The sequence below is a fragment of the Somniosus microcephalus genome, chromosome 10 (genome assembly GCF_052327205.1).
Source record: "Somniosus microcephalus isolate GS21.2 chromosome 10, FLI_Smic_1.0, whole genome shotgun sequence".
Lineage (NCBI taxonomy): Eukaryota > Metazoa > Chordata > Chondrichthyes > Squaliformes > Somniosidae > Somniosus > Somniosus microcephalus.
The window spans coordinates 35,018,853-35,090,941 of record NC_140996.1 but is presented as its reverse complement, the minus strand read 5'-3'; positions in this window follow the sequence as shown (position 1 = coordinate 35,090,941).

The following is a 72,089-nucleotide window of genomic DNA, read 5'->3' as shown; positions in this document are numbered from 1 at the left end:
GGGAGTAGATATGAATTCTGTAAAACTGGATATCTTCCAACATATGTACAGTTAATTAGTCTCAGAACCATGGGAGAACTAGCCTTAACAGAAAAAAATACACTGAGATCTTTCATTACAGCTTCCTTATGTTGCAAAAGTAAGTATGACAACTGATGTGCTACAGGGCAACTAAAAGTTCTTACATCTACCCAAATATATATTGTTCATTTAGTAGGTGGGTGGTTGAGATCATTTTGAAATAAAAACAACTGTGAGTCATTCCTTTCTTTCTCACTTTCCTGGTGTGAGGGAGCGATTCAATGTCACTTGATAAAATAGAATGAGAGCTAAATTAAATAGCCCCTGAAAACAGGCACGGGGATCACGATGCATGATTAACATGCGCCTGTTGATTGCAATTCAGGCAGCATGCCAACTTCGTGCTGCCTGCTCATTTGAATGATTTCAACATCCAGCCAGGGCTGACCGCGCTGTTCATTGACTGGACACGTCAGCAAGGGGCCAATATCGTAACTTGCTAGCACCAGTTAAAGCTAGCCAGTCCTGCTTAAAGTTAGCCTGTGCCTCTTAAAGGAGAGGTGCATTGTGGCTGGAGCAGGTGCTGGGAGTTGTGCAGGAAGTGAATCAGACCTGGGAAGCAGTGAGAAATGGCACGACATGGGAAGAACGGGCTCCAAGGTTTTCGGACTCCGCACTGAAGGCATTGGTGGAGGAGATGGAAAGTAGGAGAGATGTCCTGTATCCATAATGGGCCCAGGAGTCCATCCAGACACACACGGATTAATGTCATGATCTGCCTGCTCTGCATACTTATGGTGGGCATTCACTGCACGTGCTAACGCTTTCACCAATATGGCGCCTGGCGCAATTCGCCCTACAAGTTTGCTTGCGTGCTGGAGACAACATTTCGCAACTCTAAGGGCACTCGTAGCGCCAAAAAAATGGGTTCTAACAATTCCAATTTCGCATCCAACAGCTCTCTCACTCTCAGATATGCAGCAAAAGAAATTTTCAAAGATCATTATCGGGAAGCAGAGCCATCACCACAACTCTAGGACTCTGAAAATGGTCGAGTCACTGTAAGTAATAAATTTGTTTCAAATTATGAGCAGTGTTCCTTAGAACTACTTCACTGTAACAGAACGAGTGAAAAAAACCTCTATTTTAATAAGAAATAACAAGTGGCCCTAAAGGGGAATTTGAATCGACGATGTGCATATGGAATGGTTCAAAACTATATTGGGAGGATAGCACTCAGAGTAACATGTATTGTTAAAAGGTACATACCTGTTTTTTAGGAAGGCAGGTCGTAGTGGTATTAATAACTAAGGCCTGAAATTTCCTCCTTGGGCACAACCTGGATTTCCCATTTTGCTGATATCAAGTTTTGCCCAAGTATCCTCCCAATCTGATTAGAATGCGCCCAAACTTAGAATGGGCATAAATCAGCATAAACAACTGGAACCCAAGGAAAGCATCAAACCCATTCCATGGCCAGGATTTTGCTCACCTCGGCGGGTCCGGTACGGCCGATGTCGGTGGCGGGTCGCGGCCCCGCTGCTGGCTCCTAAAATGAACTTACGTTGATTGGACTTGTTAAGCCTGCCCAGCATGTTTCCCAGCTCAATTAGAGGAAGCGGGTCTGGTTACGTCATTCATAACGTGTCAGCAACCGATTTCCTTAAAGGGACCGTGGCCAACTTTCTTTTGACGTTTGTCCTGTCAGTGTTCTACAGCATTGAGGTGCTGCAAACACTGACAAGCACTGCAGAGAGGTGCAGGGCTACACCAAGGCTCTCCCATGACTCCCTCCACATGCTTATGGAGGGAGTCACAGCAAGGAGGGAGGTTCTCTTCCCTTCCCATGGATGGAAGAGACCTCCCCAGGAGACCAACGCAGCCTGGTTGCACATTGCACAGGAGGGCACAAGCAGGGATGTTGTCAGGAGGACCAGCCTGCAGTGGTACAAACCTTTCAGTGATCTCGTTAGATCACAAAATGTTAGTACAAAGCCACACTCACTTTCATCCTGCTGTGCCTCTCATCACAGCCGCATCATTCTGCCTTCCCTACCCTACTCCTGCACATCCTTACTCACACCAACTTACCTCGCACCTCCACCCATCCCTCTCTATCTACATTATCACATCCCCATCTCACTAGCCACTGCTCACACTCACCCTCATCATACCAACTAGCAACACACAAGGGTAGCCACTTGGATGTTATCGCCAATGTTCATGTGAAGTTTCTGTTAATGTGGTGTCAATCATTCAAATCTTTATTTTCAACACTTCTGTAACAGATTTGTGTGCACCTTTGTAAGTGGCTTAGTGAATTGCAGTGAATGTTGAGATATAATGGTTCCCCCCCGCAATGGTGGTGAGTGTGAAAGGAATGGCTTGGGCATTGCAGGGATGCTTTAGGATGTTGGTGTGGGGCGGTGCCAACCTGGTGCATCATGTGGCAGCCAGGGTGTACAGTGTCAAGTGAAGTAAATGTGGCCATGGTGAGGCTATCTCTGGTGTCCCAGGCTGCAATGTGGTCGAGTGCTGATGCTCTGTGTCCTGTGCAGCATCAGGTGATTGCGGAGAAGTTTGGTGTTGTTGTTGGTGCTGCTAGTTTGCCTGGTGCTGCTGGTGTTGGGGCTGATTGTGGTCGGATTTTAAGCACCAAGGTGAGAGAGTACTGTATAAAGGACACCCATGTTGATGAAATAAATGGCAGGTGAAGTAGAGATGACAGAAGCTTTCTGTCAATGGTGAGAGAGTTCTTCCAATGCGGTAAGAGTGGATGGAGCGTGGAAAGTGGAAAATCTGCAGATTCTGTGCTGGAAATGGACTGAGAAACAGTTTGTGACTGAGGAAAGTGATGATCTGTCAGGTGGGAGCTTTTACTGTACATTTGAAGCTGTCAAGTAATCAGCTGGAGTAATGGCCATTCAACTCCTGCCTCAGGTTCACAGACGTGGTCCTCGACCTGCGCGGACTACCAAGGCCGAGCAGTTAAAGTTAAACGGTAAGGTTAAAAGCATTATTAAGGGTCTGTCAACAACCCAATAATTGGTTTAATTGGGTCGCCTGCTTCTACGGGTCGGGTCAGATTGGAGATCACACACACATCATTGGGAAAGGCGTATTGCGATGACTTGACAGCGGGGTCCCAACCCATTGTCAAAAAAATCAAATTTCCCACCAAACCCGCCACCATTCCCGTCCGATGACCCTCCAGAAAATTCCAGCCCATATTTCTTCTTCAAATATACAAATTTAAGTTTCAACTTGTCATTCATGCACATCATTCACAGTATATTCTGGTACCTGATTTCAATGGAAAGTAAAATCTGCGATGGTGTAAAACTGGCGAACGATTCGATTCCATCAGCTTCTCACCGGGCGAGTTAGGTCACAATTACCCCCATTACTTCAACCACCCAATTTTAGGTCAGATTCTTTATTTTCTTCAATAATTTTCTCCATGAATTTTCTTCCATCCCCCCCCCCACAGCATTGAGTCCTTGCTTGGATATAGCTCCACAGGCACAGACATCCACTGATCCCTTTTCCAGCTGAAACCTGACAATGAATGTCCACAAGCTATTTGATTATGGTGGAGTGTCACAGACAAACTTCATCCTGAATTCACCTAACATCCACATTCATTTTTAATAATGGTGACTGTAAAGTGATTGAGGATGGTTTTTCCTAAGGCCAACTATAGCACCCCTACTGCTAACCCAGCAAAGATAAGGGCCTAGAAATTCAGTTGCATTCGCCAGCCGTTAGCGCCATAAGAGGAGTAGATCTCAAGCGCTAGGCACTTAGCGGCCGGGCGCAGAACGATCTGCGCCTACGCCTAACTTCAGTTGACATTTAGCGCCGGCGCAAAGTGTTTGCGCGCGCTCAGCTGCGCGTGCAACTTATGACGTCATTTCGTCGTGCAACACCGTTTGTGCGCCCCAAACCGTTACTTCAGTGGCGCCCGCCCAATGTGGGCGTGGTGCTGTTAAGAACTGTGAGGTGGAACGCAGCAGAGGCCCTGCGGGCCTCGGGGAGCGCTAATTAAAGGGCACTTAGACTGAACTATAAAGGGCTGCCATTTTGCTGCAATGACTTTAGTGCTACGGATTTCTGGACAGAGACCAAGGAAGAGACCTTACTGATTTGGGCCAACATAGGAGAGGTATTTTTGGCTTCTGGCCAGAGCTTGGAAATTGGACTCATTGTGATTTCACTGTTTGCAAGTATATTATGGGGGCTGCATGGGGTTCCAACCCTCAGTTCCAGCATTATGTGCGAAGGGCTCGCAGACGCTGTGTGAGAGGGGCAGCCATGCCTAGACGCAGAGGGGCCATCAGGCGTCGGCAACGTAGGCCTTACCCACTCAGGGAATACCGCCAGCAGGTGTCCTATCTCACCATGACTGCCGCGCAGTGTGTTAAGAGGCTGCGCTTCAGAAGGGAGGTGGTTGCAGAGATCTGCCAGCTGCTTCACAGAGATCTGCGTCCACAGCTGATGTGCAGGACGTCTCTGTCGGTGGAAGTGAAGGTCACGGTGGCTCTGAACTTTTATGCAAGCGGCTCCTTCCAAGCCGCTGCTGGGGACATAGCGAACATCTCCCAGTTCGCCGTGCATCGCTGCATCCGGCAGGTCACCGATGCCCTTTTCACAAGGAGACACCAATTCATCTCCTTCCCCATGACCCTAGAGAGGCAGGAGCAGCGTGCAGTCGGATTTGCGAGGATCGCCGACTTCCCCATGGTGCAGGGCGCCATTGACTGCACGCATGTGGCTATGCGGGCACCTATCGACAATGCCGAGGATTACCGCAACCGGAAGGGCTACCATTCCCTCAATGTACAGCTGGTGTGTGACCACAGGCAGCGCATCCTAGCTGTCAATGCCCGCTTTCCAGGCAGCAGCCACGATGCATTTATCCTGCGCCAGACTACTGTGGCTGACATGTTCCAGGCACAGCCTCCCCCAAGAGGATGGCTTATCGGGGACAAAGGCTATCCTTTGTGTACATGGCTCATGACCCCGCTCCGCGCGCCCAGGACCCCTGCTGAGGAGGCATACAACGAAAGCCATCAAGCCACAAGGAACATCATAGAGCAAACGATTGGCGTCCTCAAGCAACGGTTCCGCTGCCTGGATCGCTCCGGCGGATCTCTCCAGTATTCGCCGGATAGAGTCTCCCAGTTCGTCGTCGTTTGCTGCATGCTGCACAACCTGGCTATCCGCAGGACTCAGGCACTGCCACCTCACGTTGGACCACCACCTCAGGAGGACGAGCAGGAGGACCATGAGGAGGAGGAGGAGGAGGAGGAGGAGGAGTACCAGCCCAGGAGGGAGCCACAAGGTCCAAGGGCCGTCCGTCGGCGGCTTATTGAACGACACTTCTAGGCCCCCTGTCAGGGAATGGCTTGCGGCAATGAAGGCACATGAATGCAGCCGCTCCGCAAGCCCTCAGCCGGTTAACGCAACAACCACTTGAAACATCACACATGGACAAGCTGAATAAATAAAAAGCTTTATTGAACAAACTCAGGGCCCTTCCCACATGAAACGCAAAAACAGACAACACCCCCAAAAAACAGTCAAAAACATATCTCACTCCCACAACCTGGGGAGGAATAACAAAACTTGTCCATCCAAATGGCCTGCATCCTCGGCCTTACCAAAAGAACCCCCCCCCATAGATATCACAACCACCCCCATATAAAAAAAAATGGCCTTCATCCTCGGCCTTACCAAGATAAACCCCCCCATAGAGAACACAAACACCCCCATATAAAAAAACATTTGCCTTCATCCTCGGCCTTACCAAAATAAACCCCCCCCATAGAGAACACAAACACCCCCAGATAAAAAAACATTTGGCAACACACTCTACTTTGTGTGCCGAGAGGGCGAGTCCTTGTCCAGGCTTTTCCGGCCCCTGGCCGACCTGCTGCTCCGCCTCAACCTGGGCCCTGTGGGTGTGGCAAGGCTGGGGGAAGGCTCCTGAGGGGCACATTGCGTGACGGCAGATGCCCTTGGGGGTCGGCCTAGACGAGCTCCGGCCCTCGAGGGGCCGGCTGCTGACTGCTGCAGCTGTGGCTGGGCAGCATCAGTCTCTCCAGCAGCTCGTCGCAGCTTTGCTGGGGGAGTGGCAGTGGCGGCTGCAGCAATGGGGGCAAGCTGGCTGATGCCAGGTGCTCGCTGGTCACCAGAGACACTGGCAGTCGGCCGGGCTGGCACTGCAGCAAGCGCAGCAATCTGGTGAAGGCCAGACCGCTGTGCTGCAGCAGCGCGGCGGGTGCCCTGGCGATGCGTGCGTGACACAGCGAGTGTGGCAGCAGTGAGTGCCCGTACTGCCCTGGTCTGTGCCCGCATCAGACCAGCCAGTGACTGCACGGCACCACTGATCAACTCTCCACTCGCTGCCTGTGCTGCCCTGAAGTCGTCCCGGCTCGCGTCCTGTGCTGCCCTGAATTCGGCCCGACTCGCGTCCTGTGATGCCCTGAATTCGGCCCGACTCGCGTCCTGTGATGCCCCGAATTGTGCCCGACTCGCGTCCTGTGATGCCCCGAATTGTTCGAGACCCCTGGCCTGTGCTGCCACGAGTTGTTCGAAACCCCTGGCCTGTGAGGCCCCAAAATCGGCCACACTATGAGCCAGGGACTCAATGGCCTCAGGCAACCGTCCTACAACCCTCATGAACTCGGTGTGCCGACGATCCGAGTCCGCGGACATTTGATCAAGGAGGCGCACCTCCTGGGCGAGGACCGTCTCCGGACTGGAGGCCGGACTCTCCCTCTGGGGAGAAGGCCGCCGAGCTGGCCGACCCTTCCCGCGTGGCTGCACGTCACTGGGCCCAGGAGCTACACTCCCCTCCAACACTTCCCCCCTCTGGGGAGAAGGCCGCCGAGCTGCCCGACCCTTCCCGCGTGGCTGGACGCCACTGGGCACAGGAGCTACATTCCCCTGCAACACTTCCCCCCTCTGGGGAGAAGGCAGCCGAGCTGCCCGACCCTTCCCGCGTGGCTGGACGCCACTGGGCACAGGAGCTACACCCCCCTGCAACACTTCCCCCTGGCTCTCCTCCAGGGAAGAAGTGTCCCCTTCATTGCCATCCCCTGGCGCGGATGAGGGTTCCCCCGATGTGCCGCCTTCCTCTTGCTCCTCCTCGTCCTCCTCTTCCGAGGGACTGACACTCGCAGCTTCAGGGACCTCCTCCTCACCAGCTGAAAGCAGGAAGGCACAAGAGTAGCTTTAGAGTGAGGACAGGGCGTCAGCGAGGGAGGCATGAGTGGTGGCATTCTGCGCATTGGTCGGACAGTGGCAAAGGATGTAGATCTGAAGCGCAAGGGGAACGAGAGAGGTCCAAACGGTCATGTCCTTACCATTGGGGCCCAGCACAGGGTCGGCATCTCCAATTGCAACGGGGCCAATCACCCGGGCACCCATGAGTCGACCCACGTGCTCCTCCAGGTCACTGAGCTGCTGGAACTGGGCACGGCCTCCCCCGGTGTCAGTCCGGCTCTTCAGATTCTGGGCCAGCTTGGCCTGCAAGAGAAAGGACGGCCTCTAAGTACAGTGTGGTGCCCTGTTGTTGTGTGCACTGCCTCCCATGGTCGAATAGCTTGGCCAGTGTGGTGCCCTGTTGTTGTGTGCACTGCCTCCCGTGGTGGAATAGCTTGGCCAGTGTGGTGCCCTGTTGTTGTGTGCACTGCCTCCCGTGGTCAAATAGCTTGGCCAGTGTGGTGCCCTGTTGTTGTGTGCACTGCCTCCCGTGGTCGAATAGCTTGGCCAGTGTGGTGCCCTGTTGTTGTGTGCACTGCCTCCCGTGGTCGAATAGCTTGGCCAGTGTGGTGCCCTGTTGTTGTGTGCACTGCCTCCCATGGTCGAATAGCTTGGCCAGTGTGGTGCCCTGTTGTTGTGTGCACTGCCTCCCATGGTCAAATAGCTTGGCCAGTGTGGTGCCCTGTTGTTGTGTGCACTGCCTCCCATGGTCGAATAGCTTGGCCAGTGTGTAAACTGCAGAAAGTGCAATTGATGTTCATGCCAGTGCCATAGCTGCTGGATGAGGGCTGGCCATTAGGCCTTTGAGGTCCCTTTGCCCATAATGTGAGGTGCACATGCAAGGATGAGGAGGACACTGGAAAGGGTACTCACCCTGATAACCCGAGTGAGGTCGTTAAACTTTTTCCGGCATTGGTCAGCAGTCCTGGGGACATCGCTGTTGGCTGTGACCCGCTGGGCGATTTCCCTCCAGGCTCTCCTGTACACCCTCTTGGGAGGCTTCTTGCCACTGTCCGGGAACAAGATATGGCTTCTCCTCTCCAAAGCCCTAACCAGCACCTTTAAATCATGGGCAGAGAAGCGCTGCGCTCGCTCACGGGCCCTCTGCATCCTTGCTGGCGCTGTTTCTCTCCAGCAGCAGTGTTTAGGCCTAGCTGGAGGGCTGCAGTATCCAGGGCGTGGCAGCAGACCAAGTCGACCCTTCCCCCTTTAAGAGCTGGCCGGCGCCAGGGTGTCTGCTGTCAATCAAAACATGACCGCACCTGCGCTGCGCCCGGCCTCGGCGGTATCAGTCTGCACCGCCGGCTTAGCGCCTAAAGATAGGCGTGCAACGCCAGTTTTAGCGCTCGAGCAAACTCCTTGGCCAAAGCTACTGAATATCGGCGAAGTGGCCTCCACTTTCCGGCGGGCGCAAACTTTAGCGCCCGCCCGACTTTAACGCCCCAAAAGTGGCTATACTGAATTTCTAGGCCAAGGCCTTGAAGAGGTGATTTAAAAGAATGATAGCATGGATGAGGGACTTCAGTTAGGTGGAGAAACTAGAGAATGCTGAGAGGGTGTTTCCCTTGTCTGGAGAGTCTAACACCAGGGGTCATAGTCTCAGGATCAGGTGTTGGCCATTTAAGCCTCAGATGAGAAGACATTTATTCACTCAGAGGGTTGTGAATCTTTGGAATTCTCTGTTCCATAGGGCTATGGATGCTCAGTTGATGAGTGTATTCAAGAATGAGAGCGATAGATTTTGGGGCACTAAGGGAGTCAAGGGATTTGGGGATAGGGCAGGAAGGTGGAGTTGAGGTGGAAGATCAGCCATGATCTCATTGAATGGCAGAGCAGGCTCGCAGGGGCTTTATGGCCTACTCCTGCTCCAAATTCTTATGTTCTTAAGCTGGGATTGTTCTTCTTAGAGCAGCTAAAGTTAAAGGGCGATTTCATAGAGGTGTTCAAAATTATGAGGGGTTTTGATAGCGTAAATAAAGAGAAATTGTTTCCACTGGCAGGAAGGTCAGTAACTAAAAGATACAGATTTAAGATCATTAACAATAAAATGGGAGATGAGCATTTTTTTTATGCAGCAGGTTGTTATGATTTAGAATGCATTATCTGAAAGGGCAGTGGAAGCAGATTCAATAGTAACTTTCAGAAGAGAATTGGATATAGGCTTGAAGAAGAAACAATTTCAGGGCTATGGGAAAAGAGCCAGGGAGTGGAACTAATTGGATAGCTCTTTTAAAGAGCTGGCACGGCAAGATGGGCCGAATGGCGTCCTTCTGTGCTGTAAAATTCTATGACTAGCTAATTCAGCATGGACCCTGGATCGAACCTGAGATACTCCTGGTCCATAACACTCAGCTATTAATTGGATAAAATTGATAAATCCTCAAAAGAGCAGAGAGGATCATTTTTAAATTCAGAATGTAATAAAGTACAAAGGGGTATGTGCAGCAGTGGTAGAGCATATCTCGGGCTTCCCGATTGCAGTTGCTAGACTTTGAATCATACAGAAGGAGGGAAAATCAGAGGGTGGATCTGAACCAATCTCTTACACCTCTCTGTGGCTCTTGCAGTATAGCATGGGCAAGGCTGGAGTGAAGCACACTTGCATTTGGTGCACGTTCCAGGGGGACTGGAGCACTGGGGAGACATTAGAAACATTTTATATCATGGGATATTCAATCAAAAAGTAGAGTAAGGGAATGAATAACTTCATTGTATTTCTCCTCACAAATCAAGTTATATTCATGCTGCTATTTAATTTGGTCTTGAAATGCTATTCCATTCTTCAAAGAGTTAATAATATTCAGCAATTCACATATTTTGATAGTGGTGAATAGCAATATGTAATGAAGCAAATAAAGCTGTCAGTACTGGTGACACACATCTCATTTAAAGAGGTCATGTTCCACTGCATGAAAAAAGCTGTCAGGTCTCTTAAAAGCATCCCTGGTCATAGACCAAGGTAGAATGCTATTTTTAATATATTTGTGTTATGTTATGGTATTTTTCTTAGATTTGCAGGTCCTTCATATTTAGATATTTGACCTCCTTATGAGAATAAATGAGGAAAAAATGACAGGGTTCCATTTTAAAGACAGAAACACTGCGTATACATATGAAAAGTCTTGTCCCTCAAAATCGCAACTCAAATCTCAACTAATCACTGATCCTTGAACATGACGGCCTTATCATAATACAACTGCCACCTTGCTTCCCATTTATCTCCCCATCTCTTAATCAGCTTCTGTCCCAGGGCTACATAAAAGTAAACACAGTGCTGCAGCACAAAATGAGAATTGTCTTCTTTAGCCCTGTATTACATACTTTGTATGATAGCAAAATACTGCTGATGCTGGAAATCCGAAATAACAACAGAAAATGCTGGAAAATCTCAGCAGGCCAGGCAACATCCGTGGAGAGAGAAATAGAGTCAACGTTTCAGGTCGAAACCCTTAGTCACGACTGAAAAAACACAGGAAATAAAGCTGATTAAAAGGCCAGTTTGGGGGCTGGGAAATGGGGATTAAAGAAAAAAGAGAAGTGAAGAGACATTAAGAGGTATTCAAAATGAGACACGATGGTGATAGGACTAGTAAAGCATTGAGGTGCTGCAAACACTGACAATCACTGCACAGAGGTGCAGGGCTACACCCAGGCTTTCCCATGACTCCCTCCATATGCTTATGGAGGGAGTCACAGCACACAGGGAGGTACTCTTTCTTCCAATGGGCAGAAGAGACCTCCCCCAGGACACCAACGCAGCCTGGTTGCACATTGCACAGGAGGGCACAAGCAGGGATGTTGTCAGGAGGACCAGGCTGCAGTGACGCAAACCTTTCAATAATTACAGTAGATCACAAAATGTTACTGCAAAGCCACACTCAACCTTATCCTCCTGTGCCACTCATCACATCCCCATCACTCTGCCTTCCCTACCCTACTCCTGCACATCCTTACTCACACCAACTTACCTTGCACCTCCACCCATCCCTCTCTATCTACATTATCACTTCCCCATCTCACTAGCCACCCTTCACACTCACCCTCATTAAAGTCCAATCATACCAACTAACAACAGGCAAGGGTAGGCACTTGGATGTTTTAGCCAATGTTCATGTAAACTTTCTATTAAAGTGTTGTCAAGCATTGAGATCCTTATTGTCACCACTTTGCTTTCTTGGACAGATTTGTGTGCACATTTGAAAGTGTCTTAGTGAATTCCAGTGAATGGTGAGACATAACATCCCCCCAACATCCCGCCCCCCACCCCCAACCAATGGTGATGAGTATGAAAGGAATGGCTTGGACATTGTAGGGATGTCTTATGGTGCTGGGGTGGGGTGGTGCCAACCTGGTGCATCATGTGATAGCCGGGGTGTTCAGTGTTTAGTGAAGCAAATCTGGACTTGGTGAGACCATCGCTGGCCTCCCAGGCAGCAATGTGCATGGGTGATGATGCCCTGTGTCCTGTGCAGCATCAGTTGATTGCGGAGAAGGATTGGGTGGATGTTGGTGCTGCTGGTGTGCCCGCTGATGCTGCTGTTGAGGCTGATTGCTTTGGGATTCTGAGGACCAAGGTGAGATTTTTTCAAGGGCACCGATGCTGATGGAATAGACAGCAGGTGAAGTTAAGATGACCGAAGCGATCTGTCAGTGTTGAGATAGGTTATTTCAAGGAGGTGACAGTGGATAGAGAGATTACTCCAAACACTTCCAAACTGCATAAAGCACAAAAATGGGTCCAAATCATTAAAGCTCCAGCTTCTAAGATTGGGAAGTGAACAGCTGTGAAATGGTAGATTTTAGACCACCTTTGCAGCTGTCATTTATTCATAGCAATCCACAATCATTGAGAACCTGACATGTTTACCTGACGTGATTGCCGCTCTCGTTGAAAACCTGGTAAAATGATAAGTACATGGGAAAATAGTTCTTAACTACCTTTTAATAAGCTTTAAACTATCTAACTTGGCTGACCCACCACTTGGTGTCGGGTGTGTTCCGGGATGATAGACCCGACACTTGGGAAACTGACAAGGAGGAGGGTTTACAACGGGATACCAGTCCGCTGTCAATCTTTGTGATTTTGACAGCGGACTCACCTCCAAACCCACCATCTCAGCGCCAACAAAATTTAGCCCTAAGTCTGGACAGCAAGCCTTCTCCGTACTTCCACCTACATATATATTGTAATCCACCTTGATGCCCTTATATATTTTGTTCATAAAGGTTCCTCTGACTGCACCACCAAAACATCAATTGCTTTGTTTGAACATGCTCTATTACATTTGTGGGGAAAAAATGGGTCGTGCCCCCTTTGGGGCGCTAACTTCGCCGGGGCGCTACTTTTAGTACCCCAAATAAGTTAGCGCCCCCACGCCCGAAATTCACTGGTAGCGCCCCAAGGGGGAAGCGGGGTGCTACTGGAAGCACCCCAGCTCCCTCTAGGGGTGCTGCGAGTGAATATCGCAGTGCTACGTGCCATGGTACTGCAGGCCTTCCTCCCCTTATTAAAGGGGAGGGGCCTTGCGCAGAGCAACCCGGTGCCCAGCTGGGCCACCAGGGATCAGAGTGCCGGCAAAAGAGCCTGGCACTCAAGAGAAGTGCCGGGCTCACGGAGCACAGCCGGCACTCCGCGGGGAGGCGGCGGGGGAGGGGGCTGCTCAGAAGGCCGGGGATGGCAAAGCAAGCAGGTGTTGGCAGGCGGCCAGCAACAAAAATGGACTCCCATCACCTTCCCTTTAATTTGCGCCGCCCCGGCCGCAGGTAGGCCCCCATGACCCCATCGGACATAACGTCTGGCTATAAGTCAGGGGGCGCAACCGACGATCACAGCAGGGTGTTGCACACAGCGCTAATGGTTACCGCCACTGCTAACCTCCCAGTGAATTTCACGGGAGGCATTAGCGGCACCACGCCCAGGCGCTAGTTGCTATGCAACCCGAATTTTTCCCCCTTGTTCTTTACGCACATAAAACCAACTCATATTCCAAAAAAAACCAAGAGGGTTCAGAAACTTGTTTAATTATGGGCCAGAAATTCGGGTCCCCGCAGGTGTGTACACGTTGTGTACCCACACATAAGGCCAATGGAAGTGCCGGTTTCGCGCATGCACTGTGCATGCGCTGGAGACTGGAACTTCCATTCCCTTGACGGAATGAGTTCGGAGGTCAAACACGTGCGCCAGAGAGGCAGCGCGTAGACCTGGAACTTCCGATTTGTTTACAGGCATCTCCGTGCGGGTAAGTCCTGTGATGAAATATATTCCATTCATCACTGCCTGTTTTCTGTGTCTTGTAACTGCCTGCTTTCTGTGTCTTTTCCCTTCCCCCAGTCCTCATGTATTATGTATTGGAATGTGCTGGAACTGGTTGTGTGCAGGGCTCCGCCCATATCTGGCTCCTTTGTAATCTAAGTTCAGTCGGGCATCAGCCTCCTGAAGGAAGACATCTCTCTATTTTACGTGTTATGTTCTGAGTTAATAAAAGCCTTACTTTTGTTCTGCTAACTTCGAGTCTCGGAATAATTGAGGCACATCAATTTTATTAACTCAATTTTCAACACTATGGATCAACTCCTGAAACCCGAACGTTTGGATTTGGATCAACATGCTCCGGACGCATCAGCACGCTTCGGACACTGGTTTGACTGTATGGAATTCTTCCTGGACAATTCCGCAGCCGTCAAAGACGCTACGGACACTGCGAAGATGAGACTCGGAATGCTACGGAATTGGGTAAGCCACCGGGTTTACCCCCTCATCCAAGACACCGATACGTACCTGGCCGCCTGCAACACCTTAAAGGCGCATTACCAGCAGCCTACGAATGAGGTGTATGCTAGGCATCTACTTGCTACTCGCGCACAGCGACCTGGGGAACTGGTGGAGGAGTTCCTAAGCATCCTGAAAAAGCTTGGCAAGGACTGTAAGTGCCGAGATGTAAAAGCCGCAGTGTACACCGACGAGCTTGTTCGCGATGCCTTTATCACAGGCCTCAGCTCCACTCACATCCGGCAAAGACTGCTGGAAAAAACGGAGTTGGACCTGAAACAGGCTGCGGACACCGCGCGGTCCCTGGAGATGGCCCAGAGAAACTCGGACGCCTACTCTTCAGCCCGCGCCGCCCACGCCGCCACGTGTGCGCCGAGGGCGCCGCCATCTTGGAAGGCATCTTCCCCGCCCGGCAGCCCGACACCGGCGGGGCCCAGCTCTCCCCCCAGAAGCCCTACGACAGCCGCGACGCGTCAAGGACCCAACTGCTACTTCTGCGGGCAGCCAAAGCACACCAGAAACCTGTGCCCGGCGAAAGGCACCACCTGCTTTAAGTGCGGTAAGAAGGGGCACTTCGGGAAGGTGTGCAGAGGGAACCCCGCCGGAAAACCAACCGCCGGAAAACCCGCCACCGCCGCGTGTGCGCCGTGGGAGCGGCCATCTTGGACGCCATCTTGCCCGACCTCGTGGGGTCCGCCATCTTATGAGCAGACAGCGTGGACGCCATCTTGTCTCGATCAGGGCCCTACAGTGGCATCGGTCACAGTGGACCAGACCAGGCCGCATCCGCTATCCAAATCAATGGTGGACATCGAGGTAAACGGGTGCCGGGTTAAATGCTTAATTAACAGTGGAAGTACGGAGAGTTTTATCCACCCTGAACTGGCACAACAACTCTCCCTAAAGGTGGTCCCTGCTCAGGGTACCATCTCTATGGCCGATAAAACCCAGACATCGACCATTCTGGGTTACTGCACGGTACAATTGTGCGTTAACGGAACTGTGTATGATAATTTTAAAGTATTAATCATGAAGAATCTATGTGCGAGCGTGATCTTGGGTTTGGATTTCCAGTGCAACCACCAAAGCATCACGCTCAAGTACGGTGGGTCCCAGCCGCCCCTCACAGTGTGCGGTCTGGCTACCCTGAAGGTAAAGCCGCCTTCGCTATTCGCGAACCTTACCCCTAACTGCCGGCCAATAGCGACCAAAAGCAGGAGGTACAGCTGGGAGGACAGGCGGTTTATCGCGACCGAGGTAGACAGGCTCCTGAAAGAGCGCATTATTGAACACAGCAACAGCCCGTGGCGCGCCCAAGTGGTAGTGGTAAGGGGTAGCGAGAAGAAATGGATGGTGATCGACTATATTCAAACGATCAACAGGTACACCCTACTAGACGCCTACCCGCTACCCCGCATATCAGAAATGGTGAACCAAATCGCCCAATACCGGGTGTTCTCCACCATCGACCTCAAGTCAGCGTACCACCAGCTCCCTATCAGACCAGAGGACCGCCCGTACACCGCCTTCGAGGTGAACGGACGCCTCTACCAATTCCTCAGAGTCCCCTTTGGGGTGACGAACGGGGCCTCGGTCTTTCAGAGGGAGATGGATCGCATGGTCGATGACCACCACTTGCAGGCAACCTTCCCCTACCTCGACAACGTCACCATCTGCGGTCACAACCAGCAGGATCACGACTCGAACCACGAGAGGTTCCTGAAAACCGCACAAAAACTCAACCTCACCTATAACGAGGACAAGTGCGTTTTCAACACCACGCGCCTCTGCATACTGGGCAGCATGGTGGAGAATGGGAAAATCGGACCAGACCCCGACCGATTGCGCCCCCTACGGGAGCTGCCCCTGCCCAACACTCCCAAAGCCCTGAAAAGGTGCCTGGGGTTATTTTCTTACTATTCCCAATGGGTCCCCAACTACTCCGACAAAGCCCGCCCCCTCTTGAAAGCATCCTCTTTTCCGCTCTCTGCTGAGGCCCACGCCGCCTTCAAAAGCATTAAGCAGGATATTGAGCAGGCCACGCTACAGGCAGTGGACGAGAACACTCCATTTCAAGTGGAAAGTGATGCGTCCGACTTCGCCTTGGCGGCCACCCTCAACCAGGCGGGGCGGCCCGTAGCTTTCTTCTCGAGGACCCTCCAAGGCCCCGAGATCAGACACTCCTCCGTGGAAAAGGAGGCCCAAGCCATCGTGGAGGCAGTGCGCCACTGGTGCCACTACCTAGCCGGCAAACGCTTCACCCTACTTACCGACCAGCGGTCGGTAGCGTTTATGTTCAACAATAAACAGAGGGGGAAGATTAAAAATGATAAGATTCTTAGGTGGCGGATCGAGCTCTCCACTTTCGAGTACGACATCATTTACCGGCCAGGGGCCCTTAATGAATCCCCTGACGCCCTCTCACGAGGGATGTGTGCCAGCGCCACCAAGGATCGGCTATAGACCCTCCACAACGACCTCTGCCACCCAGGGGTCACGCGGCTGTTCCACTTCATAAAGTCCCGTAACTTACCCTACTCGATTGAGGAAGTTCGGTCTTTGACCAGGAACTGCCGCACTTGCGCTGAGTGCAAGCCTCGGTTCTACCGCCCAGATAGAGCCCACTTAATCAAAGCTACACGGCCCTTCGAGCGGCTCAGCTTAGATTTCAAGGGCCCCCTCCCGTCCGTCGACCGCAATGTTTACTTCCTGAACATTGTGGACGAATACTCCCGTTTCCCATTCGCCTTCCCCTGCCCAGACATGACCAGCGCCACGGTCATTAAATGCCTCAACAGCCTGTTCTGCCTGTTCGGTATGCCGAGCTATATCCACACGGATAGGGGGGCGTCCTTCATGAGTGAAGAGCTACGCCAGTACATGCTGTCCAAGGGGATCGCCACGAGCCGTACCACCAGCTACAACCCCCGGGGTAACGGCCAGGTGGAGCGAGAGAACGGGACAATGTGGAAAGCAGTCACTCTAGCTCTAAGGACCAAGGGCCTCCCTATCTCCCGCTGGCAGGAAGTCCTCTCGGATGTGCTCCATTCGATACGGTCGCTATTGTGTACGGCCACTAATGCCACGCCTCATGAACGAATGTTTGTCTTTCCTCGGAAATCCACCTCAGGCGTATCCATGCCGTCATGGCTCTCCACCCCAGGTCTGGTACTCGTGCGAAGGCATGTGAGGGGCCACAAGACGGACCCTCTCGTGGAGCCAGTACACCTACTCCATGCCAACCCCCAATACGCATATGTCCGGCACGCCGATGGAAGGGAGGACACCGTGTCCATAAAAGACGTCGCCCCAGCCGGCATCGACAACAACCACGGCAATAGCAGCGACGACGATCACAGCAACCCTTACCCACCCACTATTCTTTCATCACCCCCGGAAGAACATCGACCAACGGCACCCCCACCAACTACCCCTTCAACAACCCCGGCGGCACCCCCGGCAGAGACCCAGGAGGCTACCGGGGACACCCAGCCGACACCCGCGGCACCACAACAGCCACGTCGGTCGCAGAGGACTATCAAACCCCCGAACAGACTAAATCTATAGAAGGGGTGAATGTGATGAAATATATTCCATTCATCACTGCCTGTTTTCTGTGTCTTGTAACTGCCTGCTTTCTGTGTCTTTTCCCTTCCCCCAGTCCTCATGTATTATGTATTGGAATGTGCTGGAACTGGTTGTGTGCAGGGCTCCGCCCATACCTGGCTCCTTTGTAATCTAAGTTCAGTCGGGCATCAGCCTCCTGAAGGAAGACATCTCTCTATTTTACGTGTTATGTTCTGAGTTAATAAAAGCCTTACTTTTGTTCTGCTAACTTCGAGTCTCGGAATAATTGAGGCACATCAAGTCCCTAGCAGCTATGTGTGAAAAAAGCAGGAGCAAGGCCTGCTTATAACAAGGTAAGAGGTTAATTAAGTAAAATGAAAACATTTTTTCTACAGGTTTATCATTTAAAAATACTTCAAAGAAAGGCAAGTTTATTTTTAGCCCCATTAAAAACTTTAATTAATATTTTCAAAGATTTAAATTTTTGTTTAAAATAGTTAATTTATGTAATTTATAGTTCTTTTAAAAATGTGATGTTTTTAAAAAAATTATTTGAAGTTTTACTTAAGTTTCGGGGCCGATCTCTATTCATAGATTTGACAGGTCTTCCTGTCAAATCTGTGAATGGAGATGCCATTGGCTCGCCATGGCCCATGTGATCCCAGGGGACACTGCGAACTAACTTTGCCACTGGGATACGCGAGCACTGCACACCGGCAGCTGGAGGAGGCCCAGGATCGGAATCACACTCTGGCCCACAGCACAACGGCAGGCGCGCTATGTAAGTGCAGGTCGGGTGCTTGCGCCCGCGGGAAGCCTCCGACCCGAATTTCTGGCTCAATATCTGTATATGCTTTTTTTGATTTAATAAAAGGTTAAATGTTATACACCACTGCATATCAGGCTGTCAGACCCTTACCCCTTCCAGCTTCATTGTTTTTTGCACGTAATTCAAGAAACTGGTGAAATCACATCCTCGTCTCCAAATCTTTGTAACCAATGTCCAAGTGAACTGTTCTAAAATACAATGATGACCTCTTGACATTTGTTTGTAAATGCAGTTAATACAGTCATGTGGTTAATATGAAGATTAGTTGATGTCCAGTGAGCACTGAATGATTTTCCTTAACAAGAATGATATCAAAGATGAGCATGGATTATTTCCAATAAATCCACCCAATCAACAGCACTGACAATACAAACCATGCTTGCAATGATGCTAAAAGTGGTGGTTTTAAAGTACTGGTAAAACAAAAGTCTAAATAATCAATTATATCCAATAATCAAACTGTGTTGAGTTTTGTTCACTTGAATAGTTTATTAACATTAATGTTGCCGTACCTCTTTCATAAGGAATTGTGCGGCCGAGTGAAAGGAAAAATCAGCTACAGTAGCTGCTCGTAATCACTGTTCAGTGACCCTCATTTGGAAACTGCACGTGCGCCAACACCAGAATTGGACGTGCCTCTGTCAATATTCAGTGTCCACTGTCTCAGTTTCTGGCACCCACACAATATACTTGTAAGATTCGCGAAATTTTCATTAAATAATCACGTAGGAAAGTAGGGTTAATAAAACAGCTTTATTGACCAAAAGAAGCTTTTACAGAGAAACCTTTGATAAAAGGGCACACAAAATGGCCGCCAGACCTCGTGACCAGCTTCTGGGACCATTTGAATTTCTGTTACTGCAAGCCAGACAGGCTTGTGCATTGAGGACATTAAAAGCCCGCGAAAACCAGTTTCGGGAAGCCGAAACTCATGGAACTGAGTATACATATTGATTAGATTATAAGTACAGGACAGATTTGGGTGGCAGGATGAGGCCCATCAAGAAATGGGCGGACAATTGAACGAACGCTTAAGCCCATTTACACTGTACAAAGAGAAGCCGTTTAACAGCCATCCAGGGCAATCTCCAGACCGATTAATATACAAACCGAGTTACGGTAACAAAGCAAAGACATTATCAGCCCAGGAAGGCCAGTTAAGCTATCACCGACTCCCATTATGAAGACAAAACACCCCTGCAGAGAGTTCTGCCCGCCAAAATTATTACAAAGACAGGACTATGATTTGGCGGGAGATAAGAATGTTCCAAAAGGTATAACTGTGGATTGAGTAAAGTCCATCGGAGAGTTAACATCGGTACGCTTCGTGAGTTCTCCATCGGTACGCTTCGGGACAGACTCCATCGGAACCAAGCAGCACTTCGGTTCGGACCGTGTTCGGTGTTCGGCCAGGCAAGGCCCGGCCACGACGAGAGGACGACGAGAAGATTTCGGCTTGGAAGCCAGCTCGGCCAGGCAAGGCCCGGCCACAACGGGAAGACGACGAGGGAGGCCCGGGTACTTTTGTCGAGAGATCATCGACGACACAGGCTGGAGAAGAAGACCCTCAGGGCCCAGGTACTCCAATCAGAAGGACAATTATGACTGTATAAAGAGTCATCGGGAGATCATCGACGACCCAGGGCCCGGTACTCCAGTTCATCAACATCACATCGGCGAGCGCTCATCGCAGGAGAACCAAGAGGAAAACAAGCTGCGCCAGAAGCTTCCAAACCCACGTGACGACGGAAAGCTGTGTCGAAAGGCTGCAAAGTTTTTTTCGCAATTCTTAAAGTGGTGAGCATGATCCCGAATCCCTCAAATCGAAACTTAGTTAGGTCTAGGGGAGGGGGTTAAGGGTAATTGTAATGTGTTACCCCTTTTTCGATGTGCCGTGTGTTCCCCATTTCCATAGAGTTAAGTTTACAGATGTGTGCATGCTTGTAGTTGCTTTAATCTGTGCATATGACATGTATTTTATAATGCTGCAAACTGTTCAATAAAGGCATCCATTTCGTGCTATTCGACCTGGTCTATTGAGATTTTCTGCACTACAGCTCCCTGCACCTAAGTCCAAGGTCTAGGACCGTAGGGGCGAGTGGGTCAAACCAGTCATGGGTAATTATTGCAAGAAGCATGGCAGGAGACCAGAGCAAGCAAGAGAAACCCCCTACAGAGATGGCGACCGCGGCAGGACCTTGGCAGCAGGAATGTAGTGTTTTAGATCAAGGTCTGAATAAACGAAATGTGATGGATGAGAGAATAGCGGATTATGTTTTTGGGAAGGTAAACCTTACAAAACAGTGGATATCCGACCTATTAAGAGATAGGCGCCCGCTAGACGCAGCCATCAAGTGGACAGAAAGCAAAGAGCACAAAAGATCTGTAGAAAAGGCGGTCTGGCTGATGTGCTACAAGAAGCTAGTCCAGCTTTTGGACCAAGTCGTTGTAGCACAGACGGCCCAGATCAAAGGGTTACTAGCAGAAGTAGAGGAAAAGGTTGCGGGAGGAAAGAGACTGATTGCATCACTCAACGCGCTGAATCAGGAACGCCACTCCATAACCACTCGCCATGAGACCAAGATAGATTACTTGGAGTGTCAGGTCACTGAGGCCAAGACCAGTGAAGGAAGAATAAGAGACAGGTGTGTCCGCCTAGCTCAGCAGGTAAAGGCACAAGAGGAGAGTATTCTGGGAGCTAGAGCAGCGTACAAGATGGCCATCGAGGATAGGTCTGAGAACACCAACCATAGCGCTTGCCAAAGGGAGCTAGAGGACCTGAGAACGGCCCTAGCGAAGGCAAATGGCTTGGTGTGTCTCATAAACCCACCAGCAAGCCATCTACAGATAGCCAGGGAATCCAAAAGACCGATTCCGCGAGAGGCAGTTAGGGTACCAACCACCGAGCCCTCGGCACCTCCCAGCTATAATGAGTCTTGGGTTGAGGGGGAGGAAATGGTGGAGTTAGTCGAAGAGATTCCTGAGGACGTGGAGCAGACCGCAGCAGTTAATGACTGCGACGGGAGAGAGCAGTCCAGAATGCTGCTGTTCTCCCTGGACAGCTCGATCCTCCAGAGTCTCTCCGACGAGAGCAAGAGAGGGCATAGGGAGTATGAGGTTTTACGGGACGAGATCATGGAGGTTATGGGGGAAAAAGACGGAAGCCCGTTCCTCCGATTGGATAGGACGGTACAGCTAGAGGGAGAGCCCCCACGGGTTTTCGCCGGAAGGTTGTGGCCAGTGTATCGGCGCAGCTGCCCGGGCGGGCCGGCCCGGGATGGGCTGGACGATGGTCAAAGGGCTCATTGGCTCCGGTGCCTGGTCACCAATTGCTTGCCACAGGTGAGGGAGCAGGCCAAAACATGGATTGACCCCAATAACCCCCGCTCCACGGAGGAGATAGTACTTGATCAGCTCACGATAGGTTACAGGAACAGCAGGAGTAGGGAAGTGCCTCCCCCGAAGGGAAAGGTGCATGAGGCGAGGCCTGCAGCTCCTGTTAAAAAGGAATGGCATCAGGAGGGGAATCGCCCTCCCCAAGCCAAGAGTAGTTGTTACGGGTGTGGGAAGGAAGGTCACTGGCGCCGGGACTGTAAAAATCCCTGGAAGGATTTAAAGGGAAAAGCTCCCTCAGCCCCAGCCCAAACGCCCATCCGGGAGAAAGGAGCCGATGTGTCGATCCATCCCGATGCGATCGAGTCAGTTTTAGAGGCAATGCGGTCTCTAATGACCTCGCAGGGGAAGGTGGCAGTCGCCAATGGCCCTGTTGCTCCCCCAGCCCAAACCGCAGCGCCCCAATGACTAAAGCCCGCGCAACTCGTCTACCTGTGTCCGCTCCGATATGACGCGTGGAGAAGGCCCCTTGTGGAGATGGAGGTAGAGAAGGAAAAGGGTAGTTACCTGTTGGATACGGGGGCATCATGTACTGTGATCCACACAGCTAAACCTTTTGCCTCACCTCTGTCTACCCAGGCTCCATTCTCAGTAGCGGGTTTCACAGGCAAAGAACAGGCTGGCGCGTTCTCCATCCCGCTCTCCATTCATTTGGGAGCACTCCACACCACATGGACGTGTATCCTGATGAAGTGGAACGAGGGGGGTGGTAAAGGCATCCTCGGGTCTGATTTCTTGGTGGTACACGGGATCCTCGTGGACCTTAGAAATCACTGTCTCTGGGGAGCCGAGAATGGGTTAGGCAAGGTAGTCGTGATCCCAGGGAAGGGAGAAAAGGGGACCCTGTGCACCATGAAGCCGTCAGGAGGTTACGACCTCGAGCTTATGGTCGCGGACGTCCCAACGGACTTGCAAGCGTTTGTGTCGGACAATCTGACCGCGTTTGCCACCCACAAGCACGACTGTGGGAGGGTCACCGTGTTTGAGGTCAGCGTAGACGGGGACCCCATGATCCGACCCCAAAAGCAGTATAACTTCCCCAAGGAAGCAGAACCCGACATGGAGACAGCAACATCTTCATTGGTGCAGCAGGGCATGTTGAGGCCGATAGCCACTCACGTGAACTCCCCATTATGGCCGGTATGGAAGCCGGACAATTCATGGAGGGCCACGGTGGACTACAGAGTCCTCAACAGTAACATCCCAGCCTGCACGCCCACGGTAGCAGCAGTTGCCGACCTAATAGGGAGTATTCCAGCATCCACGACCACTTTCACGGTGCTGGATATCTCGAACGGTTTTTGGTCCATTCCGTTGCGGCGGGAGGATCAGTACAAGTTTGCCTTTACTTTTAAAGGGCAACAGTACACTTGGAACTGCTTGCCACAGGATTTTCACAACAGCCCCAGCATTTTCCATCAGTGCATGGCAGGAAGTTTAAAGGAATTTAGCCAGCCCAATCAGATAGTGCAGTATGTGGACAACTTGCTCCTGTTCATGGATTCAAGGGAGGAGCACGGCCCACTATTAGCCGAATTATTGGAGCTACTGGAAAGGAAGGGTTTTAAAGTAAACCCAAAGAAAGCACGGATCGGCCAGCAGGAGGTGAAATTCCTGGGTCTGACCATCCGCGCTGGGGAAAGAGCCATAGATAAGGCTAGGCGGGAATCGGTGCAAGGTTCGCCGATTCCTAACACAGTAACGGGTGTGAGGTCCTTTTTGGGACTGACCGGGTACTGCAGAGACTTCACCGAGGACTATGCAGCCACAGCAGCCCCACTACTCCGACTCTTACACAAGGGAGTCGAGTGGTCTTGGGACGAGGGTTGTCAGGCAGCATTCGAGAAGTTGAAAAGGGACCTGCAGACCGCGCCAGCCCTAGGGGCCATAGATGGGGGGGAGGAGTTTTTCCTGGAAGTAGCCGCCAGTGGAGACAGCCTGAGTGCCGTGCTGCTCCAGGAGCGACACGGCAAGCTGCGGCCGGTGGTCTACTCCTCCAGGGTGCTTACGGATGTGGAGAGGAGTTTTTCCAATTGCGAACGGCATCTCCTGGCCACGCATTGGGCTGTGAACAGATCAGCGATCTTCACAGGAACCTCTCCCATCACTCTCCTCACCCACCACACACCCACAAAGATGCTTCTGGATGGAAGGATTAAGGATGGGACCGTAAGCAGCGCTCGGATTGTGCGCTGGACCCTCCTCCTTTCCCAGATGGATCTCAAGGTTAAAGGTCTTTGCGAGCCGAAGCTCGCGGCCAACATGGTATATCCCGGAACAGCCCATTGGTGTTCCGTCGAAGGGGTATGGGAGGTCAACATAGGTTTACGGGCCGGGATACTCCCCACAGGCCACGAGATCTACGTAGACGGTTCCAGCACGGCATCTGCTGGTGAACGACTCACAGGGTGTGGAGTTTATGACCCCGCGGCAAACATTGCCCTGGCGATTAGGCTCCCCAGCACTATGAGCGCACAGCAGGCTGAACTGTCCGCGGTGGCGTACGTGGTTACCCACCCCGAGATCTTCCCAACCCCATACACGATTTGCTCGGACAGCATGTTCACATGCAATTCGTGTGCAGAATACCTGGCCATTTGGTCTCGTCACGGATACACCTCCGCGGACGGACGACCTTTAACAGTTAAGCCCTTGCTGGAAAAGATCCTGGCAGCTGTGGGGGAGGAAGGGGAGGTGTTCATCCACAAGGTGAAGGCTCATTCCACCACAGAACCCCGCAGTCAGGGTAACCAGCAGGCGGATGCGCTAGCCAGGGAGGGTGCCCGCAACGGCATTTTCTGGGACCCCTATGGACCCGGACCCATGGCAGCGATCCGAGGCAGGGAGGGGACTCCAGGGAACACAGGGGTGACACCGCCCCTAGACCTAAAGACCGTCCAAACCCTGGATCCCGCCCTAAAAACAGTCCTCAATGCTATTGCTGAGGGCAAGCAGGTAGAGGGTCCGTACAGTACGGCAGCACTCTCCGTCAAGGAAGGCATGTTGTTCCGGGAGGAACAGTGGGTTGTGCCGCAGCAGCACCGAAGGGAATTCCTTCAACTGGCCCATGAGGGTCCAGGGGCAGGACACCCCGGGCCTGAGGTTACCTGGCAACGGGTAGAGCAGGCGGGATGGTGGCCGGGACTTCGAGACGATGTCCGCGAGTTCTGTGCAAGCTGTCTTGTGTGTGCTGCAAACAACCCAGACCCCCAGCAAAGGAAGGTGCCCATGGGGCACATCAGGAGGGTAGAGGGACCATGGCAGTCGATACAGGTCGACTACATAGGGCCCCTGCCCACCGCCCAGGGAGGCTATAATACTGCCTTGTCCTGGTGGATGTGTTTACCAAGTGGGTAGAAGCCTTCCCGTGTAGAACAGCTACGGCGCTGGGTACTGCCAAGACCTTGGTCCGGGAAGTGTTCTCACGGTGGGGGCTCCCCCGGTTTGTTGAGTCCGACCGAGGGAGTCATTTCACCGGCCAAGTGATGCAGAACACCCTCATGCTCTTGGGCATTGAAGGGAAGTGGCACGTAGCGCACAATCCCCAGTCATCCGGGATTGTTGAACGCATGAACCGGACCCTCAAGGAAAAGCTGAGGAAGGAGGCAATGGGCTCGCCCCAGAAGTGGGCGGAGATCCTGCCTCTAGTCCTCATGGGGATCCGAGCCAGCCAGTCCAAAAGTACGGGATACTCCCCGCAAGAATTAATGACTGGGAGGATCATGCGAACACCCACCCATGTACTAGCCCCGGTGCTCACTGAGGGCCAGCTCCAAGAGGTGAATCGGGACAAGTTCGTCCAAACCCTTCTGGAGCGCCTGAAACAGGTTTATGAGCAAGCGGCTGGGAACATGGGGAGACAGCATCAGGGCAATCGACTGTTGCTGGAACCCCGTAACATGCAAGAGTGGGAAGTCGGAGACCAGGTCATGGTTAGGAACTATGCCCGAGTAGGGAGTCTAGAACCACTATACATGGGGCCCTACAGCATTGTAGACAAGGCCAGCCCCATGGTGTACGCAGTGAAGGTGCACCGACGTACTAAATGGTTTCACATTAACCAGTGTAAACTGTTTAAGCCGGGTGCACAAGGGCCAACAACAGGGGCAGGTCTGAGGACAGAAATCCTCAGCCTGAGACAGGGTCACAGACCACACAGGCTGGAACTGTAGCCTGCGTGAGGGGAGGAGTCATCCCATCGGAGTGGGAGGTCTACCCGTTAGTTTGGGATTCGGACGAGGAAGAGCCCGAACAGCTCGACCCCGCCCCTGACCCAATCACGGAGGAGGAGGAGTCGGAGGACGAAGGTCTCACCCCCGACTCGAGCTTAGGGGAGGTAGGGATTGGGGGCGGAGACTCACCACCTGTGGGGACAGGTGGGGTGGAGTCGGATGCCACGGATCCCAGCCCCGAGGGGGCGGAGCCTGAGGGAAGGGGGCCGGAGCCGGCAGCTATGGTGGGACCACAGGCTGCGACGGTAAAGGTCCCGATCCCCGGTCCGTTAGCCCTGGGAGCCTTGCCCAAGGCATCCCCTCGTAGGTCGGCTCGGACGACTCAGCCCAGAAAGTTTTGGTCAGATTCTCCTTACTTCCCCCAACCTCGATCCAGGGTAGCCCAGGAAAGACACGATTCCCGTTCAGCAGCGACAGGCTGCGGCGGATCAAAGCCGAAGGCCAGTGCAGCCCCGCCACAGGGAGCGGCATGCTGCAGCCCTCACAGGAATTAGGTAGGCCGCCCGAAGGAGGGCGGCGCTGTACATAAGTTTAGGTAATGATAAGTTAAGTTAAGTAATTTTAATGTTAGTTTAAGGCATGTAAAGTTTAAGATGATGGGGATGTTTTAAAAGGTAGTTTTCGAAGTCTGCCCAGTATGTGTGTTTGTTTGGAAGCGGGGTCAAGGGACCCGAGCGTCCGTTTAATTAGGCCAGCACCTATTGGGAGCCTGGCTACATCATCTTATCGGTTACAGAAACCAGGAACACAATGGAGAGGATTCTCGTGGTGCTCGCGGCGATCGGGTGCGGGCTGGCCTACCGAGGCCGCACCAAGGACGTCGTCGTGTTCGGATGCTCCGGGGACACAGCCCCCATCGCGATGGATGGGACGGGGAAGCGAGAGGTTGAGGAAACCGCCACCTACTTCCACCAAGGGAGATGGCCAGGATGGCTGGGGTCGAATTCTACAGAATACTCCAGCAAATCCGGGTTTGCCTACCAAGAGACTTTGTTACTGTGCCCTCGGGTGAGGATCATTGCACCCAGAGTCAGTGTTACTGTGGGAAAGAGGATCTGTTTGGTGTGTAATGGGAACGTACCGCTAAGTAGATGGTGGTGGCTTCGAAAGCTGGGAAAGAATATGAAGAACTCTACAATCGAGTGGGAGCGACTGGGTAACAATACCCATCGGACAATTACGGGGACTCACGGACAATTACGTGTGTGTTGGGACAAATGGTGGGAACCAGATGAAGGGATGTATGTCTGCATGTGGGGTTCGAAGTACGTTTGCCCCAAAGGCATATCCATCTTTTTCCAGAGGCAGTGGCAGGACGAAGGGAAAGGGATGAGGTGGGACGTCAGCACCCAGGCGTGCGGAGTCCCATTCTCCCCGATTCCGGTAAACGCCACTGAACTGATCACCCGCCCATGCAAGCCCCTGCCCACGATTCTGGTAGCACTAGCCCAGAAGGAAGGGTGCCCCACCACCACAAAGGGACCCGGGAACGATTTAGTATTGGTACCCACCGGTCAGATGCTGTACCAAGGGGTACACTACGCGGTGGCCTCAGTGATTTTAAACCTCACTGAGGTACGATTGCCGGAGTGGTGTCCCAAGGAAATGGAACAATTGTGCCAGGTCCTGTTAACCAGGATGTTCAGACAATTTTATGAATTTGACTTTGCCGACATCGACAAAGCTGAATTGTACACCACACCACAGGAGGTTTTGGATCGGGTAGGGAGGCAAAGAAGGGGTACTGTAAATGACATTTTCACTGCTTTTAGTACCGGGACGTCTGTTGTCAATGCTCTAGACAACATGGAGCTGCAGACACAGATTAATGGTCTAAAGGCCCAGTTAAGAAACATACCAACAAACGAAAATAAGGTAGTGGGTTCTGAGTTACATGAGGACCAGGCCATGACACTACACTTAAAAGAAATAATCGCTGAGCTGGAGAAACACGCTAGAACGGTAAATGCACTCATTAGGGAGGATCGGAATGCGTCCGATCAGGCTGCACAGAACGAGGCTTGTGTGCTATACGGGGCGTGGTTACTGGGCGAGGGCCGCAGTAATCTGGAGGATTTAAAACAAGGTTTGGTCCCGTCCTGGATCAGCATTAAGCACTTGCAAGCGCTCCACCCTTTTGAGAATGCATTAAGTCCGTGCCAGCTCAGACTAGCTGCAGTGGCGTACCCAGTCCCAGTGGACTGCGGACGCTCGAATCACACTATCATGGGAATAGTGGTGAGGATGCCGGTGTTGGGTCCCACAGCAAAACCCGCCCCGGTATAAAGGGTGGAGAACATTGGAGTCATTCAGGGGGGTGCGCACATTCGTTACGCAATGGTACCGCCTTATGTCATCAGATGGGAGCGTACGATGACAGGCACCGACCTCTCGGGGTGTCGAAGCCGGGGAGCACACATCATCCTGTGTCCCCAGCACTTGAATGCCTTTTTAAAACCACAGTGTGGGTTCAGAGCCGCTAGCACGAAGCCGATAAATTGCACCATGGAGGCAATGGCAAAAGACCATGTGCCCCCGCAGGTGGCATATATCGGAGGTGGGACATACTGTGTTACCACTGCAGCGCCTCACTACCACCACGGACAGCACGGGTGGTGTCCGGTCAGTGACAGCAGTTTCTGTTTCAAACCCAGGGCTGAAGTTCAAGCGATACAACAGTGAATTGTCCCCATTCCTGTGCCTTCCACTGTTCACCTCAATGTAAAAGAGAATTTCACGGATTTACAGCGATTCGTTGTGCATTTTGGTTATATCATTCCCCCTCTCCCCGAACACCTCACCAAGATTTTAAAAGCCGTAATAGTCTCACAGAAGCATTTTTACACACTAGAGCAGAAGACATTGGAGATAGGGAAAGACATATTAGACATAGTCACCCCACCATGGTGGGATCTGTTCACTAATATAGAGATCCCGCCCTGGATTAGAATAGCATTCCACATCCTAGTAGTGTGTCAGGTTTTGATTGTAATATATTTACTGTTCGTGCATTGCAAGAGAGGCAAACGCCTCCAGAGGCACGAGAACACAGGAGAATGGAGAGAACGCTATGTACGAGTGGGTGAAGAGACCCCCGCTTAGGCTGCTATGTATTAAAGGATAAAGCATCCCTCCACTCTTGGTTTTGGTTACTATATGATTTAAGTGTATGAATACTGTTGTGTTATAACCTTTGATTGGTTTTTCAATTTTTGATTAACAAAATGTGTATGCAGGTGGTGTAAAGGGGTATCGGCCCCTTCACATCTGAAAGATGAATGTGTTATAGTTTGAGGTAGTACTGCCTATGGTTGTCCAACTGTACACAATGTAATTTTTCTGAAATGGGAACTGCATGTGTCGTGGGGGTTATAGGTAGTTAATTACCAGGAATGTTTGGATGTGAGGAATCAGGGAAAATTTGCTCACCAAGGGTTATTGATACTTTAAGCAAGCTATCAGTATCACAGGAGGGACTGTAAGATTCGCAAAATTTTCATTAAATAATCATGTATGAAAGTAGGGTTAATAAAACAGTTTTATTGACCAAAAGAAGCTTTTACAGAGAAACCTTTGATAAAAGGGCACACAAAATGGCCGCCAGACCTCGTGACCAGCTTCTGGGACCATTTGAATTTCTGTTACTGCAAGCCAGACAGGCTTGTGGATTGAGGACATTAAAAGCCCGCGAAAACCAGTTTCGGGAAGCCGAAACTCATGGAACTTAGTATACATATTGATTAGATTATAAGTACAGGACAGATTTGGGTGGCAGGATGAGGCCCATCAAGAAATGGGCGGACAATTGAACGAACGCTTAAGCCCATTACACTGTACAAAGAGAAGCCGTTTAACAGCCATCCAGGGCAATCTCCAGACCGATCAATATACAAACCGAGTTACGGTAACAAAGCAAAGACATTATCGGCCCAGGAAGGCCAGTTAAGCTATCACCGACTCCCGTTATGAAGACAAAACACCCCTGCAGAGAGTTCTGCCCGCCAAAATTATTACAAAGACAGGACTATGATTTGGCGGGAGATAAGAATGTTCCAAAAGGTATAACTGTGGATTGAGTAAAGTCCATCGGAGAGTTAACATCGGTACGCTTCGTGAGTTCTCCATCGGTACGCTTCGGGACAGACTCCATCGGAACCAAGCAGCACTTCGGTTCGGACCGTGTTCGGTGTTCGGCCAGGCAAGGCCCGGCCACGACGAGAGGACGACGAGAAGATTTCGGCTTGGAAGCCAGCTCGGCCAGGCAAGGCCCGGCCACAACGGGAAGACGACGAGGGAGGCCCGGGTACTTTTGTCGGGAGATCATCGACGACCCAGGCCGGAGAAGAAGACCCTCAGGGCCCAGGTACTCCAATCAGAAGGACAATTATGACTGTATAAAGAGTCATCGGGAGATCATCGACGACCCAGGGCCCGGTACTCCAGTTCGTCAACATCACATCGGCGAGCGCTCATCGCAGGAGAACCAAGAGGAAAACAAGCTGCGCCAGAAGCTTCCAAACCCACGTGACGACGGAAAGCTGTGTCGAAAGGCTGCAAAGTTTTTTTCGCAATTCTTAAAGTGGTGAGCATAATCCCGAGTCCCTCAAATCGAAACTTAGTTAGGTCTAGGGGAGGGGGTTAAGGGTAATTGTAATGTGTTACCCCTTTTTCGATGTGCCGTGTGTTCCCCATTTCTATAGAGTTAAGTTTACAGATGTGTGCATGCTTGTAGTTGCTTTAATCTGTGCATATGACATGTATTTTATAATGCTGCAAACTGTTCAATAAAGGCATCCATTTCGTGCTATTCGACCTGGTCTATTGAGTTTTTCTCTGCACTACAGCTCCCTGCACCTAAGTCCAAGGTCTAGGACCGTAGGGGCGAGTGGGTCGAACCACTCACGGGTAATTATTGCAAGAAGCCTGGCAGGAGACCAGAGCAAGCAAGAGAAACCCCCTACATACTCTATGATGATGGCTTTCCATCTTCAGGAGATGATGGGTGAAAACTGGGGAGAAAAAAATAAGCTTTTTTTTCTTTTGAATGTTCTCTTTAAACAATATAATTTAGTATTTTTTTCTGTTGTTGCTGTGAAACATAAGCACATCAAAACATAGTAAACAGCAGAAAAACACAGATGTTTACTCAAACTAGTCTGTTCAATATACAGCATTGCTCCTAGACTTACTAATAGATTATTTTCAGCTTGCTCACTGGTGTTTGTAATGTGCACTGAACAAAGCTGCCTCACTCTAGTTGGCCAGTGTGGGTCTTTTTTTTTGTTTTGAAGGCAGGCAGAAGGAATGGAATGCCATTCTACACATTGATCCTCCATTGTATGGCACTGCGCAAACACCCTGCAGCACGTGAGGCACGTACAAGTCTATGCATGCGCAGCACCATATTGCGTTTTGAAGTAATGAGAGTATCCAGTGTCTGTCATGTTTTTCACCCAGCTGTATACATATTAGGGTAGAACCTCTGAATCTTTACTCATAGCGGGAAACCTGACCTGCTGCAAGCATGGATTGTAAAATTCTATCCATTAATTTTAGCAGAAGTGAAATTACTGGCAGTGCTTCAATTGAAGACTCAAATGGTCCAGGTACCTTGCCATGGGCAAGGGCTCAGAAGATATATCCTCTTAAAAGCAATTTACCTGCATTAAAATGCCTAGTGGGACAGGAGATAGTTGACTTGTGGAGTAAGTCAAAGGGTGGCTTCATATGAGTGATGCTATGATATCAATATGCATATTGCATTAAGGGCATCTTTTTATTTTGGTCTTATAGTGCAATTGACACAGCACTCTCCTATAGCAAAGTGTCATATTTAATAGCTCATGGTGGAAGTGATGCAGTGAATAAGAATAGAATGCAGCACTGAATATTACAATAATTTTGTGATGATTTTATGATTGGAATTTTGCCTACCTGGGTGGGTCCGGTGCGAGCGGTGTCTATGGCAGGTCGTGACTCCATCCTGCTGCTGAAAATGAACTTACTTTAATAGGGCCTATTAAGCCCGCCCAGCGCATTACCCGGCCCAATTAAATGGAACGGGTCCGGTGACGTCATTCATGACGCGTTTTCAGCCGGGATCTTTAAAGGGACCATGGCCACATTAGATTTGAACTTTTATCTAACGTAGTGCTGTCAGTGCACTACAGCATTGGAGTGCTGCAAACACTGACAATGACTGCATAGAGGCAGAGGGCTGCACCCAGATTCTCCATTGACTCCCTCCATACGGTTATGGAGAGTGTCAGAGCACACAGGAAGGTCTTCTTCCCTTCAGATGGGCGAAAAAGACCTCCCCAGGAGACCAAACAGCCTGGTTGCAGATTGCAGAGGAGGCCACAAGCAGGAATGTGTTCAGGAGGACCTGGGAGCAGTGCCATTTCAATTATCTCATTAGATCGTGAAAGGTTAGTACAAAGCCACACTCATCTTCATCCAGCTGTGCCTCTCATCACATCCCCATCACTCTGCCTTCCCTACCCTACTCCTGCACATCCTTACTCACACCAACATACCTTGTACCTCCACCCATCCCTCTCTCTCTAGCTACATTATCACATCCCCATCTCACTACCCACCCCCCACACTCACCCTCATCCTGGAGCAATCATACCAACTAACAACACACAAGGATAGCCACTTGCGTGTTTTATCCAATATTCAAGTAAAGTTTTTGTTAATGTGCTGTCAAACAGTGAAACTGTTTTTTTCAACAATTTGTGTCCTTGGACAGATTTGTGTGCACCTTTGGAAGTGGCTTAGTGAGTTGCAGTGAATGGTGAGGTATAACGGTACCCCCTGCAATGGTCATGAGTGTGAAAGGAATGGCTTGGTCATTGTAGGGATGTTTTATGGCGTAAACTAAAACTGGCCATGGATCGGCCATCCCTGGCCTCCCGGGCAGCAATGTGGTTGAGTGCTGATGCCCTGAGTCCTGTGCAGCATCAGGTGATTGCGGAGAAGTATGGTGTTGTTGGTGTTGCTGGTGTGCCTGGTGCTGCTGGTGTTGGGGCTCATTGTGGTTGGATTCTGAGGACAAAGGTGAGAGAGTATAAACAGCACCCATGTTGATGGAATAGATGGCAGGTGAAGTACAGTGACAGAATGGTGAGAGAGTTCTTCCAATGAGGTGAGACTGGATGGAGACTTTGCCGGAAAGACTTGCAGCCTGCAGAATCTGTGTTGGAAATGGACTGAGCAACAGCTTCTGCCTGAGGAAAGAGGTCATCTGTCAGGTGGGAGCTTTTACTGTACATTTGATGCTGTCAAGGAATCAGCAGGAGCAATGACCACTCAACTCCCATCTCAGGTTGACAGACGTGCTTCCCAAGCAGTGTGGTTGTCGTGGCCATGCAATTACATTTTATAAGTAAGTTAAAAAAGTTAAGGGTCTGACAACTAGCTGTTAATCATCTCAATTGGGTCACCTCCCGTTGCTGGTCGGGTCGGCTTCATGACAACCCGCTGTCAAAAATAACAACTTTCCCAACCGACCCGCCACTGTTCGAGCCTGCTACCACGCCGGAAAATTCCGGGCTATATCCCTTTAAGTATGAATTCAACAAGAACACGGTTGCAAAAATAAGAGCATTAGATAGCCCAAACCATCTCTTCAGATTGTGACTGTGTACAAGTGCATTGTTAATGGTAATAATGGTCAATGGCCTAGAAATTGAGTTGGGGCGCCAAAGTGGCGCAAAAGTCGCCTGAGCGCAGGATTTAGCGCAGCGACCGGAGTAATACCGATCGCCAGAAATTCAGTTTCAGTGCCGCTCGAGGGACACGGGGCGAGGCTCGAGGCGCTCCGCGTCCCTCTTAGGGCGCTGAAACTGATTATTGCAGCGCAACGTGCCGCACAGCACGCTGCGGTACTGCAGGCCTTCCTCCCACTGTTAAGGGGGAGGGGCCTGCAACAGCGCAATCCCCGCTCGCGAGTGCCGGCAAATGAGCCTGGCACCAAGGAGAAGTACCGGGCTCTTGGGAAACAGCCGGCAATGCCGCGGGGGGGGGCGGTTAGGAGGCCGGGGACGGAGGTGCTGGCAGGCGGCCGCCGAAAAAGCGGCCGCCCCGCACCTCCACCTTAACTTGCGCTGCTGCTGGCACAGTAAGGCCCCGTGAACCGGGCGCGGGTAGCGAACGGCGCAACTGCGGCGTTCGCTACCAAATATCGCGAACGGGGCATGAATGGGGCACTGCGCACACCGATGATGTCATCGGTGGCGGCGCAGCGCAAATGCCTAACGCCACCATTAGCGCCCCTACTGAATATCGCGGGAGACGCAGCCAGTGGCCCTACAGCCACTGACTGCCTCTTTAGGCGCAAACAGGTGGCGCTACTCACCCAATTTCTCCCCCAATGTGTCATACACAATCAGCATATTATTTCTAAAGGAAGCAGCCATTGGCCCAGAAATTCGGGTCGGGGGCTTCCAGCGGGTGGAAGCCCCCGACCTGCACTTACCTAGTGCGCCGGCCGCTGAGCTGTGGGCCCGCGTGGGATTCCAATCCTGGGCCTCCTCCAACTGCCGGCGTGCAGTGCTTGCGTATCCCAGGGGTGCAGTTAGTTCGATACATCCCCTGGGATCACGTGGGCCATGGAGTACCAATGGTAGCAGGGAATGCTTCATTCATAAGTTTGGCAGGAAGAGCTGTCAAAACCATAAATACTATAAGCCCCAAAACATCAATAAAACCTCAAATAAATGTTTTAATGATCACATTTTTAAAATAAACTATAAATTACATGAAATAACTATTTTAAACAATAATTTAAATTTTTGAAAAATTAATTACATTTTCTAACGGGGCTAAAAATAAACTTACCTTTCTTTAAAGTATTTAAAAATAATAAACCTGTGGAAAAAATGTTTTAATTTTAATTAATTCACCACTTACCTTGTTAAAAGCAGGCCTTGCGACTGCTTTTTAAAAGTGTAACTGCTGGAGACTTACCCTCCCGGAAAAAAAACGTAAGTTCGATGCGCACGCGCAGCCTCTCCGGCGCACGCATTCCACCTCTGAACCCCTTCTTTCAGGGGAACGGAAGTGTCGGTTTCCCGTGCATGCTTTTGTTGGTACCCCGTGTGTACTCACCCGTGGGGGGCCTGAATTTCTGGGCCACTGTTTATCTGGAAGATATAGCTCACTTATGCAGCTTACAAGTTTATTTTGAGATTTTGGCTGAAGCTTTAAGATGCAAAGAAGTGGGAAGGGGTTGTATTTAATTTACATAGGATTCCCATCGACATCAGTAATAAAATAAAAACGCTTCCATCCCAGCTGTCTACTGGATTTAGCTCTAAGTTCTAAAGGTGGTAAAACGATACTACAGCACACTGCATGAGCTTGGGGAAGGATTCGGGTTGAGCTGTCCAAAGGCGTGTTCATGGATCCTTATTGGACATTACAGGCAGCAGGGACATAGTTTTGTAAATTATGTAATTTACAAGTTTGCGCTTTGAAAAAACACTAGTTTCAAATCGGGGAGCTAGGCTAAAAGCAGAGAAGTACCACATACCCGACTTGACTAGTCCAATAAAAACCTGTGTCTGTAACATATTTTAACATATCACAACATCTCTAACTGGAATATAAAGGGAACATCTGGAAGAGGTAAATGAGACTATAAAATATTTGTTTTGAGGACAGCAGAGAAGGAATAGGCAGGGGCTCACATTCTGCAAAAATCATCTCTGGAGGGACCAAAAGGGAACCATAATCAACAATGAATTCAAATAAAAAGATTCCACTAACAAGACAAAAAGTAGCAGTTGACAACAGTCAGTCTTTTTTAGTGCCAGTCCACAAGACACAGGGAGTGAAACTTGTTGTGTATGTAACCTGTTCCACCTTAAGAGAGCTTAAGCCTGTTCCACCTTAAGAGATGTACTACTTTCTCAGGCTGCTGTAGACGTAATACCGGGGGTGAACACACCGGTATATAAGCACTGTGCAGTAATCTTGTATTCAGTATAGTCCCTACCTCCAACCAGTAAAGACCTGTTTTTATTGTTACTCATTAGTCTGTGTTTTAATTAACTAAATAATTCACAGACTTAACACTGGCGACGAGTCAGGTTCTTACCCTGCGGCAGTTATTCCATGGCGGTTGAAGAGAGGTTTCAAACCTCACCACTCACCACCCCACTGGAAGCGACAGGCATTAGGACCCTGAAGCCTCCATCAGCTTGTGAACCGGAGTAAAGACAGGACTGGGGAAGAGAGAGGTACAGGGCAATAGCGATCGGCAGATAAGGGCCGGGCCGCTTTCAAGTGCGAGGCGCAGCCGGGCCAGCGATCGCATCCGCTGATAAGGGTCGCACTCGGGGGCTGAAGGGAGACGGCGTCGGGGGACGGGTGAAGACCGCCAAGCGCGGGAAAACCGCCATTTTGTGGGCGGAGGACGACGGCAAGAGCGGGAAGCCGCCATCTTTGATAACAAGTAAAGAAAAGAAAATCTGAGAAATTGCAAATCTACAATGCCTAAACACGGGAATATTAGCACCTTTGATAGTGACCTCGAAGATTGGGCCATATATGTTGAAAGAGTAAAAAATTATTGTAAGGCCAATAAAATTCGTGACCAAGATAAAGCTCTAACATTATTAAATTTAATGGGTGCGAAGACATACGGGCAATTGAAACACCTGTTATCACCAGATGAACCGGCGGATAAGACGTTCGATGAGATTGTTACTGTCCTGAAAGATCATCTAAACCCCACGCCGCTGATGCTAGCGGAACGATTTAAATTTTATGACAGAAGGCAGCTACAGCATGAAAGCAATGCTGAATATTTGCTGGAATTGCGTAAATTAGCGAAATATTGCCAGTTTGGAACGGGACTGACAGAGGCACTTCGAGACAAATTTGTGTGTGGTTTATTTAAACAGGATACACAAAAGCGACTGCTCGAGGAGAATGAGCTGACGCTTGAGAAGGCGGTCACTATGGCAGCAGCACACGAAGCCGCAGCGAGAGGCACGGCAGTAATGCAGCTACGGTCACCGGAGCTCAGTGCACACAAATTGGGTGTGAGTTCTGGCAAATGTTATCGTTGTGGAAAGACAACGCATGATCAGAACCAGTGTTGGTTTAAAAACCAAGAATGTAGAACTTGTGGTAGGCTTGGACATATAGCTAGAGTATGCAGGTCAGGGAAGAAGACCAGCAACAAGAAGTCACCGCAAGGAAAATATGCAAAGGTACACAAGGTGACCGAACAGGAGTCCGATTCAGACGCTAGCAGTAATGAACTGGCTAGCTTAAGAGTACTCAACGCTGGTAAGGGTGCAGACCTCCAGACAATTTGGGTCACTCTTCAGATAGAAGGAGTCCAAGTAAAACTGGAATTGGACACTGGATCGGCATTGACGGTCATAAATAAGAAAGATTACGGAAAGTTATTCCAACATATTCCCCTACAGGATACGGGGATTATATTGGAAACATACACGGGGCAAAGAGTGTACCCCATCGGGAAAATAGAGGTTGCAGTGGTCCACAAGGGCGAAGACAGTCAAATAATGGACTTATATGTGATATCTGAAGGAGGTCCTCCACTACTAGGACGGGAGTGGATTAGGGAAATGAATATGGACTGGCATTTCCTACAAACAATAACGAGTGAGAACTCGGTGAAGATAGTCGGCCCAGACTCTGGAACGGATGATGGTAAGCCCAACTCAGGTGCAAAAGACAAAGTTTCAGCACAGAATTCCACTGAGCAACAACAACATAGTTTAACTGTGGATTCTGAGTCTGGCAAGTCTACTGATGTGCCCATTTCTGAGGGACACCGGGCTCGAACTCAACTCCATTTCAAACTACAACAGCAATTAGAACAAATGCTTCGCCGTTTTGAGCAAGAGTTGAATGCAACGAAAGAGTTCTTTGATATAGAGTTGGAGAATCTGGAAAGACAACAGAAGCAGCTGATGGAGAAAATGGAGCAGGAGCACACAAAACGTCTGATGTCAGAGGAGTTAACGGTCAGCCAACTCCTGCATATGCTGAAGGACAGGACTCTGAAATGGGAAAAACTTGAACATGAACTTCAATATTCAAACGAAAGGGGTTCGGAGCTCTCAAAGGTTATTGGAAGAGCTGAGGTGGCAACACAGACTGAGATGACTGCAACAGAGCAGCCCTTGGATGCCAAAAGTACGCTGACTCACGTCAACGTAGAACAACAGACCGCTGAAACAGCTGCTCCGGTAGAGGGATTGCATAGTCCGATCAATCAATCTCCAAAGGAAGTTGAAGTATTAAAATCACAAATGAGGTCACTAGTAAACGACTTGCTGAAAGCCCAGAAAAAGCTGGATGCAGAGGTACACATGACGAAGTCTCTTCAGGAAAGGTGTCTGGATTTGGAACAAGAGCTGGCTAACGTCCAGCTGGGTATGGAGGAAATAGACGACCCTCTCACTGGCCTAGCTCAGGACGACACCGAATATTACCATGACCTGGTGGACGACACCGAATATTACGATGTCCTGTCCTGCCCAGCTTGTAACTTCGACTCCCAAAGTGCAGAAATCATGGAGGAGCACCAAAAGTCTACGGAACATCGGGAGAAGCTGGCTCTATGACGGAAACAGGAGGAAGAGAAGGAGGAACTGCGCATGCAGCTGGCAGCTGTGGCAGCTGACAATGGAGCCCAGAGAGTCTCCAAGAAGCAGAAAAGGAAAAGTAAAAACAGAAGATGACCCATCTGAACCATTATCACCTCTACCAGATCACACACGTGGTCCCTCCGAACGGAGCCAAATCAGTTCGGAAGTTCAAGCTGTTAAATCCATGAAAGGACTATTAAATGAGTAACGTGAACCGACTACACCACAGAGATTGAATCTGTGAACTGTTTTCCGCAGAGACTGAATCTGTGATATGTTACGTTAAACATGAAGTTATATATGTATATATGTTATTACGTTATGTTAAATGGGGGGGATGACTATAAAGCTAAGAAGGGAGGAGTGTTGTGTATGTAACCTGTTCCACCTTAAGAGAGCTTAAGCCTGTTCCACCTTAAGAGATGTACTACTTTCTCAGGCTGCTGTAGACGTAATACCGGGGGTGAACACACCGGTATATAAGCACTGTGCAGTAATCTTGTATTCAGTATAGTCCCTACCTCCAACCAGTAAAGACCTGTTTTTATTGTTACTCATTAGTCTGTGTTTTAATTAACTAAATAATTCACAGACTTAACAAAACTAAACTACACCAGTAGATTGTTTGAACGGCAATAGATTGGGAAAAGAGGAATTGCAACGAGACCTGAGTGCCCTTGTGCACCAGTCGCTGAAGGTAAGCATGCAGGTGCAGCAGGCGGTTAAGAAGGCAAAAGGATGTCTTGCTGCAGTTCTACAGGGCCTTGGTGAGACCACACCTTGAGTATTGTGTGCAGTTTTGGTTGCCTTATCTGAGGAAGGATGTTCTTGCCATGGAGGGAGTGCAGCGAAGATTCACCAGACTGATACCTGGGATGGCAGGGATGATGCATGAAGAGAGATTGGGTCGATTGGGCTTGTATTCGCTAGAGTTTAGAAGAATGAGAGAGGATCTCATTGAAACTTATAAAATTCTAACAGGACTAGACAGCAAGATGCAGGAAGGATGTTCCCGATGGCGGGGTGTCCAGAACCAGGGGTCACAGTCTAAGAATAAGGGGTAAGCCATTTAGGACAGAGATGAGGAGGAATTTCTTCACCCAGAGAGTGGTGAACCTGTGGAATTCTCTACCACAGAGGGCGGTGGAGGCCAATTCATTAAATATATTCAAGAAGGAGTTAGATATATTTCTTCAGGCTAAAGGGATCAAGGGATATGGGGAGAAAGCAGGGACAAGGTACTAAATTTGGATGATCAGCCATGATCTCATTAAATGGCAGAACAGGCTCAGGGGGCCGAATGGCCTACTCCGGCTCCTATCTTCTATGTTTCTATCTGTGAAAAAGGCTCATAGAAAATCAGCAGCCGGTTTATACACAGAGCCCAATTTTCTTTTTAATTTCTACTCGCATAAACCAATTTCACCCCACAATTTTTACAATTTATTACTCTTCTACTAACTGAGGACAATGATTGGTTGCAAAGTAATTTTTTTTCTCGCCGAATACTTCCACCAATTTTCTCATCCTCCCTTTTCTCTTCCAGACGGTGCTTGATTCCTGGAGCATGGCTCCATAGGCACTGGTCACATCTTGATACCATGCCTAGGTAGCCATTATTCACGTATGCGCTGTGGTACTGAGCATCCACAGGCTATTATACTGCTGGAGCCATGGCAATTGAACACTTACAGGTCCTGATCTAACCTCCATACATGTGCACTACCAGCAAGCGGCACTAGATAGCATTTAGGAGCCTGGATGATTTTCCTCTCCCAAACCCAGTGAAGTTGCGGACAATTGCAGCATCACCACCATCCCCTTGGCTAAGACAAATAGGTAATTGCACATCATCCAATCAAATGCCTTTTCAAGATCAATGGCAACTCATGTGGCCTCTATTGATTTATTGAAAGCATGACGAATCATGTTAAAGAGTTAATGTAAGATGCCCTCACAGTGAACTTGGGGAACTGCCATCTGAATTTGAGCCTAATGTTCCAGCAGGCAAAAATTGAAGTCTATATTTAGTACTGGCCATGAAAGTAAGCTGGATTGTCAAGATGTTTGCCATTTGTACGGATTAAGGAGATCACTGATGTTCACAGTTAAGGGGGTTGGGTGGCAAATTGAAGGGATACACTAAACATCTTTATTAAAAGTTTCAAGAGCGGCTGCCAGGATATTTTATAGAATGTGTTTTTGGTGTTTTTTCCTACTTGTATGTTCCAAGAGCAAAAGGATTTAACTGCTGCATTCAGAACTTTCTGTCATCCTCAATTGCTCAGCTAGGAAGGAAAATTAGAGGTCTCCCGTGAAGTAATGGAAGCTGAAACAATAGGTCCACTGATAAAAATAAAGGAAGATGTCATTAACATTGAGTGGACGATAGATAATCTTGCCTTAGGGTGTTTCTGTGGAAGGAATGGAGTTCTTATATTGTTGCCACCTAGACTGTTTAGCCAGAAACCTGACTGATTTATCACCGGCTTCATAACACAGTGTTAACAATTTCTCTACCTTGCTGATCAGTAGGACATTCAATTGAAGTCTGGCTAGTGAAAGTATCTGTCAGAACTCCTTAGAAGAGTTATTCTTAAGACCCTGTTCAAGTCCTGTTAGCTTGTCCTCCGGGCCTTTTTTTTTTCATTTATAGCGTGCTCATTTTTTATTTAAGCCATAGTAAATTACCTACTGTTGAGGGAGGCCTGGGCATCTTCCCACCAGATCAATGATAAAACAGCAGATCTCCCTTTCACATCTCTGTATACCTCGGTTTATTTCTTAATATAAGCAGTAAATTGTGAATCCAAGCTTGGAGGAGTATTAAGTCGGCACTTCTCCTCGGTGTCGGGCTCTTTTGCTGGCACTCGCGATCAGTGATCGCGCTGGTGCAGGTCCCTCCACCTTAAGAAGGGGAGGAAGGCCTGCAGTACAGCAGTGCGCCGTGCCACAGCATGTGGCGCTGTGGCACGTAGCGCGGCGATATTCAGTTTGAGCGCCCCAAGCGGGACGCGGGGAGCCTCGAGCAGCGCCCCGAGTCTCTCTTGGGGCGCTCCCACTGAATATCGGGAGGGCGCAAGCGGCTCTGGCCGGAGCGCAAATTCCGGCGCCCAGGCGAGCTTGGCGCCCCAAATGCGGCGCCACCGAATTTTTAGCCCAATGAGCCTGCAATGGGATATAGACAGGTTAAGTGAATGGGCAATAAGGTAGCAGATGGAGTATAATGTGGGGAAATGTGAGGTTATTCACTTTGATAGGAAGAATAGAAAAACAGAATATTTTTTAAATGGTGAGAAACTATTAAATGTTGCCGTTCAAAGAGATTTAGGTGTCCTCGTACAGGAAACACAGAGAGTTAGGATGCAGGCACAGCAAGCAATTCGGAAGGCAAATGGCATGTTGGGCTTTGTTGCAAGGGGGTTGGAGTCCAAGATTCAGGAAGTCTTGCTTCAATTATACAGGGCTTTGGTGAGACCACACCTGGAATACTGCACACAGATTTGTTTTCCTTCGTGAGGAAGGATATACTTGCCTTAGAGGTGGTGCAACAAAGGTTTACTGGATTAATCCCTGGGAAGAGAGGGTTGTCCTATGAAGAGAGATTTAGCAGATATACTCTCTGGAGCTTGGAAAACTGAGAGGTGATATCACTGAAACAATTGAAACATATAAGGTTCGGAGGTGGACTGACAGGGTTGATGCTGGCTAGAGAATCTAGAACTAGGGGGCATAGTCTCAGGGTAAGGGGTTGGCCATTTTTGGACTGAGCTGAGGAGGATTTCTTCACTCAGAGGGTTGTGAATCTTTGGAATTCTCTACCCCAAAGTGCTGTGGATGCTGAAGCGTTGTGTATATTCAAGGCTGAGATAGACAGATTTTTGGACTCGAGGGGAATCAAGGGATATGGGGATTGGACAGGAAAGTGGATTTGAGGTTGAAGATCAGCCATGATCTTTTTGTTGTTAGATTTGGATTTATATAGCGCCTTTCATGACCACTGGATGTCTCAAAGTGCTTTACAGCCAATGAAGTACTTTTGGAGTGTAGTCACTGTTGTAATGTGGGAAACGCAGCAGCCAATTTGCACACAGCAAGCTCTCACAAACAGCAATGTGATACTGACCAGATAATCGTTTTTTTAGAGATGTTGATTGAGGGATAAATATTGGCCAGGACACCAGGGATAACTCCCCTGCTCTTCTTCGAACCATGGGATCTTTTGCATCCACTTGAGAGAGCTAACAGGACCTTGGTTTAACGTCTCATCCGAAAGACGGCATCTCCAACAGTGCAGCGCTCCCTCAGCACTGCACTGGCGTGTCAGCCTAGACTTTTGTGCTCATGTCCCTGGAGTGGGACTTATTGAATGGCAGAGCAGGCTCAAGGGGCCATAAGGCCTACTCCTGTTCCTAATTCTGATGTTCTTATATACCAACTCGGAAAAAAGTGATCTAGGCATCATTTGATGTTATAGGTCCCGATATTAACGGGGAGGTGGAAAACCAGGCAAGACCGGAGACGTGGGTGCCCTGCCGATCTTAACAGTAATGCCTCATTCAAATAACATATTGTAGTCTCCCGCCCGACAGCCAGACAGATTGACAGCCTGGCTGGCCGGTGGGAACACAAACAAGCAGCAGGAGGCTGTGGGGATTGTCCCTGGCAGTTAGTGGAAGGGGGGAAACTCAGGCCACGATTGGGGGGAGGGGTGGGGAGGCTGAGAAGTCTGGGCCGCGGTTGGGGTGAGGCGGAGTTCTGGCATGCAATCGTGGGTGGTGGATGATTTATGGTCGTGACCGGGGTGACGGGGGTAGCCCAGATCAAGGGAGGACTAAGGCTTCCTTTCTCTGCAATCCAAAAGCTCACTTGAGAGATATTGAAGACCAGTAAACCAGGAGCATAAAGTCAAAAAATACTCTCATGACTTCTTTCATCAGATAGCAGCTTAACTAACTGCTATCTGATGAAAGTACTTTCTTTCTCTGCAAGGAGCTGGTTCCACTTCTGGGTGGCATTTGGTGAATATTCTATTGTATTCTTTCCTGATTCCATTGCAGTCTTCCTAACTTCAAGTTAATAACTTACATCTACTTATGCTGTTATACGATTGCCAGGATCGATCCCATTGACAGTAAATGGGCAAGTTGGGGCTAGCTGATCTTGCCATTTTCCAATTTGTGTATCCCCTGCTATACTTGGCTGTCACACAGATTGTTTTGAAGAAAGATAACTGATAGTAGGTTTCCCATTGATCCCTTTGATAGGAGCATGGAGGCAATTTGCTCTGGAATGCAGAATACTTATCAAATTACCGAGCCATTCATGAGAATCTGTGAGGTCCAGTTTAGGAGAGAAAATGGGAAGAATATTTCAAGCCACTACCACTTCCTGTACCCAAGATGTAATGATTGCTAACGTCCCGTTTGCTTGTTTGCTTCAAAAGAAATGTCTTACACATGAAAGCAGCCCCATGCCCTAGCATCAAACTCTTGTTGCTGGTTTTCAGTTCCAACATTAACACAACAAACTTTGGGGCAAACTGAAACTAATGTCATTCACATGCAACATCTCACCTTGAAGGTCTATGAAAGAGAAAACTAGACTGTATCACCTGAGGAGGTTGACAACAATCTGTAAGAAAGATACATTAACACTCTGTGAGTTTTTCTAGTTGTATTGTGCTATTTTAATACCTTACCAGGCCTTTTTGCTTTGAGCCCTACTGCTCTCCTTCTGCTGTTTGAAACCATAAGCAAAAGGTTCCATAGCCCCATCACACTTGTTTTTGCTTAGCTCCACTGGCTCCTTGTTTCCCAGAGCATTGCCTTCAGGATCGTTTTCCTCATTTCAAATTGTTCCATGTTCTCATCCCACCTTATTCTTCCTTGGCTACACATCCAGCCCATTCTACTCCCACGCTGGTTTACTGCCCATGCTTTGCCATTCCACCATCAGAAGCTGAGCCTTAGTCACTATGCCTTGTTCTGTAGAATTAACTCCAAGTTGGGACTCTGTCTTGCTATTTCTCTCCCATCCTTTGAACACCTGTTTAAAAAATTAACTTATTTGAATTGCATGCACCCCTCCCCCCACAAACTTTTCTGACCCCCACAAACTTTTCTGCCTCCTGCTTGGTGTATTCCTCTGCCCATTACAGAGCCCTCTGAGAGACTTTTCTATGTGAGCAAACGTATATAAGTACAAGGCATTGTTGTAAAAAGAGAACATTCCTTTGACTATTTCCTAGACAATGTTCTGCACAGTTCTGAATGGTTGGCACAGCTTGGAGAGCAATTGGAATTTATAACAAAATTCAGCTAAAAGATCAAGCAGCCATCACATCATATAAGCTTTGATGTAAGAAAACTACTAGGCACTTGGTCTAATCGATAAACAAAGCTTTAATCAACTGTTTTACAACATGGAGGTCTAGTTGTGTCCTTCACTAGTTCCTGTTAAGAATGTCCTGCGCAAGCTGGGCCCGTGCCCGTGTATTTATACTCTCCCTGGACAGCGCCACCTGCAGGCCACTCAATATTATTTCATAAGTCTTTCTTTCATGAATGACTGATTCATGTCAAGCTTTAGCTCTGTCGTTTCCTTTTGACCTCAGTTTCCATCAGAGTTGCAATAGGGAGAGTGAAGAGAACAATGTTGCTAACGGCTTTGAGTTGCTCAAGTTGTTAAGCTACATCTGAAGCGCTTTATAAGCAGCACTAAACTTGGACTGCTGCTGACTAAGTTAAAAAAGGTATTGCAAGAGAGTTCACTGTGACAGTCACAATATTTTTGTTGACCTGTTGAGAAAAATGTGTTCATGAATGCTTTTTCATGAGAGGGTAAATTTTACAAATGCATGCTTTTAGTATAGAACCTACCTGTTGAGAGTATATTGAGAAATTGTAAGCATGCTCCCTCTGATATCCCATCCATACTGAGAGCATGCATTCACAAAAGTTACTCCGAAGACTGCACTTTTGAACTTTGCCACATTCTGCTACCATCTTTAAAACTGCAATTTCATTAGATTATGATGCTACATATCTTCAGAACTGGCTACGTTTGAAATGTTAACTTGCTTTTCAACTATAAGTATAATTGAAGTAGGGATACAATTCTATACTGCTCTATATTTACTGTTCCTTGCCCACATGAAGAATTGGTTCCGTCACTTGTAGTTTATTTTTAAGTTTATTTTTTATATTTTATCACAAAATAGATACAGTAATTGATGTCTATTAGTCTCTTAAAACAAAGTTACTCAATAAAGTAAAGTCTGCAAGGGTGATTACACAATCTAATATTCACATGCTCAAAATTGTTGCCTGGATTTTCCAATGTGCTAGAAGTGATCTTATATACAACTACTTATGTACAGTCATCAGCATTGCTGAATACCCTATATCAATTTCTCTTCATAAAGCCTTTGACATGATATCTGTCACCATCTGTGCACTGGATAATTGATGAATAGAATACAGTAGTTCCACACTCAAATGGCCATTATCAGGGAATAGTTTGAGAACCTATGATAATAATGAATATTGTGTATTACTAAGCATATGGATTAGTACAGTTACAGCATGAATGTGCTTGGGAGTTGGCTGGAACAGCTTGCCTGCAATGCCAAGCACAACGACGTTCAGATGAGATGTTAAACTGCTCTCTCAGGTGAATGTAAATGTTCCCGTGGGACTATATCAAAGAAGGGCAGGGGAGTTATCCCCGGGGTCCTGGCCAATATTTATCCCTCGATCACATCAGTAAAACAAATTATCTGGTCATTATCACATTGCTGTTTGTGGGAGCTTGCTGTGTGCAAATTGGATGACATGTTTCCTACCTTACAACAGTGGCCACACTCCAAAAGTACATAATTGGCAGTAAAGCACTTTGGATCGTTCTGAGGTTGTGAAAGGCGCTATACCAAAGCAAGTCCATCCTTTCTAATACATCCCATTCTGTAAGTGCACAAGCATCATGAACTTTACCATGTCAAACTAGCGGGGACATTTTGATGGGTCTGAGTCCAGGTGCACTGGATTTCCTGAACACAGTAAATATCAGAAAATCAGGCAGATTGGAGTGCTAGCCTGTAAAGGAACCTGCCTGATCCCCAATATTCACTTTGCCCAGGGAAATCTCCCTGGCCAACAAAATAACACTGAAGGGCAACTACTGAATCCATGATCACCAGTTTTTTTTCTTCGGTTATGGGATGTGGGCGTCGCTGGCACGGCCAGCATTTATTGCCCATCCCTAGTTGCCCTTGAGAAGGTGGTGGTGAGCCGCCTTCTTGAACCACTGCAGTCTGTGTAGTGAAGGTACTCCCACAGTGCTGTTAGTTAGGGAGTTCCAGAATTTTGACCCAGCGTCGACATACTTCTAAGTCAGGATGGTGTGTGTCTTGGAGGGGAACTTGGAGGTGGTGGCATTCACGTGCGCCTGCTGCCCTTGTACTTCTAGGTGGAAGAAGTTGCGGGTTTGAGAGGTGCTGCCGAAGAAGCCTTGGTGAGTTCTTGCAGTGCATCTTGCAGATGGTACACACAGTAGCCACAGTATGCAGGTGGTGGAAGGAGTAAATGTTTAAGGTGGTGGATGGGGTGTCACACAAGCGGGCTGCTTTGTCCTGGATGAAATTGAGCTTCTTGTGTGTTGTTGGAGCTGCACTCATCCAGGCAAGTGAAGAGTATTCCATCATACTCCTTACTTGTGCCTTGTAGATGGTGGAAAGGCTTTGGAGAGTCAGGAGGTGAGACACACTCCACAGAATACCTAGCCTCTGACCTGCTTTTGTTGCCACGGTATTTATGTGGCTGGTCCAGTTAAGTTTCTGGTCAATGGTGACCTCCAGGATGTTGATGGTGGGGGATTCGGCGATGGTAATGCCGTTGAATGTTAAGGGGCGGTGGTTAGACTCTTGCTTGTTGAAGATAATCATTGCCTGTCACTTCTGTGGTACAAATGTTACCTGCCACTTATCAGCCCAAGCCTGAACATCGTCCAGGTCTTGTTGCATGCGGGCATGGACTGCTTCATTATCTGAGGGTTTGTGAATGGCATTGAACACTGTGCAGTCATCAGCGAACATCCCCATTTCTGACCTTATGTTGGAGGGAAGGTCATTGATGAAGCAGCTGAAGATGGTTGGGCCTAACACACTGCCCTGAGGAACTCCTGCAGTGATGTCCTGGGGCTGTGATGATTGACCTTCAACCACCACAACCATCTTCCTTTGTGCTCGGTATAACTCCAGCCAGTGGAGATTTTCCCCCCCCGATTCCCATTGACTTCAGTTTTATTAGGGCTTCCTGAGGCCACAATCGGTCAAATGATGCCTTAATGTCTAGGGCAGTCACTCTCACCTCACCTCTGGAATTCAGCTCCTTTGTCCATGTTTGGAGCAAGGCTATAATGAGTTCAGAAGCCGAGTGGTCTTGGCGGAACCCAAACTGGGCTTCAGTGAGCAGGTTATTGGTGAGTAAGTGATGCTTGATAGCACTGTCGATGACACCTTCCATCACTTTGCTGATGATTGAGAGTCGACTGATGGGGTGGTAATTGGCCGGATTGGATTTGTCCTGCTCTTTGTGGACAGGACGTATCTGGGCAGTTTTCCACATTGCCGGATAGATGCCAGTGTTGTAGCTGTACTGGAACAGCTTGGCTTGAGGCGCGGCTAGTTCTGGAGCACAAGTCTTCAGCACGATAGCCGGGATGTTGTCGGGGCCCATTGCCTTTGCTGTATCCAGTGCGCTCAGCCATTTCTTGATACCACGTGGAGTGAGTCGAGTTGGCTGAAGACTGGCTTATGTGATGGTGGGGAACTCAGGAGTAGGCCGATATGGATCATCCACTCGGCACTTCTGGCTGAAGATGGTTGGAAACGCTTCAGCCTTGTCTTTTGCACTCACGTGCTGGGCTGCACCATCAATGAGGATGGGGATATTCATGGAATCTCCTCCTCCCGTTAGTTGTTTAATGGTCCACCACCATTCACGACTGGATTGGAAGGACTGCAGAGCTTTGATCTGATCCGTTAGTTGTGGGATCACTTATCCCTGTCTATAGCATGCTTCTTCCACTTTTTAGCATGCATGTAGTCCTCTATTGCAGATTTCCCAGGTTGGCACCTCATTTTTAGGTACACCTGGTGCTGCTCCTGGCATGCTCTTCTACACTTCTTATTGTCCCCTGGCTTGATGGTAATGGTAGAGTGAGTCACCTGCAAACTCATTTTTAATGTAAAAGCAAGTCATCCTCGGTTCCGAGGGACTGCCTAAGAAGAGAAGAGAAGAGTGAGGGATCATATGCGGAGGTTACAGATTGTGGTGGAATATAATTCTGCTGCTGCTGATGGCCCACAGCACCTCATGGATGCCCAGTTTTGAGCTGCTAGAGCTGTTCTGAATCTATTCCATTTAGCATGGTGCTAATGCCACACAACACGATGGAGGGTCTCCACAATGACTGTGCGGTGGTCACTGCTGTAGATTGGTGAGGACGAGGTCAAGTAGGTTTTTCATGTTGGTTCTTTCACCACCTGTCGCAGGCCTGAGTCTTGGTGATGGACATTGAAGTCCCCCACCCAGAGTACATTCTGCATCCTTGCTACTCTCAGTGCTTCTTCCAAGTGGTTTTCAAGCACTGTGGGCCATCAGGAGCACTGATTCATCAGCTGAGGGAGGGCGGTAGCAGGTAATCGGCAGGAGTTTTCCTTGTCCATGCTTGACATGAAGCCATAAGACTTCATGGGGTCCAGAGTCAATGTTGAGGCCTCCCAGGGCCACTCCTTCCCGACTGTATACCAATGTGCCGCCACCCTGCCGGTGAGGAGTTTGGTTCATTGGCTGTGAGTATGACTATGTCTGACAACTTTGCAGGGTCGATTGGGCTGGGTGCCGTTGCTGTGTGCCTCGTCTAATTTAATTCTTATTATTGTGTTTCGTAGCAGTTTGTTTCAGAGGGCAGTTAAGAGTCAGCCACAGTGCTGTGTCACATATAGGCCAGACCAGGTAAGGGCGGCAGATTTCCTTCTCTAAAGGACATTAGTGAACCAGGTGGGTTTTTACGACAATCCGATATTATTTTAATGAACTAAATTTAAATTCCCCAGCTGCCGTGGTGGATTTGAACTCATGTCTCTGGATTACTAGCCTAGTGACATTACCACTATGCTACCATTCCCGCTATGATATGAGTCTTTGTCAGTTATGAAATCACCTGGATTATGCTGCAGGAGTAAATGTGTCCCATCCATCTAAGGAAAGCCACTATTGTCCTCCAACCCACTGATAATCTTCAGCAATTGTTCACTCGACAGAATATGGTGGATGGGAGCACATACTACATGCACACCAAATACATGATCAATCTCACAACTCCAAACAAATATAAGCCTTAACTCAGTGGTAGCACTCTCACCTACTGAGTCAGAAACTTGTGGGGTCACTGCGGGAGTCCTGCGCTAACCGAAGTGCTGCCTTTTTATGAGAAGTTAAACCGATGCTCTGTCTGCCCCCTCAGCTGGACATAAAAGATCCTATGGGACTTTTTGAAGAAGAGCAGGGGAATTCTCCTGGATACCATATATTCCTCAACCAACATTACTAAAACCAGATTATCTGGTCACTTATCTCATTGCTGTTTGTGGGATCTTGCTGCAAATTGGCTGCTATGTTTCCCTACATTACAACAATGACTGCACTTCAAAAGTACTTAATTGGCTTTGAAACGCTTGGGACGTCTTAAGAGCAAGAAGGGTGCTATATAAATGCAAGTTTTTCCTTCCTATGGTCTGGTATCATTAAAGAGACATAGGACTCGATTTTGCTAGGCCCGAGGAGGCGGGATTGGAGGCGTGTGAGTTGTTAAAATTGCCAAATATGGTGGGCAGGCCCGATCCTGCCTCCATCCCGCCTCCGAGCAATTTTCCCAAAAGTGTGTTTTCTGACCCCCTTTCCATCCTGCCTCCAAGAGGTGGGATAGGCCCTTAAGGCCCGTAATAACCACTTAATAGCCTCTATAATCCCATTCATTTCCCCCCATCCCTCACGCCTCCTCTGGAACACGCCAGGTAATGCTGGTGGCCTCACTAGTGGATTACTTATGAACAGCTGCAGCTCCACCAGTACAAAGGAGATTTCACCAATGACAATTTGCAGGTGGCAGAACTTTGTAGTTTCAGGTCTGGGGGAACTTTTAGCAGGCATACTCAGTGTTGTGGAAGTTTGGAGCCTGACACCCATCTCCAGTGTGACCTCCTGGGAAACCCCTCTCCCCACCTTGACTAAGCGCTTCCTCAACTGAGGCATATATCAGAAGCATGGCGACCATTTAATTCCTTTCCTCCTGGAGATCAGATTTGGATGAAGACCGGCCGCGGCAACAGCAGAACCATGAGCAACAGCAGCACCAACAGCAGGAGAATCAACGGGAGTTCCAAGCTGCTAGTCACCCACCTGAAGATGCACAGGCCAGAAGTCGCCAGAGCACGACCATATTGCTGCCCAGGATGCAAGGGACGCAATCATGTTGGTCACATTTGCTTAGCCTGTACAATCAAACACTTTTGCCTCGCACATTCTTACCAGAGCATCGACAATGGACAAGAACCTGCGGGTTCCTAGCATTCTGACCACCATACTGAAAATTACAAGTCGCTCTAAACCCTCAATGTGGAAGTCCCATTTGCAAAATGACACAGGCCACAACTTCAACAGTTTGCCATCAGAATTTTTTATCACAACAAGCAACTGGTGGCATTTCAAAAATAAACACAACATAACACCCAAGTGACTACCCTTGTGACTACTTGTGCATTATCTTCCTCTTACGCATGCTCCTACGTGGTGCTTCCCCTGTGGCTTCAGCAGATGTGGAGGCCCCTTGCTCACTTTCTTGCTGCTCCTGTCTCGACACCTTTGGCGGCCGTCCACTGGGGTTGCGAACCTGTGAGGGCTCGGCAACAGTCTGCTGCTCCTGCGGCTGTGCAGGGGATGAGACGCCCATCTCAGTTGGGTGAGGACTCTGGTGGGGCTCTGACCGAGGGCTCTGCCGTGGCATGGTCATTTGAGCATTTGGAGAGGAGCCGCCACTTCCTTGTTGTCTGCCACCAGCATCCCTCTCAAGGTCAGCCCCACTTCAGAGCTAGCAAGTGGCTTGACAGCACCTTGCTGCACTTCAGGGGGGCCATGAGGGCCCATTGCTGCACTGGAATTCCTACTCCAGAGGACTTACATGAAGATCTGATTTCTATGCTCAGTAGCTGACCATCGCTCCTCAAGAGATGCCAGTCTATTCTAAACAATGACCATGTTTTCTACACTCTGGTGACTTAGCTCCTCCATGGCCATAGCCATCCTCTCCTTTCGACGGAGGTTGCCATCATTTCTGTGGTGATGCGTTCATGCGCCAATCCCTCCACAAAGGCTCTGCTCATGTTCACGATGGATTCCTCCATTCGCTCGACACTTGCAGCGAGCCTGGAGACAAAACCTGACAGAGACTCCTGCACCTGTTCCTGGAGTTCCAGCACCGCTCTCGTTCTGGATGGACCTGGAGGCACAGGGTCGACATGCAGCTGAGCCAAGCTGGCAGAGTCCTGCGCCCTCCGACGAGGACTCTCCACTGCTGTCCCTGTCTCCACCATCTGCTGATGCTCACCTGTGAGCTGTGATACACCAGATGCCAACACTACTCTATCTCACGAAGATCCCACCGAGGTATGAGTGTCTGCGCTGGTGCTGGGTTGGCTGAATTCTGCTGAAGCTGCGCCCTCAGAGGTTGCAACTTCCTCTGAGGAGTCTGAAAGCTCAGGCTCTTCCTCCTGGACAGTGGGGACGGGGGCTTTCGATGGTCCTGTGGGGGAGTAAAGGAAAGAGTTAGGCCAAGGTTACATGAACATTGAATAGTGCAGATGATCATAAGTTAATCTGTTAGAGCATCAGATTCATTATCAGTGACTCATGCAATGTCAATGAGAGAAATGTCAAACTATTCTGTCACCAGCTTGCTGCAATGCGCCCATCTGTCCATCCCCCACTTGGGAATCCTTTTCGATCCCGGCAATTTCCAGGGCTGCCTCTTCCCAGGTGGTGAGCTGGGTTACTGAGGGTGGTCCTCCTCCTGTCATGGCTCTTTCCCTCTTATTGTGGGCTCTCTTTTCCTGCAATGTGTAAGGTTCGCAAAATTCTACAGATTCCCCCAAACCAAGAAGATTACTGTTTTTAAGAATATTGGGCCAAAAAGGGGCTTAAAGTTAAAACCCCAGGATTTTGGTTATTTTAAAAAGGACATGTCCAGGCCTGTGGAAGGCTGCAACAAAGGGGATGGGATGAGCCTCTGTAAAACAAACAGTTTGAGTATTGGCATAGGCCAAGCTGTCTGGGAATGTTCTGGACTGTCTCAGCCATTCCACATAAGTGGCAATAGGCCTACGGAAGGACAGTTCCCGCCAAAATTACAGCACCATCAAGAACATGCATAATGCAGTACATGCCACTGATCAACAAAAGGGACCCTGACCCCAGCAGGAAAAGACAAAACTAGTTTAAACCAAAGTCAATTAAAAATAGATGGGACCAGCCCAGAACCCGTTAAGGAATTTAAAAACTATTAAAGTTAACTAGCCCGCCAAAATTGACAATGGGCCAGAAGAGATTTGACGGGCAGGTAAGCAAGGCCTCAAACTGTATAATTGAGGCCTGCTCTGTCAGTTCAGCACAGTCGAAGAATCGGAGATTGATGGAAGGACAACAGAAGGAGAACAGAAGGAGAAAGGAATCGCGGCAACCAAGGACCCCAAGAAACAAACAACCAACAATATTACCAACAACTAGGTAATATTGGGCCACCGCGACCAACAAGAAACCAACCTGGAAGAAACCGAAGATTCGCAAGTTTGTTTCCACTCTGCAAACTATCCTGACTTACCCCTGGGTAAGATTTGATGAAAAAGACTCTAAACCCTATAACTAACCAAAGGAAATTGGGTACTTACCCGATAGATCAAATACGCACCCGACTGCATCAGCAGACACGCGAAGACTGAAAAACCAACGCAGGTGAAATCTTCTACCATGTCCGGGGTACGGCAGTCCCCAACCGCCACACCTAGAGAACCCCAAAATCGCGAACCTCTACAACTGTCAAGAAAGTCGTTTGGTGAGCATTTCCCTGGTCCTCTGGAATCCAACCTAGTTAGTGTAGTGGGATTGGGAGGGGTGAAGTATTTTGTCTATTGTCATTCTCCCTCGTATATTCCAAAGTGTTCCCCCTTTTAGAGTGATAAGATTATTGCGTTGTGCATATTTTCCTGTCTCAATGTTCTTTTCAGCAACTCAGTTGTCTGTTGCAATTTCATTACAACCCCCAAGTAAGTCCAAAATCTAGAACCAAGGGAGTGGGAGCGATTCGAACCACTCAGGGAGTCAGAGGCAAAGCTGACCACACACACCACCCCTCACAAATGCGGGACACAAGTGGAGTTTGAGTGAGAATGAATGAGTGAGTGTAGGTAATCCATAGCATAGATGCTTAGAATGATACAAAGGACCATCCCTGTGTGTTGAAAGTTGTTGTTGTCATGGCATCACAGTGATAGGGCATGTGAGGACTGCATGGTCGAATAGTTAAGTGAATGTGACCTTCGAGAGAGAGGGAATGGGTAAGGGTGCAGGCATGTAAGTGTCAAGTGGCATGTGGAGGAAGAGGTTGGCAAAGCAGAGTGCTGGTGAGGAGAGGTGATGGGGATCAGATTGAGGATGATGGGAAAGTCATACTCACTCTTCCTGTGTGGAGAAGGTCATGAAACCTCTTCCTGCACTGCAGCCATGTTCTGCGGCTCAGCGAAATGGAGTTGACCTCCTCGGCCACTTGCAGCCACACAGCTTTTGACTGCTGGGGTGGCTTTTTTCTCCCTGAGGAAGGGAACAGCACCTTCTTATTACATCTGGCTCCATGCACCAGAGCTTGGAGGGAGGGCTCATCAAATCGAGGAGCACACTTTTGCTTGATCATGGACATTGTCGGGAAATCAACACCTTCATACAATTTGCAGAGCCTTTGCAGTCTTCAGAGGAAGCAAGGCTGCTTGCAGGTCTTAAGTCCAGCAGCATTGATGATGACATCGGAGGCGACTTTCTGTATCAAACGACTAATTGGGCCAGGTGTTCCCACACGCAGGAAATCAATTGCCCAATTAGGGGAAAATCCCACTTTTTCAACATTTCAATTAGGAGTCGGGGTCCTGACACGATTTCCACCTGACACGGCCCAGCCCGTCCAAACTGACAAAATCCAGCCCATAGAGTACGGGCAGGATTTTCATTCAGGAGTCGGGTGGGAGGCGGGACTACAACTTTCGGGGTTGTAGTCCCGCCTCCATCGAGATGCGGCCAATCCACGTGATTTTAACTTGATTGACCTTATTGAGACCGCCCAGCGGGCTCAGCAGGCCAATTAAGGGCCACCCGGCAACAGGTGACATCACAGACTGAAATTTTGTGTGTCAAGAGGTTTTGACAGATGAAATATCAGTGTTTCACAGCTGTTTGAAGCTGTCAAACACTGACAGTCTTACTTCTAACCTGGTTCCTTCTCCACAGACTCAGTTAGAAATCTCTCCTGCACAGTAAGCTGAAGGCTGTCACTTTTGACAGTTCGCAGCCATTCTGCTTTCTGTGCCGGTGACATGAGGGACTCCCGAGACCTAAAGGAAGGAAGGCTGAAAAGGTAAGAAAAGTTATGTAAAACTTATTTAATCACTTTAGACACACCAGACACACTTACCTTTGCACTCATGCACACATCACTCACCTGAACACTGACATCTCGACCCCTCCAAGTCCTTCAACCCGATGGCCCGCCTCCTCTAACATGGCGTAGTTTGGAGCCGTCGAGAATCCCACACTTCAACCTTAAAAATAGGGATTAGGCTAAAAACTGCCTGTTAACTACCTGTTAACAGGCAGTTAATTGGCACTAATCCTCTCCTGCCTCGGGTAGGCGGGTCCCAGTGCGGGGCGGGTACCTGCCTCCTTTGAAACTGGCATGGAGGCGGGTTTGGGTGCGGGATGGGGTCGGGACCCCTGATTTCGGGATTTTAACCCCCCCCACGCCTCCAATCCCGACTCCATGGCCCAATGAAAATCCTGCCCTCCATGTCTAATGAACAAATTATGGTAGTTACTATGCCTCAACTGGATCAGCTCACTGGAATTGCATATCCAGCTAAGCACTTGCAGACAAATTAAGACAGCAATGAATGAAATGTCGCTTTTGTTATCTAGTTGTCTGCGAGTCATTTTGTTCTGTAATGTTTGCTTCATTGTGTACATTCCAAAACAATGATCAGGGCACTTTGGAGTATATACAATGCTGGCAGTCATTCACATGCAGCATAACTTGTAAAACCCTTCCAAGCTTCTTTGCCTGATATTGTCATATAAAATACATTGCTGTGGTTCCTGCTCATAGATGTATACCACCGAGCTTGTACATGAAGCTGCATCAACACTGTATTGACAATTTGGCAGGAAATATATTAATAAAAAACACAATACATTGACACTTATAGGCAGATCATAACAGCAGAGTTCTGTTGCAATTTTAAACACATAACAAATAGTACCTCTGTTACCAAACAACCTGCAATTAAAGCAATTAATAAAAATATATCCCTTTCCAGCACACATCATGAAAGGGTTTCTAATAAGACAATCATTGCAATGCTTTCAACAATGCTTGCAGTATTATTTCTGTGCTGCAAGATGAAACCATGGGCCAAAAGGTAGCTTATTCCATTTGAATTTGCTCATTGTGAAGGTAATATTTTGAAGGGAAGAAAATAGATTATGAAAAATGTTTTTTTCACTCATTGCAGCCAGTGATAATGTCAATGGTGCAATGCCTCATGTTAATCCCAACAGACAGAAGCACAACACTACATGATTTGCACATGTGGTGTTGAAGAAAAATCCAGATCACACAGAGCTGAGAAATCACACATGGTTACATGGAAGGTGAGGACAAGGGGGACCATATCGTGATTCTGCTTATCCCTTTAGCTGTAAGATTATTTGTAGAATAAATGATGACTAATGTTCACTAGGGAGACATTGGGCCAGATATTCCGATCCCTACTGGTGGGTACGTACTGTGTACCCACCCGTAGGGACATTGGAAATGCCGGTTTCAGGCACGCACTGCGCATGCACTGGAAACTGGCATTTCTTTTCTGTCAAGAAAGCTCTTGACAGATCCTCCGGCTGCCCTGGAGCAGCACCTCTGCGGGCGGAGAGTTCTGCTTTTTGGAGACCCTCTGCCCACAGAAAACACTTACAATTCTTGCGCCTGGTAAAAACAGGCGTAAGGCCTGCTTTTACCAGGATAAGAGTTGAAAAAAGTTTTTAAAAAACATTTCCACTGATTTATCATTTAAAAATACTTTTAAAAAAAGGTAAGTTTATTTTTAGCCCCGTAAAAAACATTAATTATTTTTTTCAAGGGAGGGTATGCTGTGAGGAGGATGTCGTGAAATTCCAGTATGATTTGGACAGGTTGGGTGATTGGGCAGAAACATGGCAAATGCACTATAATGAGGATAAATGTGAGGTTATCCACTTTGGTGGCAAAAACAGGAAGGCAGATTATTATTTGAATGGCAATAGATTGGGAGAAGGGGAAGTGCAAAGAGACCTGGGTGTCCTTGTGCACCAGTCGCTGAAGGTAAGCATGCAGGTGCAGCAGGCGGTTAAGAAGGCAAATGGTATGTTGGCCTTCGTAGCAAGAGGGTTTGAGTACAGAAACAAGGGTGTCTTGCTGCAGTTGTACAGGGCCTTGGTGAGACCACATCTTGAGTATTGTGTGCAGTTTTGGTCGCCTTATCTGAGGAAGGATGTTCTTGCCGTGGAAGGAGTTCAGCGAAGATTCACCAGGCTGACACTTGGGATGGCAGGAATGACGTATGAGGAGAGATTGGGCGATTGGGCTTACACTCGCTGGAGTTTAGAAGATTGAGAGGGGATCTCATTGAAACCTATAAAATTCTGTCAGGCCTGGACAGACTAGATGCAGGAAGGATGTTCCCGATGGCCGGGGAGTCCAGAACCAGGGGGTCATAGTCTAAGGATAAGGGGTAAGCCATTTAGGACTGAGATGAGGAGGAATTTCTTCACCCAGAGAGTGGTGAACCTGTGGAATTCTCTGCCACAGAGGGCGGTGGAGGCCAGTTCATTAAATATATTCAAGAAGGAGTTGGATATATTTCTTAAGGCTAAAGGGATCAAGGGATATGGGGAGAAGGCAGGGACAGGGTACTGAATTTGGATGATCAGCCATGATCTCATTGAATGGCGGAGCAGGCTCGAGGGGCCGAATGGCCTACTCCTGCTCCTATCTTCTATGTTTGTTTAAAATAGTTAATTTATTGGACTTTCATGTCATTTTAAAAAAAAATTATTTAAAGTTTTACTCTGTTTTGGGGGTGATCTCCATTCATATATTTGACAGGTCTTCCTGTCAAATGTATGAAGGGACATTCCCTTCTTTGATTGGCTCCCCATGGCCCACATGATTCCAGGGACCCTGCGAACTACCTGCACCTCTGGGATACGTGGGCCCTGCACACCGGCAGTTTGGAGAGGCCCAGCAAGGGAATTGTGCGCCTCCCGGGAGCCATAGAGTCATAGGCCTAGAAATTGGGTTTTGGCGCAGCAACGGCTTTAGCGCCGGAAGTTAGTGCCGGAGCTAAGTCGCGCTGGTCGGGCCAAAAATTCACTACTTCTGCGCCCAAACGGCTGCCGGCGCTGCTGAAAGCTGTTAGCGCCTGAAAACTGGCGCTATGCGCTGAATTTCGGCGCTATTCCGGCGCTGCGGCGCCCGCTGCGGTGCGGCAGGTTCGGGAAGTGCAGGCCTCCTCCTTCCCTTAAGGAGGACCTGCCTGCACCCGGCCGCGGCCCGCGATAATCTTATTAAAAATGAGCCCGGCACCTCGGAAAAGTGCCGGGCTTGCTTCTGTTCCGGGGGGGGGGGGGGGAAGTCCGGGGAGGGAGCTGCGGCCAGGCGGGCGGCGGGAAAGTGGCCGGCCGCCACGGGGCCTTTAATGCGCCGGCGCAAACTTGTGCAAGGCACCTCTGCCAGAAAGTTGCTTGCAGCTGCCACGGGCGAGGCGGCCGCAAGTCAATTTCCCAGTTCGGGCGGGTTACCATGGCAACCGGGACGCTGCGCACACCGATGACGTCATCGGTGCTGGCGCAGCGCTACCGGTCTACCGCGGCGGAAGGGCCCCAGGCAATTTAGGCGCCGGCGCCAATTGCAGCGCTAGGCCCTCTAGCGCCGCAAAATCGGCGCTAAGGGCACTGAATTTCTAGGCCATAGAGTAATACAGCACGGATAGAGTCCCTTCGGCCCATCGTGTCCGTGCCGGCCATCAAGCCCTGTCTAATCTAATCCCATATTCCAGCATTTGGTCCGTAGCCTTGTATGCTATGGAATTTCAAGTGCTCATCCAAATGCTTCTTAAATGTTGTGAGGGTTTCTGCCTCCACAATCCTTTCAGGCAGTGAGTTCCAGACTCCAACCACCCTCTGGGTGAAAAAGTTCTTTCTCAAATCCCCTCTAAACCTCCCGCCCTTTACCTTGAATCTATGCCCCCTAGTTATTGACCCCTCTACTAAGGGAAAAAGCTCCTCAGCATCCATCCTATCTATGCCCCTCATAATTTTGTACACCTCAATCATGTCCCCCCTCAGCCTCCTCTGCTCCAAGGAAAACAAACCCAATCTGCCCAGTCTCTCTTCATAGCTGAAGCGCTCCAGCCCTGGTAACATCCTGGTGAACCTCCTCTGCACCCTCTCTAACGCAATCACATCCTTCCTGTAGTGTGGCGACCAGAACTGCACACAGGTAAGGGCGCAAATTTTTCCAGATCGCAGTGCTCTGCCCACGGGAGGCCTGTGATCGGAATATCTGGGCCAAAATAAGAAAGATCTGCCATTGAGGGCTGAGTAGGATGTTTGTAGAATTCTTGATGGAAGAAGAGCTTGTGATTAAAACCTTTCATAAGTTAATGTCTTGTTGACTGATTAATTTATTAAATATTTTAGGACTCTATCAATAAATACCTGTTCAATGCCATCCCTCTTTAAATTAGATCCAAAAAAAAACAAAACTAGGGCACATTTAACAAATATGCGTTTCACAAATTCCCTAGTTGAGAGAAAAAGATGGCAAGTTGTCTACCCAAAAATAGCAGAAATACAGGGCTCAAATGATCTTTAAATTGTTTTCTGTTGAATCCATTACAATGTACTTAAACTCATAATTATATTTTTGCTGTTTTAATTATCTATTTATTCTCATTTTTCTAATGAGAGTACAAATTAATCGTGAGGTTATATTCTGCTGACAACTGGAACTCTCAAAGAGAGCTGCAAAAACGTTCTTAATGTGTGTGTAGGAGTTCAATTTTCCTTCTTATCACCCATTTTTGAGTGCTAAATACAGTAAAATGGAGTGGTTTGGCATTGAAACCGGACCTCTGAAAACACCACCAACATTGAGATGGTGGTATGAGCAGCACAGTGGTATCCCTGAGATAGAGACTGCATTCAGGAAGCCATTGTCATTGTGCTATCTGAAGCTTTGGGAAATATTGCCTGGACCTCAATTTTTAGTGTTTGCTGCTCTGGAGCATCTTTGAAGATTCTACTGCTATTGGTAATGGGTAATAGAAAAAGTAATATTTTAGACTGAAAAAATGGACTTCCCAATAGGAATCCCTCTGTTCTGTACGATGAAGAAGAGTGTGAGGATATGGAAGAGTTTAGATTGAAGAGTCTTAGAGAGAGGCACCATGGAAGGCATTTGTTTCCAACATGTAGATACCCACTCAACAGGGTTTACAGATCACATGGTTCTTACAATTCTCTGCCTGTCAGTGCTCTCCCCAAAGACTATGGTGGAAGGGGGTGGACATATGCAAGCTGCTGGCTGAAGACCTGCAGCCCACCTGAATCAGAAAAACTGCATTTTTTGTAGCAGTTAAAGTGACCACTCCCTTGATATTTTTTTTTAACCATTGGATGTTTCCAGGCAGCTTCAAGCAACCTTTGAACAGATTATTCAGAGAGCAGCTCACCACTATAATGAAGTGCTCACTAGTGCTTTCATTAGGCAGGCCTCATGTGTCATTACCTTCACCGTGGAATCTGTGAAACAAAGCGAAAGAGCAATCCAACGGACTGACAGGATTCCCACAAGTGCAAAGAGCAATGCATGGAGCTCATGCGATGCTGAAAGTCCCATTTGACAACCCATCAGTTTCATGAACTGAAAAGTGTTTTATTTATTAACGTGCAGCAAGTGTGCAATGTCAGTCATCTTATTCTGCAAATTAATGTCTGATAACCTGAAAGCTGCCTTGATACTTCCATCATGTGCCAATCCACCATACCAGCCTCGATGACCCAGAGACATGGATCAGGATGGTTGATTAGGGATCAAGGTTATCCCCTGCTTGTGACTCCAGTATGGCAACTGGTGGCAGATGGAGAGAACAAACACGATAAAGCCATGGGGTTTCAAGAATGGAATAGAGCAGACTATTGGCATTCTGAAGACACATTGTAGATGCCTAAAGACGTCTGTTAGAGCCCTGCAGTACAGTCTAGCAAGAGTCACCAGAATTACTGTAGCTTTCTGTGCTCTACCTAATATCGTGATACAGAAAAGGTTGCTACTTCATGAAGCCGAAAGGGATACTGATGATGAAAATAGAGAAGGGCCTGCATGCCCACATTAGAAGGAGGGCACACAGGAAGGAAAGGAAGTGGAGCAAGGGAGCCATCAGCCTGCAGCTAGAGAAAGAACCAGGAACATAAAGCTGAGTGATTTCAGTACATAAGAGTTGAGAAAACCAATAAAATTATTTCCAGCCTGTTCCTCTCCCACCCCTAAGAGTATTCCATACCTCCATGATACCGAAGTCACACTCTCACATATCACCATCTAAGTCCACAAAGTTGCAATTATCCACAGAAATTAACTCCGAGGTCTATGTGATCAAACAAGTTTTACTGTCCAGAACAACATTTACCAAAATCTTTCATTAATTTCATACACTGTAATTTATTATTTAATATTGCTACATCTACCCTTTTGACAGCTACATTTCCCCTTATGCTAGGGGCCTAACACTTGTTTTAAAGCAGCTTCACCAGACACTGACCTGCCCAACATCAGAAATAACAGAAAATGCAGGAAACACTCAGCAGGCCAGACGGCATCCGTGGAGAGAGAAACAGAGTTAATGTTTCATAGAAACATAGAAACATAGAAGATAGGAGCAGGATTAGGCCATTCGGCCCCTCGAGCCTGCTCCGCCATTCAATGCGATCATGGCTGATCATCCAAATTCAGTACCCTGTCCCTGCTTTCTCCCCATATCCCTTGATCCCTTTAACCTTAAGAAATATATCCAACTCCTTCTTGAATATATTTAATGAATTGGCCTCTACTGCCTTCTGTGGTAGAGAATTCCACAGGTTCACCACTCTCTGGGTGAAGAAATTCCTCCTCATTTATGTACTAAATTTAGTACAAAAATCCTTAGACTGTGACCCCTGGTTCTGGACTCCCCGACCATCGGGAACATCCTTCCTGCATCTAGTCTGTCCAGTCCTGTCAGAATTGTATAAGTTTCAATGAGATCCCCTCTCATTCTTCTAATCTCCAGCGAGTATAAGCCCAATCGACCCAATCTCTCCTCATACGTCATTTCTGCCATCCTAGGTATCAGTCTGGTGAATCTTCGCTGAACTCCTTCCATGGCAAGAACATCCTTCCTCAGATAAGGCGACCAAACTGCACACAATACTCAAGATGTGGTCTCACCAAGGCCCTGTACAACTGCAGCAAGACTTGTTCCTGTACTCGAATCCTCTCGCTACGAAGGCCAACATACCATTTGCCTTCTTAACTGCCTGCTGCACCTGCATGCTTACCTTCAGCAACTGGTGCACAAGGACACCCAGGTCTCGTTGCACTTCCCCTTCTTCCAATCTATTGCCATTCAGATAATAATCTGCCTTCCTGTTTTTGACACCAAAGTGGTTAACCTCGCATTTATCCACATTATATTGCATCTGCCATGCTTCTGCCCAGGTCTGGGACCCTTCGTCAGAACTGGAAAAATTAGAGATGTAACAGGTCTTAAGCAGGTGCAGAGGCAGGGAAAGGGGGAGGGGAAGAAAGAATAAAAGGAATGGTCTGTGCTAGATGGAAGACAAGAGTGGTTAAATGTTGCAAATGCGGATGGCAGAATCATCAACAGCTGCCGTGTGAAAAAATAGGGGCAGGTGTTATAGTCTGAAATTGTTGAACTCTATGTTGAGTCCAGAAGGCTGTAAAGTGCCTAATCGAAAGATGAGGTGCTGTTCCTCGAGCTTATGTTGAGCTTCATTGGAACAGTGTAAGAGGCCAATAGCAAAATACTGCGGATGCTGGAAATCTGAAATAACAGAAAATGCTGGAAACACTCAGCAGGCCAGGCAGCATCTGTGGAGAGAGACAGAGTTAACGTTTCCGGTCTGTGACCCTTCGTCAGAACTGGAAAAAGTTAGAGATGTAACAGGTTTTAAGCAGCTGCAGAGGCAGGGAAAGGGGGAGGGGAAGAAGTAACAAAAGGGACGGTCTGTGCTAGGGTTGAAGGCTTGCATGGTTAAATGTTGCAATGGATATGTGGAACACACTTTGTTCCAGTCATACTCAGTTCCCCTCCCTCACCTCTTTTTCCGGTGCATTGATGACTGTATTGGTGCTGTTTCCTGTTCTCACCCTGAACTAGAAAATTTCATTTACTTTGCTTCCAATTTCCACCTTTCCCTCACCTTCACAAGATCCATCTCCGAATCTTCCCTTCCCTTCCTGGACTTCCCTGTATCCATTTCTGGGGATAGGCTATCGACAAACATCCACTGCAAGCCCACTGACTCCCATAGCTTCCTGTAAGGACTCTATTCTATTCTCCCATTTTCTCTGTCTCCGCCACATCTGTTCTGACAATGCCACATTCTATACTAGTGCTTCCAATATGTCTTCCTTTTTCCTCAACCGAGGATTCCCCTCTACCGTGATTGGCATGGCCATCGACCGTGTCCATTCCATTTCCTGCACTTCTGCTCACACTCCTTCACCCTTCCAGAACCACGATAGGGTACCCCTTGTCCTCACCTTTCACCCCACCAGCCTCCACATTCAACGGATCATCCTCCGCCATTTCCGCCACCTCCAGTGTGATTCCACCACCAAATGCATCTTCGCCTCCCCTCCCTTTTCACCATTCCAAAGGGACTGCTCCCTCTGCAACACCCTGGTCCACTCCTCAATCACCCCAACAGCCCCTCCCCTCCCCACTGCACCTTCCCATGCAAGCACAGGAGATGCAACACATGCCCTTTTACCTCCTCCCTTCCCACTGTCCAGGTCCCCAAACACCCCTTCTAGGTGAAACAGTGATTTACTTGTACTTCTTGCAATCTAGTATACTGTATTCACTGCTCACGATGCGGTCTCCTCTACACTGGGGAGACCAAACGCAGATTGGGTGACCGCTTTGCGGAACACCTCCATTCAGTCCGTAAGGGTGACCCCGAGCTTCCGGTCACTTGTCACTTTAATTCTTCACTCCACTCCCACCCTGATCTCTCTGTCCTTGGCCTCTTACACTGTTCCAATGAAGCTCAACATAAGCTCGAGGAACAGCACCTCATCTTTTGTTTAGGCACTTTAAAGCCTTCTGGACTCAACGTTGAGTTCAACAATTTCAGACTATAACCTCTGCCCCTATTTTTTCACATGGCAGCTGTTGATGATTCTGCCATCCACGTTTGCAACATTTAATCACTCCTGCTTTCCACCCTAGCACAGACCGTTCCTTTCATTCTTTCTTCCCCCCCCCCTTTTCCTGCCTCTGCACCTGCTTAAGACCTGCTACATCTCTAACTTTTTCCAGTTCTGATGAAGGGTCACAGACCTGAAATGTTAACTCTGTTTCTCTCTCCATGGATGTTGCCTGGCCTGCTGAGTGTTTCCAGCATTTTCTGTTATTTCAGATTTCCAGAATCCGCAGTATTTTGCCATTGACCCAATATCAGGTTGGACAGATTCCAGGACTCCTTGGAATGTAGGATATTAGGCCATGATTTTGCCAGCACTCAGTGGATGGGATAGGTGACAGGTCAGCTATGAAATTTAAAATGATTGGCAGTGGGTCAGGCACCCGCCGTCGTAACACGCACACCTGCATTTCCCGATGTCGGGTCTGCCAGTGATGAGCAGACCTGACAGGCAGTGGCGGGAGACCCAATTCAAATCATTAGTGGCTTGTTTACAGCCACTTAACAATGCTATTTTCCCCCAGCTTCTTGATTTGACAGGTCACCCACCGGTTTCCCGCTGTGCCTGGACCTCTTCTGTTAAGCTAAGGCAGAAGGTCAGTGGCCATTGAATCAGCTGATGAGTTGACAGCTTCAAATGTCAAGTCAAAGCTCCCAGCTGATTGAGAAATGTTCCCTTAACCACTAGCTTCCCTAAATTGCATTTCCTCTACAGATTCAGAATGCTGCAAGTCTTTACACAAGTCTCCATCCAGTCTGACCTCATTACCTCTCCCACCATTGACAGATCACTTCTGTCCTCTCTACTTCACCTGCCGTATATTCCATCAGCATGGGTGCACTTTATACTCTCTCACCTTGGTCCTCAGAATCAGACCACGATCAACCCCAACACCAGCATCACTCGGCACACCAGCAGCATCAACAACACCACCAACCTTCTCTACAATCACCTAATGCTGCACAGCAAAAAGGGCATCAGCACCCGACCACAAAGCTGCCCGGGAGGCCAGGGATGGCCTCACCATAGCCATATTTACTTCACTTGATGCTGTACACACTGGCATGATGCGCCAGGTTGGCACCACCCCACACCAACACCATAAAGCATCCCTACAATGCCCAAGCGATTCCTTTCACACTCATCACAATTGCGGGGGGGGGGGGTACCGATAAGTTTCAGCATTCACTGCAACTCACTAAGCCACTTCCAAAGGTGCACACAAATCTGTTCAAGAACGCAAAGTGCTGAAAATAAAGATTTCAATTTTTGACAGCACATTAACAGAAACTTTACATGAACATTGGCTAAAGCATTCCAGTGCCTACCCTTGTGTGTTGTTAGTTGGTATGATTGGACTAGGATGAGGGTGAGTGTGAGGGGTGGCTAGTGAGAAGGGGATGTGATAATGTAGATAGAGAGGGATGGGTGTAGGTGCAAGGTAAGTTGGTGTGTGTAAGGATGTGCAGGAGTAGGGTAGGGAAGGCAGAGTGATGGGGATGTGATGGGTGGCACAGCAGAATGAGGTTGAGTGTGGCTTTGCAGTAACTTTTTTGATGTACTGAGATCATTGAAAGGTTTGCACCACTGCAGTCTATTCCTCCTGATGACGTCCCTGCTTGTGCCCTCCTGTGCAATGTGCAACCAGGCTGCGTTGTTCTCCTGGAGAGGTCTCTTCCACCCATTGGAAGGGAAGAGGGCCTCCCTGCGTGCTGTGAGTCCCTCCATAAGCATATTGAGGGAGTCATGGGAGAGCCTGGATGCAGCCTTGCACCTCTGTGCAGTGCTTGTCAGTGTTTGCAGCACATCAATGTTGTAGAACACTGACAGCACAAATGTCAAAATAAATTTGGCCCTGGTCCCTAAAAGGAAACCAGCTGATGACGCATCATCAAATGACTTCATCAGACCCGCTTCCTTCAATTGGCCGGGAAACTCGCTGGGCGGGCTTAAGAAGCCCGATCAGGGAAAAGTCATGTTGGAGGTATGGAGGCAGCAGTGGGGCCGCGACCTGCCACTGACGTCGCCTGCCACGGACTGGCCGAGGTAGGGAAAATCGCAGCCTTAGTCTCAGAAATTGGCCCTCATTCTGCCCATTTTATGCCTATTAAACAGCCGCAACAAGGTCCAATTTCTAAGCATAACAGTTAAGTTTTCATTTTCCCTCAGTGTATTGTAAATCTTTTTCTTTTTTTATCTTCTTTAGGTCTACATCTTGTCCATCTTAGATTGAAATTTTCATTTTTGTTGCACAGGTGATTCTGGTTAACTATTTTGTTATGGGTTGTGGAGTGTGTTTTTAAGTATCTTGCTGTCATATATTTTTATATGCTTACACCTGGAAGCTCATCTGCTTCATTTTCTTCCTTAGCAGTCTAAATTACTTGTGAAGCTCAAAGTAAGCCCGAGGAACAGCATCTCATCTTTCTATGAGGCACTTTACAGCCTTCTGGACTCAACATTGAGTTCAACAATTTCAGATCATAATCTCTGCCCCCATTTCGTCGGACGGCAGCTATTGATGATTCTGCTATTCCCATTTACAGCTCCCCTAGACCCATCTTATGTTTCTTTACTTGTCACAGTGCCATCTCATTTCGCCTTGCACCATCATTCCTTTTACCATTTAATCACTCCTATCCTTCCAACCTATCACAGGCATTTTCTTTTGTTCTTTCCTCTCCTCCCTCCTTTCCCTTTCTCTGTACTTCCTTAAAACTTGTATCTCTAATCTTTTCCAGTTCTGACGAAAGGTCATCGACCTGAAACGTTAACTCTGTTTCTCTCTCCACAGATGCTGCCTGACCTGCTGAGTATTTCCATTATTTTCTGCTTTTATTTAAGTTACTTTAATTAATTCTACTTGGCTTGCATATTCATGTCTTGCAGTCACATAATGGGGCCTTGAACACCTGTGGGAGCAGCATCCTAACATAAATTCTGGGATGCACGTCCTGGGAACCTCGGCTGTTGACCTGAAAGGACTGCCCGAAGCTGAGGGAGGTTCCCTAATTTAAATAATCTAGGACCTTCAGCACCTGGCAAAGCCAGCAGAAATTGCCCCTCTCTGTCATGGACACCATCACTGGCACTCACCAGTCCAAATCAATTAACTCGGGGTGATACAGAGAACCTAAGAACATAAGAAATAGGAGCAGGAATAGGCCACTTGGTCCCTCGAGCCTGCTCCGCCATTCAATAAGATCATGGCTGATCTTGGGCACAAAGCCACTTTCCCGCCTGCTCCCCATAACCCTTCACTCCCTTACCTTGCAAAAATTTGTCTATCTCCACTTTAAATGTATTTAATGACCCAGCCTCCACAGCTCTCTGGGGCAGAGAATTCAACAAATTTACGACCCTCTGAGAGAAGAAGTTCCTCCTCATCTCAGTTCTAAAAGGGCGACCCTTTACTCTGAGACTGTGCCCCCGAGTTCTAGATTTACCCATGAGGGTAAACATCCTCTCTGCATCTACCTTGTCGAGACCCCTCATTATCTTATATGTTTCGATAAGATCACCTCTCATTCTTCTAAATTCCAATGAGCATATGGCCCAGCCTGCTCAACCTTTCCTCATAAGTCAAACCCCTCATCTCTGGAATTAACCTAGTGAATCGTCTCTGAACTGCCTCCAATGCAAGTATATCCTTCCTTAAATAAGGAGACCAAAACTGTACGCAGTACTCAAGGTGTGGTCTCACCAATACCTTGTACAGTTGTAGCAGGACTTCCCTGCTTTTATACTACAAACCCCTTGAAATAAAGGCCAACATTCCATTTGCCTTTTTAATTACTTGCTGTACCTGTATGCTAACTTTTTGTGTTTCATGCACAAGGACCCCCAGGTCCCTCTGAACTGTAGCATTTTGTTATCTCTCTCCATTTAAATAATAGTTTGCTTTTTTATTTTTCCTGCCAAAGTGGATAACCTCGCACTTTCCCACATTATACTCCTTCTGCCAAATGTTTGCCCACTCACCTAGCCTGTCTATATCCCTTTGCAGATACTTTGAGTCCTCTGCACAACTTGCTTTCCCACCCATCTTTGTATCATCCGCAAACCTGGCTACATTACACTCGATCCCTTCATCCAAGTCATTAATGTAGATTGTAAATAGTTGGGGCTCCAGCACCGATCCTTGTGGCACCCCACTAGTTACTGTTTGCCAACCAGAAAATGACCCATGTATCCCGACACTCTGCTTTCTGTTAGTTAGCCAATTCTCTATCCATGTTAATATATTACCCCCAACTCCGTGAGCTCTTATCTTATGCAGTTACCTTTTATGTGGTACCTTATCGAATGCCTTCTGGAAATCCAAATACACCACATCCACTAACTCACCCTTATCCACCCTGCTTGTTACATCCTCAAAGAACTCCAGCAAATTTGTTAAACATGATTTCCCTTTCCTAAAACCACGCTGACTCTGTTTGACTGCAGTATGTTTTTTCTAAATGCCCTGCAACTGCTTCCTTAATGAAGGACTCCAGCATTTTCCCAACTACAGATGTTAGGCTAACTGGTCTATAGTTTCCTGCTTTCTTTCTCCCTCCTTTCTTAAATAGGGGTGTTACATTAACAGTTTTCCAATCTGCTGGGACCTCTCCAGAGTCCAGGGAAGTTTGGTATATTACAACCAATGCACCCACTATCTCTGCAACCAATTCTTTTAAGACCCTGGGATGCAGGCCATCTGGTCCAGGGGACTTGTCATCTTTTTGTCCCATTATTTTACCGAGTACTATTTCCTTAGTGATAGTGATTGCCTTTAGTTCCCCACTCCCTGTGGCCCCCTGATTATCCATTATTGGGATGTTGTTAGTGTCTTCTACAGTGAAGACAGATGCGGAATTGGCATAGGGAGATTCACAACTCACAAGCAAGCCAGTGTATGAAGTATAGAGGTGGAGCCTGATCTACCCGAGTGGAGGCTTAGGAAATGTGGGACCCTGGCTGCTGAGCATTCAGGTGATGATCTCAGAAAACCTTTCATGAAAAGACAAATGCTCACAAAACATCAGAACCATACGAAGGTACTGCAAATACTTTGAAAAGATGTGCAGCAGATAACAGAAAAAAAAGCAGGGTCTAATGCATCCTTTGCAGCATGGTCAGAGTGGACTTCTCTACAATGCAGAGCATTCTGTACTGAGTGGTAGCCTTCTGCATATGTCCCACAGAACACAAGCTCCTGTCTGATAACTTTGTGGATATATTGAGGAATGATCTTCTGTGGTTTCTATACTGGTGGCTGGGTATCTGCAGCAAGGTCGACATCATCTGTGGTAGTGCCTTATAAACCAGGCTGCTCTGTTTGCCTGCTGTTCCTCCTATACTTTCTCCTCGAACAAATCAATGATAAATAATGGGAATCCCCATGGGGAAAAAACATTTTGTAGCCTTTCCACTTCACTTTAGGGAAAGTCACCAAACAAGACACAGTCTCGCAAGATACTTTGAAATTAAGTTAGAAGACTCTAATATCTAAACCCTAAGGGGGAGGAATTTGGTTGCTTTGCGGGGAATGCTAACAGGGCACAAAGCTCCTTGTGCTCAGGTGTGGCGTCGCTGATGCCTCACGCGAAATTCAGTGTGAGGTTAGCGGCGGCGGTAGCTGGTAGTGCTGTGCCGCCAGCGATGACGCACCGGCCGCAAACATCGGTTGCGCTCCCTGACCTACCGCCGGACGATATGTCCGACAGGGTCAGGGTGGCGTTTTTGCAGCCGCGGTGGCGCAGGTTAAAGGGCAGGTGTCGGGTGGCCTTTTTTTTGGCCAACTGGCAGCACCTGCCTACTTCCCCTTTTTTCTTCGGGGTGCTGGCCGCGATCGCTCAGCCCGGCACTACTCTTGAGTGCTGGGCTGTTTTCCCAGCACCCCGCTCCCCGGTGGTCCAGCAGGGCCCCGCTGCATGCAGCACTAGGCCCCTCCCCTTTAATCAGGGGTGGGAGGCCTGCAATGGCACAGCATTACGTGCCAATGCGCGTGGTGCTGTTGCACATAGTGCCGCAATATTCACTGGTAGCGCATCAAGGAGGGGGAGCGCTTCCAGTAGCGCCCTGCCTCCTGCTTGGGGTGCTACCATTAAATTTATGGTACTGGGGCACTACCTTCTTCGGGGCACTAAAAGTAGCGCCCCGGCAAAGTTAGCACCCCAAATGGAGTGCCACCTAATTTCTCCCGCTAAGCCTCTATCTAACAGTGCAATGAAACACAACAATTCCCCCAGTTAGATACACCAACTTTATACCCTATCAAACTTTTGGAATTTCAGGCCTTGCATGTTTTCTCGTGGTTCATAAAGTTATCCTCACCTCATCTAGTGTCAGTTGCTCTTACTCTGTGGTTAGTATGTCATTATCAGTGATTATTTTCTGGAGCAGTCTGGCTATTCCAATTTGATATTTCCGTCAGGAGGGTGGATATTTTCTTGACCAAGTTTTGTTAATTCAGTGTCAAAAATATCTTCAAGTAATTCAAAGTCAAGATCACTGTTCAAGTCCACTTTAGATTGCGCAAAGAAATCACTGTTATAATTAATGGGAAGGTGTATTTCTATATGGGAGATTTTGTAAGAAAATTTAAATGTTGTTGTTTTCTCAGTATCATTGATAAGATATGCTTTTCTTAATGTGTTAATGAAAATGTGTTGGGTGTTCTTTATATATAACATTTGTTGTATATTCTCATTTAAGATTTTGCTTTCACAAGAAATAGTATGGGCTAGAAATTTGTAAAAGCCAAGAAATTAGCAGTGTTTAGACATTAAAAATGGTTAAGGAGCACCACCTGAAAATCATCTCGGCTGTACGCAAAGTTCATCCTCCTCATTAAAATGATTGCAGTTTCTCGTCTAAACACCCAAGCTCAACGGCGTGGCATTACACTGAAAAAATGGATCAAGGGGAGGTTCATTGATGCTGCAGCACCTCATTCTCAGCATTGTTGGGTGTGCAACTGCCTCAACAATCATAAGAAGAAGGTCAAAGAGAAGTAGCACTTAATTACAAATCCTGATGGTAGATCGCCACCCCAGGGAGAGAGCCCAGAGGTTTTTCAATGAAGCTTCGGAGGCATTGGTTTTAGCAGTTGAGAGAAGGCGGGTGGTCCTGTACCTAGCAACTAACAGGAGGCCCTCGCCACAAGTCTACCAGACTATGTGGAGGGAGGTGACACACCACATCATGGGCAGCATTGTGCTCCCTAGTGTAGGATTCGCAAAATTGAACATTTTCCTATAAGGGTCTATTGGCAGAAAAGGCCTTAATTTTTAAAGACTGTTTTAAAAGAAGCCCAGAAAAAGGGGCACACAAAATGGCCACCAGAACCCGTGACCAGCTCTTTGGGACATTTTAAAATGGTTCCTGCAGTCCACAGACAGCTTTTGTGGATTCAGCCCACAGTAAGTTCTGGAATGCAATTTCGGAGAATGCGAAACCAGACAGAACCCCATACATATGGATTG